The sequence below is a fragment of the Nyctereutes procyonoides genome, unplaced genomic scaffold, assembly GCF_905146905.1.
Source record: "Nyctereutes procyonoides isolate TBG_1078 unplaced genomic scaffold, NYPRO_anot_genome, whole genome shotgun sequence".
In the NCBI taxonomy this organism is placed as follows: Eukaryota; Metazoa; Chordata; class Mammalia; order Carnivora; family Canidae; genus Nyctereutes; species Nyctereutes procyonoides.
Window position 1 is genome coordinate 21,190,399 of NW_026575147.1, and position 71,283 is coordinate 21,261,681.

At 42.0% G+C, this 71,283-nt stretch overlaps 3 protein-coding genes and 1 pseudogene across 3 annotated transcripts in view; all 4 read right to left on the bottom strand.

The window, feature by feature from the left end:
* Positions 1-2,117: 2,117 nt before the first annotated feature.
* On the bottom strand, positions 2,118-8,697 carry LOC129501499 (40S ribosomal protein S4, X isoform-like; annotated as a pseudogene).
* Positions 8,698-12,401: 3,704 nt separating this feature from the next.
* TCHHL1 (trichohyalin like 1) lies at positions 12,402-17,001 on the bottom strand. The gene is made up of 3 exons (XM_055312664.1): positions 16,946-17,001; positions 15,896-16,051; positions 12,402-15,408 (listed from the first exon to the last, which is right to left on the bottom strand). Exons 2-3 carry the CDS (start codon positions 16,031-16,033, stop codon positions 12,829-12,831), a joined length of 2,718 nt encoding a protein of 905 aa, XP_055168639.1. The 5' UTR covers positions 16,034-16,051; positions 16,946-17,001; the 3' UTR covers positions 12,402-12,828.
* Positions 17,002-30,762: 13,761 nt separating this feature from the next.
* TCHH (trichohyalin) lies at positions 30,763-38,327 on the bottom strand. Its single transcript, XM_055312662.1, has 3 exons — positions 38,271-38,327; positions 36,814-36,981; positions 30,763-35,842 (listed from the first exon to the last, which is right to left on the bottom strand). The coding sequence occupies exons 2-3, from the start codon at positions 36,949-36,951 to the stop codon at positions 30,920-30,922; spliced, it is 5,061 nt and encodes a 1,686-aa protein (XP_055168637.1). The 5' UTR covers positions 36,952-36,981; positions 38,271-38,327; the 3' UTR covers positions 30,763-30,919.
* Positions 38,328-67,510: 29,183 nt separating this feature from the next.
* RPTN (repetin) overlaps positions 67,511-71,283 on the bottom strand; it is a 5,837-nt gene continuing 2,064 nt past the window's right edge. Inside the window, exon 3 of the mRNA XM_055312663.1 lies at positions 67,511-71,128. Within this exon, the coding sequence (XP_055168638.1) occupies positions 68,273-71,128 (2,856 nt within the window). The 3' untranslated portion in view covers positions 67,511-68,272. The remainder of the gene's footprint in view (positions 71,129-71,283) is intronic.

Below are 71,283 nucleotides of genomic sequence, written 5' to 3' on the forward strand. Positions count from 1 at the left end.
CCCCAAACTGACAGTCTTTTATTTAAAACTGACCAGGGAGCCTGTGGCTTTATCATTTTTGTGATGTCCTGGTTTGAGTAAGGACTGGTGATACCATCTTTAATGGCTTCCTTTTGGGTCTGGTTATTCTTTGTTGATCACAAACGACTGTCATAAAAAATATCTTTTCCACCCATACCTAGGGCAGGGTGGTCTGGTTTGTTCCCTTATCTCTGGTTTCCTTACATCTCAGCATTTTTGGGACTTTGTTTTGTGAGCCTGATTCCATAGCCCCCTCCCTATCTTTCCCTACCTAGCCCTGCCTATTCCTTACTCACTTTGACTCTAAAGACTCAATAAAACTAACTGGAACTATCCCTACACTAAATCTTGGCCAGCAGAAATCTCAAATCTGGTGATCTTGGTGCATCTCGGAGGGGGTCACATTCTTGCCTTATGCCTGCATTGGATTTCAGCCTTCTTGACATGGATAATTCAGCCTCTTCTCAGATTTCCACCAAAAAACCAGTTACACAGCATCTTGATTTTTTTTTTTTTTTTTTTTTTAGGATTTGGGGGTCCTGGGCAGGGTTAAATCACCTTCTATACAGCCTTCCACCATTCATGGATCCCTCCTCACTCTTTCTCTTCTCTCCTGGAACAACCCAGATTCCTCATTTCCTAACAGTTTGCCAGCACCCCCCCCCCAACTTTTTTTTTTAAATAAATTTCACTTGTGTGCACCCTCTGGGTCTTGCCTTCCACCTTGAACTAACACCAAGACATTTTTATTTACAGTTTCAGCCTGAAGAGACATTTTGGTTTTATAATACAAGCCCCTCCCTTTTTATGAACATCCCTGAGCCTGTCCTTGTAGCACGGGGTGGGTGCAGGGTATTTATTTCTAGCCCTTAGTAAGCTGCAGACAGGATTGGAAGCCAGTCCACAGCTGTGGTCATTAGCAGATGAATAGCTACCTATTAGCACTGCACTGCACAACTCCACTAATGGAAGATCAGGTTATTCGTCGTTACCATTCTGTTCTTTCCTTCCTTTCTTCCTATGTTTTTCTGCAGGGTGGCTGCCATGGGGCCTCTTCTGGGTGGTGAAATTTATTTATTTATTTATTTATTTATTTATTTATTTATTTATTTATTTATTTATTTTAAAGATTTTATTTATTTATTCATGAGAAACACACACACAGAGAGAGAGAGAGGCAGAGACACAGGCAGAGGGAGAAGCAGGCTCCATGCAGGGAGCCTAACGTAGGACTCCATCCTGGGTTTCCAGGATCACACCCTGGGCTGAATGTGGCACTGAATGGCTGAGCCACCTGGGCTGCTCTGGGTGGTGACATTTAAAGTATAGTTGGCTTTGGATGAATTTATTTTTTATTGGTGTTCAATTTGCCAACATATAGAATAACACCCAGTGCTCATCCCATCAAGTGCCCCCTCAGTGCCCGTCACCCAGTCACCCCCACCCCCCACCCACTTCCTCTTCCACCCCCCCTAGTACGTTTCCCAGAGTTAGGAGTCTCTCATGTTCTGGCTCCCTTTCTGATATTTCCCACTCATTTTTTTCTCCTTTCCCCTTTATTCCCTTTCACTATTTTTCAATAGATATTGTTACTCTAATGAGTGACTCCTCACTTCTTTCCCTGTTCATGCTGCCCAAATCCTCCAGCTGCTCCACGGAGTCTTCGTCTTCACCTGGCTCAGTAGGATCAGCCACAGCATAGCCAGTTAGATGCTCCCAAACGGTCATCACAAAGGACCACTGTATGTTGGGAAATCCAACTCCAATAAAAAAATTCAAAAATAATTCTAAAAACTAATCACATAGCGGGGCGGGGGAGAGGCAGGGGAAGGGGGGCAGTTGTCAGCCTCCCTAATAATTGCAGCAATGTGTTTATGAAAAACTAATAAGTGCAATAAAGTAGAGTACAAAAGTGATATAAAAAAAACAAAAAACGAAAAAACAAAGGCCCACATCCCTGCAGCGGCCGGATGGAACTTCACGCCTGGTGCTTGTGCGCCACCTTGTGGTGACTGCCTGCAATGTCCCCGGCGGGCCCATGGAAAATTACGCAAGAGGAAATGGAGACGCCTCGCTTTGCTGTCCTGGCCCTGGGCTGACAGTGAGTAGTCAACATCTTCTGTTCTTTCTTGGAACATCAACTGGACAGGGGATCCTCCCCTTATGTTCAGCAGCACCTAGGGTTGTAGAGCAGAGAGTGCTACACAATTCTTAAATCCAGATGCTTTCTGGATAGGTGGTGTTTCACTTCCATTATTCTATGACACTGTGGATTGTAAGAGGAACCATTGATGAAAAAGCAGCATTTTTGGGGGGGCGCAGAGAAAGCACTGTGCTACATATGCATTTCAATTTTAAGATACATCTGAATCTCGAAATTGTTTTAATGTCAATAAATAGGTCTTAGAATGTGGCTTTCATCTGCAAAATCTCCTGGATGTGAAGGAGAGTATCCACTACACATGAAATGAATCTGTAACATGAGAGACTCCTAACTCTGGGAAAGGAACAAGGGGTGGTAGAAAGGGAGGTGGGCGGGTGTGTGTGTGTGTGTGTGTGTGACTGGGTGATGGGCACTGAGGAGGGCACTTGATGGGATGAGCACTGGGTGTTATGCTATATGTCGGCAAATTGAACTCCAATAAAAAAATAAAAAAAAGAGAAATGAATCGGTAGTTCATTTCAGTATCTATCGTTCTGTATGTGATCACAGCCAACTCTGGAGGGCAAGTACAGTTGACCCTTGAGAAACACAGGTTTGAATTACATGGGCCAAGTTATATATGGATTTTTTTCAATATGTTATTGGAAAATGTTTTGGAAATTTGTGAAAATTTGAAAAACTCAAAGTGCATAGCCTAAAAATACCAAAAAAATGTTTTTAAAGGTATGATTTTAAGAACATAATACATACAACATACAAAATACAAGTTAATCAGCTGTTTATCGGGAAAGCTTTGGTCAACAGTAGGCTATTAGTAGTTAAGTTTGGGGGGAGTCAAAAGATACAAGGGAATTTTTTTACCTGTTTGGGGGAAAGGGGTGGGCCCCCCAACCCCAATGTTATGGAGAATTGGGTGCTGAAGCTGTTGCCATTGGCATCTTTCACATGAACTACATCAAAAGAACCAGCGTGTCTCTCTTGGTTGGTGGTCACACCAATTCTTCCCAGGTGCCAGGATAGTGGATGGCATGAGCATCATGAGTCAGCAGGTGAGGGATTCCTTTCGTTCCCACAAAGATCTTTCTTACTTTGTACAACTTATACTTGGTCTCCTCAGGTGTAATCTGATGAACAGCAAAGCAACACTTGGTGTCATCGATTAGACAGAAATTCTCCCCAGTCTTGTCAAAGCTGATGACATCCATAAAACCAGCAGTTTGGACCTTGCCATCAATCTTAATAAAATGCTCCATACAGATCTTCTTTACTTCATCTCCTGTTAGGGCATACTTAAGTCTGTTCCTTAGGAAAATGATGAGAGGAAGACATTCTCTCAGCTTATGGGGGTCAGTAGATGGGCGAGGGGCAAACACACCGGTGAGTTTATCCAGCATCCAATGCTTTGGAGCTGCTACATGCTTCAGATGTTTCTTGGGACCACGAGACATGGCTGTGCGCGAGGCATGAAAAGAGGATATCACCTATTCTTGCAGCTTTATTAAATTTTTTTTTGGAGTTTTAAAATGAGTTTATTCTAGAATGTTCTTAGGAAGGCAACAATGTTTGTCATTAAAAAAACTGTTTCTTGGGATCCCTGGGTGGCGCAGCGGTTTAGTGCCTGCCTTTGGCCCAGGGCGGGATCCTGGAGACCCGGGATCGAATCCCACGTCGGGCTCCCGGTGCATGGAGCCTGCTTCTCCCTCTGCCTGTGTCTCTGCCTCTCTCTCTCTCTCTCTCTCTCTCTCTCTCTCTCTGACTATCATAAATAAATAAAAAAAACTGTTTCTTCATGCTGAAAAGGTAATGCAAGAGGCTACAGTTATAAGCTTCTTTCTACTGGAATTCTGGTAGTATATATAGCACAGTGTAGTCATTTCTGCGATGCTAGAATAAATAAAAAAAAAGTCTCTTCTATGCTTCTCTTCAAAAACTCGATGAATAATAACAGAAGATGGCATAAAAAAGCGATTTTTTTCCCCTATTCATTCTGTAGTATTGGAGGCAGTATTTTTACCATCACAGGTTACAATTTTCACTTTATCCACTTTATTTTTTTATTTTTTTAAAAAATTTTATTTATTTGCGATAGTCTCACACACACACACACACACACACACAGAGAGAGAGAGAGAGAGAGAGAGAGGCAGAGACACAGGCAGAGGGAGAAGCAGGCTCCATGCACCGGGAGCCCGACATGGGATTCGATCCCGGGTCTCCAGGATCGCACCCTGGGCCAAAGGCAGGCGCCAAACCGCTGCGCCACCCAGGGATCCCTCTTTATCCACTTTAATAAGTTCTGTCACCTCTCTGAATTCAACATCGTTTAATACAAAATCCACACGTTATCGCAGAATCTGTATGTATTTAGAGAGCCCCTGAAATTGACTCTGTTTCTAACGCTCTGCGCCAATGCTGAATTTATAGCTTTATCAAACTGAAGTAGAACTTGAAGGGCAAGTTGGGGGGTGATCTGTTGAGACTGTATGAGCTCAAGGCTCTCCTGGAGACTGTTTCCCAAAGTGGTATTTCTATATAACTGATATGCCCTGGCTTAGGAAGAAGAAATTGTTTTTCTTATTCAGGCTTGCATTGATGTCCTGTGGGGAAGGAGCTTCCCGCCAGGAAGCAGACGGAAGTGGAGCCGCCAGCAGCCCAGCAGGAAGCACCCACTTCCCCTATTCTTGTAGCTTTAAATCAGAAAATGATAATTAAATTTCTGTCTTTGGACCAGATCTCTCTTCTGAGTTCCATATCGATATACTCAACTGCTTTGGTAACATCCTCTGTGATATATCACAAATAAAAGAATTTCACCTTCCAGTTTTAGAGTTCAATATCCAATTCAGAATTCATGAGTTTCCCCCCATGTCTACTTCTCATCAGCCCCCCCCATCTTAGTAAATGGCACCATTATCCTTTCCAAATTTTCAAGTCAGAAGCTTGGTAGCTGTCTTTGATATTTCCTCATTTACCTTCCAATCCAGTTGACCACAAAGCCTTCAGTTTCTACCTCCAAAATGTAATTATCAGCTCATCTATTCATTTTCTTTCTCATTGCTTGGATCCCAATCTAACCTATCATCATCTTTGCCTGCACTGTTGTAGTAGCCTTCTCATAGGTCTATTGGTTTCTTCTTTTGCCCCCGTACAATCTATTCTCCACCCAGAGGTCAAATGACTTAAATTGTAAATTAGGTCTTGTTATTCCTCCACTTAATTTTTTAAAAAGATTTTTTAATTTATTCGTGAGAGATGGGGGTGGGGAGAGAGAGAGAGAGAGAGAGAGAGAGAGAGAGAGACAGAGACACAGGCAGAGGGAGAAGCAGGCTCCATGCAGGGAGCCTGATGTGGGACTCCACCCCCCCCCCCCCCCCCCCCGGGGTCTTCAGGATCCTGCCCTGGGCTGAAGGTGGTGCTAAACCACTGAGCCACCCGAGCTGCCCCTCCACTCAATTTTTTAATGGCCTTCTGTTATGTTTGGGGAAAATTTTCAATTCCTTAACATGGTCGACAAAGCTCTTCATTATTCAGTCCCAGCCCCATTCACCACCTTCGTCTCCTGCCACCTCAAGCCACATTTGCCTTCTCTTCCAGTTCTTTGAACATATGAAGCTATTTCTTGACTTAGGGACTTTTTATACTCTTCTTCTCTGGAACTCTCTTCTCAGTCTTTGCCCTGCCAACTTCTACACATCCTTCAAGTCTTAATTTATTTTTTTTCTTCAAGTCTTAACTTAAACGTCACTTCCTCAAAGCACCTTCTCTCACTCCCCCTTAAAACATAACATTTATCATTGTTTTTAGCTAATCGTTTTATGATTATTTATTGTCTGTAAACATTTTGAAGGCAAGAACATGTCTATTTTGCTCATTAATCTTCCCCCCAGGGGATCCCTGGGTGGCGCAGCGGTTTAGCGCCTGCCTTTGGCCCAGGGCACGATCCTGGAGACCCAGGATCGAATCCCACGTCGGGCTCCTGGTGCATGGAGCCTGCTTCTCCCTCTGCCTGTGTCTCTGCCTCTCTCTCTCTGTCTCTGTCTCTCTGTTTACTATCATAAATAAATAAAAATTAAAAAAAAATTAAAAAAAAATCTTCCCCCCAGAGCCTTGAAATATACTTTGTATTTAACCAATGCTAAGTAAATATTGGTTGAATGAGTGAATGGATAAATGTGTGCCAGAATGGTGCCAGGTGCTAGAAATACAAAGGAAAACATGGCAGTCATGGTTGCTCCCTTTACAGACAAGTAAACAGGCAGTTACTACACACTGTGTTCCATGGGGTGAGATGGGAGTAAGTGAAACAAACACCTAAACCCAATCACTTTGGCTGTAGTTAGGTAACAGGTACTAGGTGATGGCAATAGGGAGAGGCAAGAAGAGAGGTGGGGAAACTAATTAGAACACCCTTGCAGCAATTGAGGTAGAGATACTAGTGGCCTGAACCAGTGCATGAGCAGCAGTTAAGGGGAGAAGTGGACAGGTCTGAGAGAGATTTATTTAGAAGTCAGTATAACAGGTCTTGGTGATTGAATTAGATGTGATAGAATAGGTCAGAGATGGAGCTGTCAAGGCTAGTGTTCAGATTCTTGGATTAGACAAGTGAGTGGGTGATACTGCTGTATTTGCTGAGATATGGAATGTAGAAGGAGAACAAGATTTGAAGGTAGAGTTCTGCAAAGTTTGAGTTTGGGCTACACTATCCGTGGGCTATTTAAGGTGTCTGAAGCTTAGGAGAGAGATCCTGACTGGTGAATCGACTGAAAGGCACAGTATCCAGAGAATGGTTGAAGCAGAGACAGTTAGAAGAATTACCAGGGGGAGCACACAGAGTGAGAAGGGAATCCCAGAGAACATCAGCCCTTAAGTGACAAGGCAGAGAAAGAGGAACTGGAAATAATCCTGAGAAGATATAGCAGAGAGGTCGGAGGACAAGCAGGAGAGAGTAGTGTCACTGGAACCAAGAAGACAGTCCCAAGGAGCAGAGTACATGGGCAATGAGAGTGATTGTTCTTCTTACCTCCAGAGCATTTCCAAACTCTTGTTGGAAAAGTTTCTTAAGTTCTGTTCTGGTCAACCTCTGACAGTGTCCATCACTCTTCACATGCTTGTGGAAAACATTAGTGATACTGGTGATGCTCCTCAGAAGACAGTGAGGCATCTTGTTTTGCCAACTAGAGTATACCTGGGATGTGACAAAGAATACTTAAGTTTTATATTCCTGATTTGTTAAAATCTCTTCTTTCTTCATTTCTTGGAGGCAGATAGCAGTGTAAAAATGTGACCTATCTATAATGCCAGATGTCTAACTGGCTTGCATAAATTGTGAAATTTGGCATTTTTACTTCATCTTTCATTTCCAATGATAATGTTCTTACTATAATTCCCAAAAAGAAGAGGACGGAAACTAAACAGGCCCCCTTGGCTTTGTAGCCCTGAAGTCATCTGGAATGAAGATAGCATGGCCTCTCCTTCCACATCTGAAGTGTCCTCTGTAGATGTGCTGATGGAAGGGTTTCCAAAGGTTGTCTGTACTAGACTACCTGGCTTAAGAAGTAAAGAGCAGGCCTAGAGAATCATCTCCGTAAGATTATCTTTTCCTTTGTACTTACTGCTGTTATTACATGTCACGTTGTATATGAATTACTTTTTCTTATTTTACACTTTTAAAAATTGTTCTGCAAAGTCCAGGACCATGTCCTATCTATTTTTATATTTTTCCTAGTGCCTAGAATATAGTAAAAGTTCAAAAAATGTTTGATGGATGGATGCATGAACAAATGAATGATTCCTAATTTGAGTGGTATGTTGGATTAGGTCTGTGGTTCCCAAGCCTTGCTGTAGTTTAGAATCACCAGGGGATCTTTAGAGAAAAAGACTCCAAGTCCCACCTCCAGAGATAGTCATTTAGTATATCTGTGGTGGGACCCTGGGCTCTGGATTTAAAAAGCTCCTGGCTGATTCTGTTGCAGCTTTGAGAACCACTGGCCACCTGGCCTCTGAAATCCTTTGCAGGTAGAGAATGCTGTGATGGCAAAAGTAATAAACGAACTGATTCAACAAGCACTTGCTAACTATTTATTTTGTGCCAGTGTAGTATTGTACTCTGGGAATGTGAATGAATAAGAAACCATTCGTTTCCTCAAGGAACTCAAAGCATGGAGGAGGAGATACAGAATTACACAGTGCCATTCAATAATGGACATCCAATGGCTAGAGACTAAAACAGGAACCTTTCTTCAGATGTTTCCTTTCTTGAAGACAATAGAGGATTCTGAAAATATTAGCTTTAGGGTGAAGTCCACTAAGATTTTGCTTCTCTCATTCGAATAAGAACATGTCATGGTTGGGAAAGTCATAGAATTATCCAGAAAGGCAAAATTACACAATCTGCACAATCTAATTGTCTGTGTAAGAGTACTATGAAAGAGAAATAGGTATTAAAAGAGAAAAAGAATTTTTCTTGAAGGACTTACCTAGGTTGCCAAGAGAAATGGAGGACTTAGGCTGAGAGCTTGTAGAATACTGATTTGGGGATCCTGGTGCTTATATAGGAGTTTTAATTGCACCCTTTTGCCAGACATCTTTTGTAGACAACTCCCTTGGTATCTAATGGACTGATTCATTGCCAACCAAACTCCATTCCACCTGTTTCTTCTCCAGCAAGCCTTTAATCTCTGTGTTTCTTTGAGTGTCGTTCCTATTGCTTTCTGTCCACAGCTTGACCTCTGAGGGACAGGTGTCCCTTACACCCACTGTAAGGCTATAACACCACCAGAGTGTGCTGACAGAATGCTGAAATACTCTCAAGAAAAATCTGGTGAGCCAAGAGTGGCCTCAATTCTTGAAAGTAAAATACATTGGTTCTTGATCTGTGCCATTTTGGTCCCAAATAAGGTCTTTCTATTTATGATAGCACATGGTTGGGTATGTTGGACTAATAATCCAGTTACATTACATGCTTGCTCTCATGCCATCTTGTTCCCCATGCTGGTGGCTCTGCCCCTCATGACCCCTCTCCTTTTGTCTATCTGCTATACAAGTATAAGATGCTAGCACTGCGGTAGAGATAATGATTTTCTAACAGCAAAAACATGGACCCAGGAGAGGATCTGTGGGCTGCAGAGTTGGTGTTCTGTTGAAATTTCACTGATTTTTGTAAAGTTTCACCAGCGGGACCATTTCTATTTGGTTCTATTCTCTTTCACTATTATGAGCCTAGAAAGGAAGTTTTTTTTTTTAATGTTTTATTTATTTATTTGAGATACAGAGATTGAGAGAGAGAGAGGGAGAAGCCGACTCCCTGCTGAGACGGGAGCCTGATGTGGGGCTCCATTCCGGGATCCTGGGATCATGACCTGAGTAGAAATCAGATGCTTAACTGACTGAGCCACCCACGTGTCCCAGAAGTGTTTTTTTTTTCATTATTATTAAAGACCTCTTCCTTCCTTCCTTCCTTCCTTCCTTCCTTCCTTCCTTCCTTCCTTCCTTCCTTCCTTCCTTTCTTCTTTCTTTCTTTCTTTCTTTCTTTCTTTCTTTCTTTCTTTCCTTTCTTTCTTTTTTAAGAGAAAGAAAGGGGAGGGGCAGAGGGAGAGGGAGAATCTCAAGCAGACTCAACCTGCAGCACAGAGCCCCACGTGGGGCTCAATCTCAAGACCCTGAGATAATGACGCAAAAGCCATTTTCAATTTCACTAGTTCATATGTTGTTCCTTAGTTTCAAAGGAATTATGTATAGGTGGCTGTACTCTCACAGAATCTTATATGACAATAAAAATAATTTCCACTCATCTTTATTGCAGAAGTTTGTAGTCTTCTCTTAGAGATAGCTAGTCCTATAATCTCATTAATGGCTATAAAGTAAACTGTATCAGAGAAACTTGTAATAGCCTTGTGGAAATGGCAAGCTGATAAGAACTATAAAATTAATTAAAATGAATAATGGTGAATTTATTTTCTGGGGAACACTATAGTTCCTTTTCTGTTAGTTATACTGACTTTGAGAATAGCTCTATGAGCAAATACTTTCATCCCTGTCATAGAAAGAAACACCAAGGCCATAAGAGGTGATCGTGAAACATAGTGAATCACAGACCTGGGTCCCAAATCTTTTTACCTCTAATTTGGTTTGTTTGCTTGTTTTTGAGTCTCTTATATGATTTCTAAGATTGTGTGTGATAAAGACATCTGGAATTTTTTCCCAAAGTTTGTAACAAAAACACAAAATGTCAATTCTACCCAGTTTCTCCCCTGAACATCTCCATGGCTGTGGGCAATTAATTTCAGGGAATGCCCTAAGTATATTATTTATTAAACAAAAGAAAATAAAAATGGCTTCTGAAAAGAGATATTCTATATATGTGACTCAATTACATCCCACTGTTTTTGAATTTGTGTAGGAAACTGTTGTGCCCGTATTAAGAGGGTCCCCAGACACTGGCTGAAGTGTTTCCCCCATTTCTGGAGGAACAAGAGGGAGGCCTGACTCCCGTGACCCAGGAGAAGCCAGAGCTCTGGGTGCCTCAGGGGCAGTGGCCTGATGAATAAGTTCCCTGCAGCCAGTAGTGCCATTGTTGGGATGATTCATTAACAGTAATACAAATAACTATAATTCTTGCTTTGAAAACTTTTCTTTTGAGAATTGTCTTTGCGTAAATGTCTTCCCACCCTCTTGGTAAACCAGGCTTTGGCAGCCAGACTGGCTGCCTCAGGGTTTTGTGTGTGATTAAAGATCTGCTGACCTCTTCTGTGTTTCGCTTGTCTAGTTCCCTGGGTCTCTCTCATTTTCTGATGATCTCTTTTCATCCTTCCTTTTGTCTTCCCCTCCACTTAATATTTCAATCTCTGTTTTTTGTTGTCCTTTCTTTCTGTGCCTCTTCTTGCCTTTTGTGTCTTCCAGCCCTCCCCCCTGCATTGCCACCCCATTCAGAATATCTGAAATCTCCATTTTGGTCTTCTCTTTTATCCTTTTGTCTAAAATTTATTCTTTCCCATCAGGGAAGATAAAAGCAGAGCACCCTGGAAATTGATATCTCATGTTCTTGCTATCAGAAGGGAAAGTGACATTTACTGAGCATCTACTCTGTCGCCCCCAAAGATGGAGAGCCTGCCATAGTCACATAGCAGGGTGACTGGGCTTCAACCATGGTCTGTTTTGTATCAGAGCTGGTGGTTTTCCCACTTATACCACCCACACTGCCATCATACAGAGGATAGTTTCTGACCTGGAGTCCATGGCCAAATGGTGTCACATCGCCACAGCTTCTTCTATGACAGCCTTCTGGTGGTGTGGCCTTGGCCCCTCAGCAGTGAACTCTCAGGAATGTCCACAGTCATGTTCAGATTACAGGAGGCTATGAGGTCATTTAAAGGCATTGAGTTCTCTGTGGGAGAAGGTTCGTGATTGAAGAAGTCACTGCTGGGGGCGGCTAACCCAGTGCCCATTCCAACTCTGCCTGCTGTGCAACCTCAGACAACTTATGAAATTTCTCTGTGTCATAGCCGTCAAATCAGGTGGTCATCATGTCTTGGGTGCGTCCCTGGGCTATTGTGTGGCTCAAGGAAATGCTGTATTGTGGTGTGTTTTAAACTCATCTGGGGAAAAGCTCTTTACAAATCCCAGTTATTATCCTTATTACGGGGCTCAGCATGATTACATGTGAAGCATTTGTTCCGTCTGAATAGGGTGCCTTTAAAAACACTTGGGCCAATAATTATAGAAATTTAATACTTCCCTCAATCATGTTCACAATGAGGAAGGGGTGTAGCTGAATGAACTGGGGTGTGAGGTGGACTCCAAGGTCCCTGACATCTTATTGCTTAGCCTAGCCAAGCTTTTCTTGACCAGAAAATGGAAAAGAAATAGAAAACTCTTGTCCTTTGCATCTTCTTGGAAGAAGATAATAAACTCAGTGAACAAATAATGGTGACATTTAACTTTCCTTATGTATCAGGACTTATTTCTGAAATTATTCTTGCTTATTTGAGCCAGAAGCTTTGAAAACACTGTGTAAGGAGTGGGATTTAAAGGAATGAATGAATGAATCTGTGGCATAATTTAGTTGCACCTGGACATTAACAAAGAGTCATGAATCTACTCTGATTGGGTGCTAGAAAGTCATAATTATTTTATGTTATGGTGATATCTGAGATTGTCTTGAAGGATAAAATTTTAGGATAAACTTGAACTCTGTTAGGAAATGTCATGAAGCAGAATAATCGGCATATATGAATTAATTTTATTTTATGGGGGTGGTATTGCAGAGTCTCATACTCACTATAGCCACATTATAAAAAGCCAACAAAGCAATTGAAGAAATCGACATATGTTAAAGATATGAAAGGATTTTTTTCTATTCCTAGTGACAGGTAAATTGTGAAAAACTGTCTCATGAGGAAATCCATTTTGGTACTTGGAAGTACCATCATATGGTAGGATTTTTGTTGTGATATTTCTTTGGTGGCATCTCCCACTGCTGAATACTTTTATTTGCTTTTGTAGAGATCTAGGAAAGGAATTTAAAGAATTATTAATTTGCTTCTCAATGTGTGCATGTGAGCATTGAGGGTGATTGGGAGGGAAGAAGTCTGGGACATGTTGAGATGTATGAAGTTCCTTGGAATTTCTTCTGGGATCATAATGATTCACTGCTTTTTGGTGCTTGCCTCCCTTTGTAGTACTGATTTCTTTTCCTGAGGGTGGCCCTGCATATCTGAGGCTTGGGGAGCTGATGTTTGCTGTGCATCAGAAGGATCTGCATCAGGCAGATGTTCCCAGTTGTAATATTGTAATGCTTGGCTGTCACTGAAGATGATGGGACAATCTGAGCCCTCACTGGTGAGGGATGCACTTGACTGGTTGTTGAGGAGCTCTGGGCTTGACGCTCTAGCTGACAGAGCTTGATTTTGCCGCTCCACTGGGGTCATATCCATTTGTTGCAGTATCTTCTCTTGCAGGTACTGGTACAGAGGACTGGAATAGATTGTACTTCTCTCCACAGAACCAGATTCTTGGTCCGTCTGCATCTTCTCTACAAGGCTTGACTGGGGGACTGCAACATCATATCCTTTCTTGGCTGGATTTTGTTGGTCATTGGCTTCTGCCAAATATTTGGGGCCTTCATCCTCCTCTAATGTTGCAGGTTCCTCTCTTTCAAAGTGTGTTTTGGGGGAGGCTGAATTGTCATCACCCAGATTTTTTACTGGAGCCTCCTGGGTCTCCTGTGCTCTACTTTCCTCTCCTTTGGTACTTGGGCTCTGGGCCTTTAATTTTTTTCTGCTGTCTTCCTTTGCTGAAAGCTGTCTTATGGAAGACTGGTCAGTGACATCTGCCTCCAGTGTACCTGGGATCTCTGTCTCAAGGGACTTTCTGTTTTCTCCTCTTGCTATGGACTCCTGTGCTTCTGGATGTCCATCAGGGTGCACAGCTGGACCTTGGCCTTTGGTCCCTAAGCCCTGACTCCTGTACTCTTCTCTGGCAGCCCATTCTGATTCCTCGGTGAGCTTATCTTCTCCTCTGACTTCCAGCACCACTGCCTCCTGAGTTCTGCTTTCCTCACCCAGTGCTACCTGTTTCTTAGTGTCTGGGTTATTATTGTGACTTCTTTCCATAGACTCTCTAAGAGGGTCTACTTTATTCTGGGAATCTCCTTGCACAGGCAGATCAGTTGTCTCTGAGCTGTTGTCACCATCCTCTGGAGTAAGGCTATTGGGAATTTCCCAAGAACTCTCATTATTTTGTGTGATTGTGGCCTCAGGATCCTCTCCCAGATAACCAACATCCTCCTTGACTGGCTTGTCATGAGTCTTGGTGACATTCTCATTTTCTTCTCCAGACTGGTTCTTGAGTGGTGCTAAGTCTTGTGTTCTTTCTCTTGCTCCTGGTGTCCCTTCTGCTGCAGGGGCATTTTTGCTGCTCATACGTGCTTCTGCTATGCCTTCCTCAGCATGTCTTGCCTCTCCTCCTGGGGTGACTGCTCTTTCAATTTCAGAATGATTCTGTTCTCCTTCTGAGCTTGACACTTGTGTTTTAGAATCTTCTACAGCATCCCTTTCTTTTGATGACTCTTGGAGTTCCTGATACTTCCCATCCTGTGATTGGTCTTCCAGGGTTGGTAGCTGAATTTTTCTCTCATTTTCTTTCTGCCCTGCTGTTACATGGGCCTCAGGGCTTCTCCTCTTCTTCCTTATAACTTGAACATCAGGTATTTCTGAAACATTTCTGATATCACCTTGGACAAGCAGGTCCTTTGTTTCATGTTTTTTTTCTTGTGCTGGTGGTTCTTGGGTCTCAGATGCTCTACTGTCATCCCCAGATTCAGCTAGATTCTTTGTTTCAGGTGGTGTCCTATCGGCATCCTCTCCTTGTCCTTGGGTCTCAAATGTACTACCATCATCGTCAGGATCAGTTAGTTTCTCTGTCTGCAATGGTTTCTGGGCAGTAGCTTGTTCTGGCAGATTGGTATGCTCTGAACTGGGCTCATATTTTCCTGTCAGCGACAGTTCTTGTGTTTTAGAATGTTCCTTAACATCATTTTCTGTTGCAACTTTCTGATCTTTGGAAGGCCTCTTTGTTGTTTTTCCTGGTGGAGAACTTTGGAGTCTCAGGTTCCCTTCTTGTTCTCCAAATCGATCCCTTTTCTTCGTGTCACTTTGTTCCCTGACTGGTTTATCTCTTTCCCTGGGACTCTCCTTTTCCTGTCCCTCCTGCTTTGTGGGACTGTCAATCTGTTCTGAATCTGCTGTTAGCTTATTTGTCTCAAGTTGAACTCCATAGTCTCTTGTTGCTGATACATCTTGGGCCACATCCTGGCTCCATTGATCTCCTTCTGGGTGTTGGTTCTCAGGGTCATTGCGCCCGGATGCTTCTACTGGCAGATTGTAAGTTTTGGTGTTTTCAGCCCCATTGTATCCAACTGCTCCCCTTCCCATGAAGTTGAGCTGAGCTGATGATGTCATTCCTGAAGGAGGTACCACTCTGTCTTGAGTTGGTGGAGTTTGTTCTGTCTGCTGGCCAGTGCTTCTGGTCACTTGAAGATCTAGATCATCTGGCTTCTCCTCTGGTTTAGACACTTGTCTTGGTTCTGATTTTAGTAAGGATTGTATATCAAGATAGCAGAGGTTCAAAAGGTTGAAGATTGCAAGAACAAATTCATCAAAACTGATGGTGCTGTTGTCAATATTCAGAAGGTTCAAGTTTTTCTCCACAGTATGAATGGCACATGGCTGCATGAAAACACAGTGAGAAATCAGCCTATTTATATGAAGTCAAGCACCCATAGTATCTGCATGTCTCCCAAGAATCCTTTTTTTTTTTATAAAAAACATTATTCCTCAAGAACTAGTGAGAATTTACCCAAACAGTATGAGTTTGTTGATTCTGGATACCATTTTTCATCAGGGAGCTATGCTAAGAAGGAACTTTTACATCACTCTGAGTTGCATTTAGATGTATACTGGCTCATGACTCCTTTCAGAACCTACTTTGCTGAAGCATAGCCCCAGGGAGGAAAACCTCATTTTCCTCTATAAGATTGATTAAGCAATTGCACGCAGTAGGGAGCTGAGATTGGAAAAAATTGTTCAAAATCAGTGAGTGCTGAGAATTGGTAGCCAAATGTAAAATAGGCAGGGATCATCTATGCATATCTTGCATAGATTATGGAGAAAGGGTAAGTGGGGGAGAATTTCCAGAGCTCTGTGAATACCACACCTGAAGAATGTCCCCAAACTCGCCCTGAATGAGCTGTTTCAGGTCTGTGCAGGTCAGTGTTGCCTTGTTACCATCCTCCTGGGCATACTTGTGGAATGTCTTGATTATACAGAGGACATCTCTCAGGAGCTGAGGCATCTTTCCCAACTCAGGAAACTGTGAGAAAGAACAAAGTTCATTTTTTTTCAGGAAGGAGATACTGAGGTTATCCTTTTTTTCTGTCCCTCCCACAGTTCTACTGGCATCATATACTCTATTCTGTTTATCTCTATCTATTAATATCTTGTATCAGAATTTCTTTTTTTTTGTATCAGAATTTCAATGATTAGTTTTGTACCAGATAATGTGGTGAGATCAGATCTGGCACAGGTAGATATTAGAAGCAACACTTCATCCCACTCTGTGGAAAACAATGACATGTGTTCAGAGAAAGCTATATTGCAAAAAGAAGTGGAAAAAGAATACAAATAGAAGTACTGAAATGTGCAAATGATGTCGACAGAATGGGACCAACCCTTCCAGCATTAACTGAGAGTGTCCACCTATATTCCTCCTACCTTGGCTTGGCATAACTCCTCTGCTTAGGAAAGTATAATTTTTAAAGTTAATAAAGCTTCTAGAGGAAAGAGAAGTAATGCCAAAAATATCAACCCCTATGCAGACTGAAGCAACATGTTTTTACCAAGAAGACATGGCTTAGTGAACTCACTGGAAAAACAAATAGAATCCTGACGCCTCAGTCATTAACCATCACTTAAATGACTCTGTATTTTCATTTTAATATAGCTCTGAGTCCCGGGTCCCAGATCTTGTTAAATACTATTCATGCCTATGTCATACAGTTTATATATTTTTTAAAAAGACAATGCTCAAAGTAGTTCCAAAGCAAAGAATGCATCTGGGGGGCTGGAGCTCCCAGTTTAGTGGCAGTAATGGTGCTCGATTAGACTTGAGATATGTCTCCTCTGGAATTCTTACACAATCTCACATATAAGCAGAGCAGCAACTGAGATCCCAAGTATGCTCAAGCATATAGCCTATGAGACTTACCTTGTTCACGAATGAGAGCAAGAAGAATAAAATGTGCAGCAGGCTGTGAGCTGACAGCAGGCGTTCAAACCTTTTATTGAGTTCCTAATTGCACAGTTAGGAAGGAGACACCTTCCGGGTGTAATGCTCTGATTCATCACCACCAAACCCAGTTCTCCCCTCCTTGTCTGCTGTCAGCTTCTCTTATTTTTATTTCCTTCTTTAGGCAGCTTCAGTTAAGTCTTGCCTTTAGACTCATCCAAAGGAAGGAGAGGGGATATTTTGTTTCATTCACTGACTTATAGTTTTGAAGGATCTTTGGAGTGGTGTTGGCTTTTTTTTTTTAAGCTGAGAACACAATTACATTTCTGTTTGACAAATCATAGGGCTGTCAGGGACCTCAGAAGTCATCTGATTCCTCCCTCTGCCCACAGGATGGACTGTATTTGACCTAGCTGGACAGATGGGTGTCAATCATGTGTTTAAAAATAGAGGCCCCACTGAGCCATGTGACAAGAGTGGAGATACCAGTTAATTCAGGTGTTTCAATGCTCTACTCTCCTTGCCCAGAGGCAGAGTTAGAAAAAAAAATCTTGCTGGGTGTGCAGAACTTTGCTTACTTACCTAGGATATACCATTTAAAAAAAATGATTGATATCTGCTCTTTAAAGGTGCTTTTATAATTCAAGGAGCTTAGAAATGGGCATCCATAGTCCTGTGTCCTTTTATGAAAGGAAAAGAGAGACCTAGAAACCACCAATCTGAGCACAAGTGGAGGAGAGACTGAGATGATAAACTGGTAAATGTTTTTATTACCTTCTGGATCTGGATCCCTCTTCAGAGAGAATATTTAATTAGCAGGAGAATTAGATTTGTTGTTTTATTAGATATTTAAAAAGATATAGAGTATGTTTGAAAACATTCTTGCCTGCATTTTTTTAAAAGACTTTTTTTTTTTTTTAATGAGAGACTCACAGAGAGAAACAGAGACATAGGCAGAGGGAGAAGCAGGGAATCGATCCCTGAACTCTGGGATCATGACCTGAGCCAAAGTCAGACACTCAACCACTGAGCCACCTGGGAGTCCCTATTCTTGCCTGCTTGTAAAAGGATGTAAGAAATAGACCCATGAAAACAAGTGTAAAAGGCAAATACCAAGAGAATGGAGGGGTGGAGATGGAGGTAATTTTATAAGTCTGAGGCTAAGGACAGCATCACTATTGAGCAAAACCTTTTCCTGATCTTCCTGATAATCAAAGCAAGTACAAGGGAACTGAATTTTTTTTGAGGGAGGCAGTAGGGAAATCCATGTTGATAGGTTTCCACCTGTAAAGAAATTTCTCAACATTGTCCTAAAAGACAGAAACCTCTTTCTGAGAATTGGGATTGGCATGTGAAGATCATCTTAATTCTGATCAATCAACATCTCCTGAGTACCAACTATTTCTCAGCCATTATGCCAGGCACTGTGGTGTTTAAAGTTGAGTAAGTTCTGTATCCCTGCTCTGGAGGTCACAGGCCAGTTTCATGAGAAATGGTTGAAGGAAACATTAACATCAAGGCTGGATTGGAAAGAAAGGGGAGCATAACAGCTGTTTTAAAATGTTTGAAGGGTTTTCACGGGGATGAGGAATGGGATGGGAAGAGAAAGGAACTTAAATTCATTGAACACCTAAGACACACCAGGTACTTTACATGGGCTGTCTTACTTTCTTACTTAATCCTCATAGACCTTTTAAGTACTTATTATCCTCTTTTAGCAGATAAGGAAGTTAATGCTCTTAGCTGTTAAGTAACTTGCCTATGGCCATGTGCCCAATAAATGACAAACCTGGATTTAGAATTGAAATGCCTCAAGAATATATCTCTGAGCTCATGGTATCTCCATTATGTTGAATTCCTTATTCTGTGTAAAGCCAGAGAATAGAGCTAGAATCAGTGATTGATAATTTCTAAAAAGAAGTCTTTAGTTTTTGCTAAGAACTCTTTAAGGAGCAATGTTGTCTGACAATGATGTAGACTGGTCCTAAGGTTAACAAGATCCCTGTCACTGGAACTGTCAAGTAGAGGCTGAATCACAATCCATTGGCTGGGTTATAGGGAAGTCCTGTTACAGCAGGAGGCAAGGCTGGAGTGGCTTACAGTGAAGAGCACAGAACTCTTCCAACCCTAAATATCTATATTTTTATTTTTTATTTATTTTTTTATAATAAATTTATTTTTTTATTGGTGTTCAATTTGCCAACATACAGAATAACACCCAGTGCTCATCCAGGTTTGGATCTTGAACAATGTAAGGGCTGTCTCCTCAGCCCTTTTATAGGCATTCCTATTTTTTCAGAGCTTACTTAAGACTTTAATTAATACTTATACTTCTGGGTGGGTAATGACTCAAGGTCTGGCAGAGGCAAGAGAGAATTGGGAGGAGAGGGTAAGAATACTTTTTTGTTTAAAAAAGTTATTTAGATTGCTATATAATAAACCATAAACAATTCTACTATTACTGAAAAAAAGACCTGGTTGTCCTTTCTTCTTCCGAAAAGAGATCTCTAATAGTCCCTTCATGATGTCCTCTCCCTTCTAATTTTGTGCAGGGACAGTGAAGAAAGGGAGAGAGACACAGTGAAAAGAAATTGATTAATAAAGAACTATATCTGAGGTGCCTGGGTGGCTCAGTGTGTTAAGTGCTGGACCTTTGATTTTAGGTTGGTCATGATCTCATGGAATGCAGCCCCAGCTTAGAGTGGAGCTTATTTGAGATTCTCTCTCTTTCTCCCTCTGTCGCTCCCTGCTCACATGTGGGCTATCTCTCTCTCTCTGTCTGTCTCTTTCTCAAATAAACAAACAAATAAATAATAAAGAACTATGTTTGAAAGTCTATTGCTTTTCAAAGGGCACACCTGAAGTCTTCAGTGAAGGCTCCAAATAAAACCCATATGAAGGCTACTTCGGAAAAGATGGCTAATAAAGCAGTTTTATTTTATTTTTTTAATAAAGCAGTTTTAAAAAAGATTTATTTATTTATGAGATAGCCATGTGTGGGCAGGGGAGGGGCAGAGAAGGAGAGAAAGGGACACACTGGTTCTACCCTGAGTGGAAAGCCTGAGTGTGAAGCCTAGATGTGGGACTGGATCTCATGACCAGAGATCATGACCTGAGCTGAAATCAAGAGTCCTACACCCAACTGAGGGAGCCATTCAGGTGTCCTGCTAACACAGCAATTTTTAATGGTTCTCTGTAATACTGGAAAATGTAGCAAGCAAAGAAGAAGACTTCAGTTTTTATTTATAATTTTGTTATCTTTTTTCTTATTATAAAAGTGTTCAAGATGATGGTAGACTGAGCAAATGTATATTCTTTTGTCTTTCCAGGAATCCTCTAAAATAAAAATATACAAGAAATAAATGTACCAGAATTATAAGCAGAACTGGAGAATTATAGCTTAGATTCAGGAAATTTATGGAAGTTGAAAAGTGGATGCTTGAATGTTCATAATATAAACAAATGGAGACAGGCACAGCCCAGAATGTGTTATGAAGGAGGGACAGAGATGAGAGTAGGTTCAGCCTTCAAAACCTGGAGAAACTCTGGACTCAGAATTAGCAGGTATGATGGAGGTGGGAGTAGAAAGTTGGGCTTTAAATAGGGAAAGTAATGGAAAGTTTATGAGAGGAACTTCTGTTTTACTGGCCATTCCCATATCCCTCCTCCACTTTATTTATTTATTTATTTATTTATTTATTTATTTATTTATTTATTTATTTGTTTTCCTCCTCCACTTTAGAGCATAGAACATAGACATCTGGGCATATGCTATATTGCCTAACCTTTCTAGCAAAACCCCAAATGACTCTTTCCTAAAGAAATTGAACAAAAGTCCTAAAAATGTTAAATGTAAACTCCTTGAAGGCAGAACTCTGTATCTTATTTTCCATATTATCCTCAGAAGCTGTATAAGTATCTGGACTATAGTAGGTGCTCTGTCATATTTGTTGATTAATGGATGGACTGAAAGCTAGAGCATCTAGTGTAGATATTAATGCTCCATGAAAACCCTCTCCATATGACATTAGTTGAGGGTGGGAAAAGGCAGATCTGCAGCCAGACACCCATTTCTCTGCAAATTGACAGGTTTCTCCTTCAGCCTGCCACAAGTAAGAGAGTTGGTGTGAAAACAGACATATTTATACAAATCAAAAGAAACTCAGATCTTTTAATTGATGTAAAAGAGCAACCAAGAATATTCAGGTATATTAATAAATCAGCAGCATGAAAAAAAAGAGTAAGACAAACAGACAAATTTCCTCTTGGTCCCAGAGGAAATAGATATAATTCAGGAAGTAGAAGAAAAATTAAAAAGAAACATCTAATTAATATACTCCCAAGAGATTAATTGAGGCAAGACTAGGATGCTCCAAAAGAATAATCAAAGAACAAAAATCAGAAAATAAAATGGTATTTTTAGATGAAATTAAATACAAACATGAAATGAAATAAATAAAAAACAATTAGAATTTTAAAATATCTCACAATATTGACAAAATCCTTTAGAAGAGCATTTTCCAATAGAACTTTAGATATTTGCACTGTCCAATGTGATAGCCACTAGCTATATATGTGGTTTGAAATGTGGCTAAAGTGACTGAGAAACTAAATTTTAAATTTTATTTAACATGTATTAATTTTCACAATATTAGTTCTTCCAATCCATGAGCATGGAATGCCAATGCTACCCAGGCAATTTGCGCATTTAATACAATCCCTAACAAAATACCATGGACTTTCTTCAGAGACTTGGAACAAATCATCATAAGATTTGTGTGGAATCAGAAAAGACCCCAAATAGGGGAATACTGAAAAAGAAAACCAGAGTCAGGGACATCACAATGCCAGATTTCAGGTTGCACTACTAAGCTGTGATCATCAAGACAGTGTGGTACTGGCACAAAAACAAACACATTGATCAATGGAACAGAATAGAGAATACAGAAATGGGCCCTCAACTCTATGGTCAACTAATATTCGACAAAGCAGGAAAGACTATCCACTGGAAAAAGGACAGTCTCTTCAAATAAATGGCACTGGAGAAATTGGACAGCCACATGCAGAAGAATGAAACTAGACCATTCTATTACAACATATACAAAGATAAACTCAAAATGGATGAAAGATCTAAATGTGAGACAAGAATCTATCAAAATCCTAGAGTGTGGGCAACACGCTTTTTATCTTGGCCACAGCAACTTCTTGCAAGATACATCTATGAAGGCAAGGGAAACAAAAGCAAAAATGAACTATTGGGACTTCATCAAGATTAAAAGCTTATGCACAGCAAGAGAAACTGTCAAGAAAACTAAAAGACAACCTACAGAATGGGAAAAAATATTTGCAAATGACATATCAGATAAAAGGCTAGTATCCAAGATCTATAAATAACTTATAAACTCAACACCAAAGAAACAAACAATCCAATCATGAAATGGCCAAAAGACATGAACAGAAATTTCACAGAGGAAGACATAGACACCGCCAACAAGCACATGAGAAAATGCTCCTCATCACTTGCCATCAGGGAAATACAAATCAAAACCACAATGAGATACCACCTCACACCAGTGAGAATGGGGAAAGTTAACAAGGCAGGGAACAACAAATGTTGGAGAGGAGGTGGAGAAAAGGGAACCCTCTTGCACTGTTGGTGGGAATGTGAACTGGTGCAGCCACTCCGGAAAACTGTGTGGAGGTTCCTCAAAGAGTTAAAAATAGACCTGCCCTAAGACCCAGCAATTGCGCTGCTGGAGATTTACCCCCAAAGATACAGATGCAGTGAAACGCAGGACACCTGCACCCCAATGTTTCTAGCAGCAGTGTCCACAATAGCCAAACTGTGGAAGGAGCCTCGGTGTCCATTGAAAGATGAATGGAAAAGGAGATGTGGTTTATGTATACGATGGAATATTACTCAGCCATTAGAAACGACAAATACCCACCATTTTCTTCGACGTGGATGGAACTGGAGGGTATTATGCTGAGTGAAGTAAGTCAATCGGAGAAGGACAAACATATGGTTTCATTCATTTGGGAATTATAAAAAATAGTGAAAGGGAATAAAGGGGAAAGGAGAGAAAATGAGTGGGAAATATCAGTGAGGGTGAAAGAACATGAGAGACACCTAAGTCTGGGAAACGAACAAGGGGTGGTGGAAAGGGAGGTGGGCGGGGGGTTGGGGTAACTGGGTGATGGCCACTGAGGGGGGCACTTGATGGGATGAACACTGGGTGTTATGCTATATGTTGGCACATTGAACTCCAATAAAAAATATATACAAAAATAATATGTATTAATTTAAACTTAAATGCAAATAGCCATATTTACCTAGTGGCTACCTCTTTGGATAATAAAATTTTAGAATATAAAGCAAAAAGAGAAATGTAAGAGGTGAGAGAAAAAGTAAGAAACCTACATAATCAACTTAGTAGAGCCTACTAATAGGAGCAGGGAGATAAAAGATTAATTTATCAAATTAAGATTCCTAGAGATTTCAGATTTTAAAATGTTCAAACAAAATGTTCACCTAGATGTATCCTTGGAAATTTCAGAGCACCAAGGATAAGGAAAATAAAGGTCAAGTGTTTTGCCCAAGGCTACAAAGCTATTAAGTGGTAGATTCATTTTTTGCTCTTAGGCAATCTTGCTTCTGTGCCTAAGTGCTTTAACATAGCAATGTAGACATTTACTGGTTTCCAAGTGTATGTACAAAGCACGGTATATTTGGTTGTGGTTGGAAATGTAAAAGTGGGAGTGGTACTATCAAAAGTTGATGGAAAAAGAAAAAATAATTCTATTATTTTGAATTAGAATGGTAATTGCAGATTAGAATGATGAAATATTAAAAACTGAGAAAGAGGGTGGAGAAGAGAGGCTGTATAAGTGATTTAAATCCCCCCTTCTCATCATGGATATGTCATTTTAAACGGATAAATTTTACTACCAGAGGTTATGCCAGGAGAAGAACATCAAATTTTTAAAAAAGAATCTTTCTCTGAGGAATGGGACTGGGGTTCAAAGATTACTGGATCTTAGGGTAGTTCTACTTTTAACTTTTTGAGGAACCACTGTACAGTTTTCCCATCAACAGTGTTCCTCTTTCTCTAGTCTCACCAATACTTACTGTTTTCTGTTGTTGATTTCAGCCATTCTGACATGTGTGTGGTAATAACTCATTGTAGTTTTGATTTGCATTTCTCTGATGAGTGATGTTGAGTATCTTTTCATGTATCTTTTGGCCATCTATATGTTTTCTTTGGGGAAATGTCTGTTCATCTCTTCTACCCATTTTTAAATTGGATTATTTGTTTTGGGTTGTTGAGTTTTAGAAATTCTTTATGTATTTTTGGATATTAGCTCTTTATAGGATATGTCATTTGCAAAGATCTACCAGTGCCTTTTAGTTTTGTTGATTGTTTCCTTTGCTCTGTAGCTTTTTATTTTGATGTAATCCCAACAGTTTATTTTTGTTTTGTTTTGTTTCCCTTGCCTGAGGAGGTGTATCTAGAAAGAAGTTGCTATGGCTAATGTCAAAGAAGCTACTGCCTGTGTTCTTTTCTAGGATTCTTATGGTTTCAGGTCTCATGTTTAGGTTTTTAATCCATTTTGAATTTGTTTTTGTGTGTGGTGTAAGAAAGTGATACAGTTTCATTCTTTTGCATGTTGTCCAATTATCCCAACACTGTTTGTTGAGGAGACTGTCTTTTTCCCATTGGCTATTCTTTCCTGATTTGTCAAAGATTAATTGACCGTATATTTGTGGCTTTATATCAAGATTTTCTATTCTGTTCCATTGATCTATGTGCCTATTTTTGTGCCAGTTCTAAATTGTTTTGATCACTAGCTTTGTAATACAGTTGTTTTATTTTGTCTTATTTTATTTTAATTTTTAAAAAACATTATTATTTATTCATGAGAGACACAGAGAGAGAGGCAGAGACACAGGAAAGGGAGAAACAGGCTCCCCACAGGGATGGGGAACTTGATCCCAGGACCCTGGGATCACACCCTGAGTTGAAGGCAGACTCTCAACCCCTGAGCCACCCAGGTGCCCTTACAACAGTTATTTTTTCATTTTTTTTTTACAAAAGTTATTTTAAATCATCTCTACTTCCTTTGGTTATCTGACAACCTCCCCAGCCCCTTACTCTCAGAAGATAGTCCTGCCTGTTTACTTCATAAAGAAAATAAAAGTCATCAGAGGAGAATCCCTTAACTTTCTTCCACCAAACTACAAACTTACTGGCACCTATTTACATGCATGGTTTCTTTTTGTTACATTAGAAAAGGCATCCATCTAAGCCTAATCTCTCTTCCTCTCTGGATCCTGGTTTTCCTGTCTTCTCAGGAAATCATGTATGTTGATAATTCCCTCTCTTTTCTATGCTGCAGTCTCTATTTGTTTTTTTTTTCCCATCAAAATTTATACCTGCCTAAGTCTCTTCTACTTTATAGAATCCTGCTTTGTGTCCATAACCCCACCCAAACTTCTTCCTCCTCTTTGTGAACATTAAGCAATGTTCAACTTTGAGGAATTTTCAAAATACAAAAAGGGACTTAGGGCTTCAGTATTCAGAGGGAAGGATGATATGTTAGGTAGGTAGTAGAAACCTTGGACTAAAAGAACTATAAGGGTTATAGTAATTCATGTGACAAATATTAATTGAATTTCTATATTATGCATCATATTCTCACAACTCCTTAGCTTCATAGGGACTAGGAACTTTTGAAATCCTAGATGAAATTATTGAGAATTTATATTTTTCTAGTGAGACACTCCACATATTTCAATAGAATTTCATAGAGTTCTATTGCTTATTGTTTATCCTGGAAAGAATATACAAAATAAAGAAATCCAAAGTGTAGTCTTTGTTTTCAAGGTCTTTACTATCTAGTTGGAAGACGAAGCAAGTATAGAGCCAACTAAGGCAGAATATTGTAATCAATTAACGAGTAAGTAGTAAAGATAATAGCTATCATGGAATCTCAGTGAATATGTGTCTGAATGATTAGGGAAGACTCAAAGGAAGAGGTGGGACTAAATCTGGGTCTATTAAACTAATTAGAAAGTGTCCAGGTAGTTAGGGAGGGAGGCATTCCAAAGAGATAAATTATGCCAGTAAGCTTTTGAAGGAAGGACAATCATAAGGTGTCCTGATGACAACATAGACTAGTGTGCTTTTAACAACATGCTTGGTTCAAGAGATATTGAGGGGGCCATGATTAAAAGATATATTACCTCTAGAGTGTGGAGGGCTTTAAATTCCAAATTGAAGATCTTAGCCTTTATCTTGCAGAAAATACCACACTCATTTTTTTCTTTTAAAGGGGAGTGATGACAAATAGAAATTAAATTTTTAAGTTTTTGTAACTTGAGTGCTTGCCGTGGAAGTCCAGAGGGTTTGGAAAATTATGACCTACTCAGAAATCTATGCTTTACATTAATTTTAGGTTGTTGTATGTGACTGTCAGCTCTTTTTTTAAAAAAGATTTTATTTATTTATGAGAGAGAGAGAGAGAGAGAGAGAGAGAGAGAGAGAGAGAGAGAGAGAAGAGACATAGGCAGAGGGAGAAGCAGGCTCCCCTCAGGGAGCCCAATGTGGGACTCTATCCCTGAACTCCAGGATCACGTCCTGAGCTGAAAGCAGAGTTTAACCGCTGAGCCATGCCATCCAGGTGCCCTGTTGACTGTCAGCTCTTAACTAAGAAGGGAAATGTGCTTATTACATAGATCACAATCTTCAGAGGCTTACGATACCAGTATACTTGCTGAGCAGACTAATTACTAGGACTGAATGAAAATACTAGCAATGTATAATTAGTGCAGAAGATAGAGCAGAGATGGGTTCATACTTAACTAATGGCCACTGACTTTTATTTTGAGTGGAACCAAGTTCTAGGACTTCATTTTCTCCTCTGAAACAAATGGGAGTAATTAAATGTATATGTGAAGTTCATAAATTAGAGGGTCAATGATTTTTAATAGTACTAGAATCATAGAAAATGAGATAGGTTTAGGGTCTTTTCGCTCAGTGAGTAAGCCCTAGATGATAGGAAAACACTCTGGGGAGGAATTTGGGAGATAAATAGAAGGAACTTCAGGTCTGATTGGCTAGAAAGACAAGATCTTTGAAGTTAAACTAGGCTCTGATGATTACCATCATTTAATTCTTTTTCCTGCTTTCTTTTAGTTTAAGGTAGAAGCTGGGGTGAGGCATTATTTGAGTTGCTTTTAGAAGTTCAGTTTTGCCATGTGGCATGTTCCGATGAGAGACGAAATGATTACTCAGACTCTTTGACAAAGACCTGAAGGCGCTACACTGTCAGGCACCGCCAAGAAGTGAAGGTGTCAAGGTGAAGCCCCAAGTCTGGGTTGGCTCTGTTTTATTATTGTAGAATGTAAAGTATGTGGAAACAAGGAAGGAAAAACAACTCTAGAAACCAATTGTGTGAGGGGTAGGCAGCATCTGTGACTGTCTGCATGGGTCTCAGAGGAGCATTAACTCAGGGGCTATAGGGATGGGAGAACTGACCTCAGCAGGCCTTGGTGTCTATCTACCATCATTGTTGTTTCAGCATGTACTGTTTGGAGTATGGAGTGATGGGAGGGATAATTGGTTTTTGCTATACGCATAAAACTGTTGCCATTTATGTGTGTCCCCGTTCTTATTGTTTCTTTTTCCTGCTAGGGTCTTGCTCTCCCATACAGTTGGACAAACTGAATGTTAGAATTATGTTTTTCCAGTCCTAGGAATACCTTGGTAATAACCATTTCAACCTCATAGTTCAAAATACAAAACGAGGCCCAGAAAGCCTAAGTGACTTGCACAAGGATACACAGACAGTAAACGAAGAAACAGGTGAGAAGGACTATTTCACTACTGTATGCATATTGCCTTAGGATGCCTTGCACATAGCAAGAACTCATTAAATATTTGCTGAATGAATGAATGAATGAACCCAGGCTTCTGGTTCCTTGAAGCAGTCTTTCCACTGTACCATTTAAACTATGGCAGATCTACTAAAATGTCTTTGAGGAACCAGGATCTGCTTATAAGATGTCAAAAGATAAATAAAGGTCATCACATTAAAATACAGATGTTTCCCTAGAAACATAACCTCACCTTATATGATATATTAGTTTGCTAGAGCTATCAGTACAAAATGCCACATGCTGGGTGGCTTAGCCAACATAAATTTATTTTCTTACAGTTCTGGATGTTAGAAGTATAAGAAGATGTTGGGAGGGTTGGTTTCTTCTGAGGGCCATGAGGGAAGGATCTCTTCCAAGGATCTCTATTCTTAGCTTGTAAATGGCCATTTTCTTCCTTTGTCTTCATATCATCTTCCCTCTCTCCATGTCCAAGTTTTCTCTTCTTATAAGGATAGCATTCAATTGGATTAGGACCCACCTAATGACCTCATTTTAATTTAATTACCTAAATAATGTATCTCCAAACATGGCTACATTTTAATGTGCTGAGGGTTAGGAATTCCCATATGAACCTATAGGAGGGACATAATTCAGCCCATAAAGTGGAGACCAGCTTTTCCATTACAGATCATATATATTCAGCTCTCAACCCCATTCCCCAGTAGCAGCCACAGTGATGTTAATAGAGCTCCCAGTTTATAGTTAAGCAGCCAGTTGCCCAATAGCCTCAAGGTTCTGCCCATGCACGTACATTATTTAGGTGGTGCAGGAAGGTTGACTTGCCAGTATGATCTCCTGCCAATGAATAAAAGAAGAGCCATAGGGCATGGACTGGCTGACATTTTTTTCTAACTACATGTTATTATAACTGTGATGAGACAATACTTTCTTCTTTGGAAATTGGCCCTTTCCTCATCTTGTAAAGTGCTGCAAGAAGCCTGTGGGCTTTGATTGTTTTTTATTATAGGTGAATTGTAGCTTATATGATGAGTATATATTTCAGGAGTATCCTGGGGCTGATATTTATAATGAGGTACCCATTGAGAGGATCCCGGAGAAAGCCAGTGAGGCTCTTCCAGGGTTTCCAGGAAGATTAAATAAGGAAAAGTTTACACTTGCCTTAAGAGAAAAGTAGTTTTGCAGTTAGAAATCATTTGAAAGAGATGAAGTTCCAAGGGCATCAGGGATTCCCAGGTTCTGCCTTTTGTGGGTATCTACTATTTGTGTTAAAGTGAGGGAGACGCTAGTGCTCCTTGCAGAAATTGTCACCTTACTCTACCAGAATGATTCTCAGGAGCTATAGGCTTAGCTTTATTCTCTCCACCATTGATCAAAATGTTAAGTAACTTCGAACATCTCACCTGGGACCCTCACAATTAGAAACGATCCTATCCTGGATTAGGGTCTTCTTGGACTTATTCCTAGTTGCTAAGGTATGAATGCTGAATATAGACTTCAGCAGGTGGCAGAGGGGTGTTTGGATTATTAGATAACAATTTTATACTTTGGTCTGATTAGTATTAAGCATCTTCTGATTGTGTCACCTCAGGGATATGCTGCTTAAGTCAACAGGTCACCTACAATTTCTGTAATATTGAACTGAATTTTCAGGCCATTTTCTACTATTGGCTTATCAGACATCAGAGACCAAGAAGCTGCTGTATTCTCAGAAGGAAGAATTAACAAACACATTATACAAACAATTTTATATACCATGACTAGTGAGTCCCTGAAAGAACAGAAAGCTGTGCAGTGAAGAATAAAAACCCCTGGAAAGAGAATTGTAGCTTGGAGGTGGAAATAATGTAGGGCTCACCCTAACAAGAAAAAATGGTTGGGGAAAACAGATTTTTCCCCCTTTTTCATATTTAGACATAGATAATAGTATCCAAATACCCTTAAATGGGAACTTACATCAGTTAAAAACCATTAGATCTTGAGTTATTTAATGCTTAATCAAAAGAGACAAAAATAACTATTTGCCAAACTTTTATTGTTTTTTATATAGTCCACTCATTTCAACAAGAATGTCTCCAGCGTAGTATCAATAGGCCTCAAAGGATTGTGGGCTGATGGGTCTTGGCTCATCTAAGGGCCTCTACAAACTTGCCATTCTGTTCACAAATTTTCCCTTTCCCTCCCCCAAAATGCTGTTATCTTTTATTGCTCTAAAGCTAAATATATGTTTACAAGATCCTGAGCAGGCTCCCTCTCAGTTAAAATGAACAAAGGTAGTAATATTCTTAACCTCATCAAAGACTGGGGGCACAGAACTGAGCACTGCAGACTACGTAGACAGTTTTAAAATTTGAACTCTGGAGTTGTTTGAGAAACAACTTGCTTTTGCTTCATGAGATTTTAAGTGCTTGTGTAGGAAAAAATTCTAATTCAAATTCTAAGTCTTGAAGCTAAGCCTTCTTCATAATAGATATTTCTTCCAATTAGGGGCAGATTTTACAGGGAATTTTCTGTAGAAGTCACTCCCCCTGTGCTACTCAAGGATTATAAAGATTCGGTCCACTTGCAGAATCTGTGCTATTATACCACAAAAGCGAGTCTATTTGGAGATAAATATTAATGTAGTTAATATTAATTAACTGTGGGAAATGCCAAATGGAACATTAAAAATATCTAAACTCTCCAAAAGATGGACTATTAAAGACCCAAATCTTTTGAATCCTAAATCATATTCTTGTTACTCTTGAAAGCAATAAATTAACGTTCCCCAAATAAAACTCCTTAAACAAATTAAATGATTTATATTTTTAAAAAATGCACACCACATCTGCACCAAAGAATAAAGACACCCTGCAGTAAAGGATTACTTGAGAAAGAATAAAGGCGAGAGTACAAGGTATATGAAATGACTATAGTTTAAAGTTTTGGAAAAAAAGATTTTGAAACATCAGAGAGTTCTCCCACAACCAGAAACATCTGAGTTATTTGGTATCCAGTGTTTCCTCATTATCTTTTGCTGGAAGCTTTGGCAGGTGTCGGGATATTGGTAACATCTCTTAAGGGCGGTACTGAGATCTCTGCTCTTGGATGTACTCATAGAGAGGACTGGAGCGCACCGGGACACTAGCAAACGGACGCTTGCCGGGCTCCAGAGCCTGCCTACGGCCTTTGTTTCCTTCTTCCCAGACTTGGCTACGGCGCCTCTGATCCTCTCTCTGCTGGCGGCGCAGCTGCTCTTCCCTTTCCTGCAGGAGAGGTTCCTCCTCGCGGAACTTCCTGTCGCGCTTCTGGCGCAGCTGCTGCTCACGTTCCCTCCTGCGCAGCTGCTCTTCCCTTTCCTGCAGGAGCTGTTCCTCGTCGCGGAACTTCCTGTCGCGCTCCTGGCGGCGCAGCTGCTCTTCCCTTTCTTGCAGGAGCGGTTCCTCCTCGCGGAACTTCCTGTCGCTCTCCTGGCGCAGCTGCTGCTCACGTTCCCTCCTGCGCAGCTGCTCTTCCCGTTCCTGCAGGAGCTGTTCCTCCTCGCGGAACTTCCTGTCTCGCTCCTGGCGGCGCAGCTGCTCTTCCCGTTCCTGCAGGAGCTGTTCCTCCTCGCGGAACTTCCTGTCGCGCTCCTGGCGGCGCAGCTGCTCTTCCCGTTCCTGCAGGAGCGGTTCCTCCTCGCGGAACTTCCTGTCGCGCTCCTGGCGGCGCAGCTGCTCTTCCCGTTCCTGCAGGAGCGGTTCCTCCTCGCGGAACTTCCTGTCGCGCTCCTGGCGGCGCAGCTGCTCTTCCCGTTCCTGCAGGAGCTGTTCCTCCTCGCGGAACTTCCTGTCGCGCTCCTGGCGGCGCAGCTGCTCTTCCCGTTCCTGCAGGAGCGATTCCTCCTCGCGGAACTTCCTGTCGCGCTCCTGGCGCAGCTGCTGCTCACGTTCCCTCCTGCGCAGCTGCTCTTCCCGTTCCTGCAGGAGCTGTTCCTCCTCGCGGAGCTTCCTGTCGCGCTCCTGGCGGCGCAGCTGCTCTTCCCGTTCCTGCAGGAGCTGTTCCTCCTCGCGGAACTTCCTGTCGCGCTCCTGGCGCAGCTGCTGCTCACGTTCCCTCCTGCGCAGCTGCTCTTCCCGTTCCTGCAGGAGCTGTTCCTCCTCGCGGAACTTCCTGTCGCGCTCCTGGCGGCGCAGCTGCTCTTCCCGTTCCTGCAGGAGCGGTTCCTCCTCGCGGAACTTCCTGTCGCGCTCCTGGCGGCGCAGCTGCTCTTCCCGTTCCTGCAGGAGCTGTTCCTCCTCGCGGAACTTCCTGTCGCGCTCCTGGCGGCGCAGCTGCTCTTCCCGTTCCTGCAGGAGCTGTTCCTCCTCGCGGAACTTCCTGTCGCGCTCCTGGCGGCGCAGCTGCTCTTCCCGTTCCTGCAGGAGCTGTTCCTCCTCGCGGAACTTCCTGTCGCGCTCCTGGCGGCGCAGCTGCTCTTCCCGTTCCTGCAGGAGCTGTTCCTCCTCGCGGAACTTCCTGTCGCGCTCCTGGCGGCGCAGCTGCTCTTCCCGTTCCTGCAGGAGCGATTCCTCCTCGCGGAACTTCCTGTCGCGCTCCTGGCGCAGCTGCTGCTCACGTTCCCTCCTGCGCAGCTGCTCTTCCCGTTCCTGCAGGAGCTGTTCCTCCTCGCGGAGCTTCCTGTCGCGCTCCTGGCGGCGCAGCTGCTCTTCCCGTTCCTGCAGGAGCTGTTCCTCCTCGCGGAACTTCCTGTCGCGCTCCTGGCGCAGCTGCTGCTCACGTTCCCTCCTGCGCAGCTGCTCTTCCCGTTCCTGCAGGAGCTGTTCCTCCTCGCGGAACTTCCTGTCGCGCTCCTGGCGGCGCAGCTGCTCTTCCCGTTCCTGCAGGAGCTGTTCCTCCTCGCGGAACTTTCTGTCGCGCTCCTGGCGGCGCAGCTGCTCTTCCCGTTCCTGCAGGAGCTGTTCCTCCTCGCGGAACTTCCTGTCGCGCTCCTGGCGGCGCAGCTGCTCTTCCCATTCCTGCAGGAGCTGTTCCTCCTCGCGGAGCTTCCTGTCGCGCTCCTGGCGCAGCTGCTGCTCACGTTCCCTTCTGCGCAGCTGCTCTTCCCGTTCCTGCAGGAGCTGTTCCTCCTCGCGGAACTTCCTGTCGCGTTCCTGGCGGCGCAGCTGCTCTTCCCTTTCCTGCAGGAGCGGTTCCTCCTCGCGGAACTTCGTGTCGCGCTCCTGGCGCAGCTGCTCTTCCCGTTCCTGCAGGAGCTGTTCCTCCTCGCGGAACTTCCTGTCGCGCTCCTGTCGCAGCTGCTGCTCACGTTCCCTCCTGCGCAGCTGCTCTTCCCGTTCCTGCAGGAGCTGTTCCTCCTCGCGGAACTTCTTGTCGCGCTCCTGGCGGCGCAGCTGCTCTTCCCGTTCCTGCAGGAGCTGTTCCTCCTCGCGGAGCTTCCTGTCGCGCTCCTGGCGGCGCAGCTGCTCTTCCCGTTCCTGCAGGAGCGGTTCCTCCTGGCGCCTCCTTTTCTCGCGTTCCTCCCTCTGCACCTGCTCTTCCTCCCTCAGCGGCTCCCGTTCAGCTGGCTTGGCGTACACTATGTGGCGGTGTCTTTGGCTTCCCTCATCTAGTTGCCACCTCCATTTTTGGTCTCGGCGCTGCTCCTCCTGGCGTAGCTTCCTCCCTTGATCCTCTTGGAAGTTCTCCAACCGGAGCTGCTTCTCCTCCTCACGGACCTGCTGCTCCTGCTCCCTCTCGAGTCGTCGGCGCTGCTGCTCCTCTTCACGGAACAGTTTCCGCTCCTGTGGCTCCTCCGCTCTTAGCTGCCTCTCCCGCTGCTCCTGCAAAGCGGGCCTGGCCGACAGCCTCTGGCGGCGCCTCTCGCTCTCTTCCTCCGCCTGCCACTGCCATTTAGAGTCGCGGCGCTGCTCTTCCTCCGCCTCCAGCAGGCGCACCTGCTCCTCCCGTTGCAGCCCGCGTTCGCGCTCCTCTCCGAGGGGCCGGGCCCCGCGCTGCCACTGCGCGTCCTCCTCCTGCGCCCGCAGCTGCTGCCCGAGCTCCTGGCGCTGCCTCTTCTCTTCCTCCTGCCTGCGGGGCCTGGAGTAAACTTTGCTCTGACGAGCTTCCGCCTCACTTTCGAGCTGCCACTGCCACCTTGGGGTGCGGCACTTGCCCCGCTCACGTGCCTCTTCCTGCTCCACCTCCTCAGCCAGCTGCTGCTCGCTCCTCTGCTGCTTCTCCAGGCGCTGCTCCTCGCGTCTGAGCTGCTCGCGTCTTTCCTGCTCGCGCCTCAGCTCCTGCTCCAGGCGCGGCTCCTTGCGCCTCAGCTCCTGCTCGCGCCTTAGTTCTTGCTCGCGTCTTTCCTCCTGCTCGCGCCTCAGCTCCTGCTCCAGGCGCGGCTCCTCGCGTCTTTCCTCCTGCTCGCGCCTCAGCTCCTGCTCCAGGCGCGGCTCCTCGCGTCTTTCCTCCTGCTCGCGCCTCAGCTCCTGCTCCAGGCGCTGCTCATTGCGCCTCAGTTCTTGTTCGCGCCTCAGCTCCTGCTCCAGGCGCGGCTCCTCGCGTCTTTCCTCCTGCTCGCGCCTCAGCTCTTGCTCCAGGCGCGGCTCCTTGCGCCTCAGCATCTGCTCGCGCCTTAGTTCTTGCTCGCGTCTTTCCTCCTGCTCGCGCCTCAGCTCCTGCTCCAGGCGCTGCTCATTGCGCCTCAGTTCTTGCTCGCGCCTTAGTTCTTGCTCGCGCCTCAGCTCCTGCTCCAGGCGCGGCTCCTTGCGCCTCAGCTCCTGCTCGCGCCTTAGTTCTTGCTCGCGTCTTTCCTCCTGCTCGCGCCTCAGCTCCTGCTCCAGGCGCTGCTCATTGCGCCTCAGTTCTTGCTCGCGCCTTAGTTCTTGCTCGCGCCTCAGCTCCTGCTCCAGGCGCGGCTCCTTGCGTCTCAGCTCCTGCTCGCGCCTTAGTTCTTGCTCGCGTCTTTCCTCCTGCTCGCGCCTCAGCTCCTGCTCCAGGCGCTGCTCATTGCGCCTCAGTTCTTGTTCGCGCCTCAGCTCCTGCTCCAGGCGCTGCTCATTGCGCCTCAGTTCTTGCTCGCGCCTCAGCTCCTGCTCCAGGCGCGGCTCCTCGCGTCTTTCCTCCTGCTCGCGCCTCAGCTCCTGCTCCAGGCGCTGCTCATTGCGCCTCAGTTCTTGCTCGCGCCTTAGCTCCTGCTCACGCCTGAGCTCCTGCTCCTCGTGTCTCAGCTCCTGCTCGTGTCTTAATTCTTGTTTGCGCCCCAGCTCCTGCTCCAGGTGCGGCTCCTTGCGTCTCAGCTGCTCGCGCCTAAATTCTTGCTCGCGCCTCAGCTCCTGCTCCAGGCGCGGCTCCTTGCGTCTCAGCTGCTCACGTGTCTGCTCCTGCTCGCGCCTTAGTTCTTGCTCGCGCCTCAGCTCCTGCTCCAGGAGCTGCTCCTCGCGCTCCTCGCGCCTCAGTTCTTGCACACTCCTCTCCTGTTCGCGCCGCAGCTCCTGCTCCAGGTGCCTTTCCTGGCGCCTTTGCCGTTGCAGTTGCTCGCCTTCCTCCTCGAGTGCCCGCTCGCCTTGCTCTTGGCGCTCCCGCCTTTGCAGATGCTCTTCCTCTTGCAGCTCCCGCTGCGCCTGCCTCTCTCGCCTTTGCTCTTGATCAGGAAGTGTCTCTGGCTCTCGACCCTTGCGCCTCTGCAGATGCTCTTCCTCTTCCAGGTGCCTTTCCTGTTCTCGCCTCTGCAGCCGCTGCTGCTCCTCCTCTGCGAGCTCCCTCTCCAGTTCCTGTCTCTTCTGCCTGCGTTCTTCAAATTGTGTGTCCTGGGGCTCAAATCTCCTTTGGTCTTCTTTTTGCCTGGGATCTTGTAATGGGTTATCCTTTCCCTCACACTTGGCCCCCTTCTCATCTAGCCCGGCAGCCTGGCTGAGAGCGTAATAACAAGCTTGAGCCACCTTGAAAACGAACAGGAGGAATTCATTGAAATCAACCAGCCCGTTACAGTCGCGATCCAGAAGTTCCAGGATCAGATCTACTGTCTCAGGGTCATGTGGTCTCTATGAAAAAAATGAAGACAAAAATTTTACAGTGCACTATTTACAAGTAGTAAACTTTCAGTCATAGACACAATGAATATTTTGTGATATGCTGACACTCAAAAGACATTAAGAGCAATTAGGAAAACATCCAGTGTGTATCAAGTCTGGTCCCCATGTAAAATGTGAACACTTCATTTTAAAGCATACATTTGTTGAAAATTTTTGTAACTTGTAAATTAATGCTGATCAAAAGAATCCATGTTCTCTTAAGCTGGGTGAATAAGAATGAACTAACCTTCAAGAGAGAAATACAACGAAAATTTGTGAAGTTTTACAGCAGCTAGTTCTGTCTGAAATAGCCGGTACCCCTGCTTGATTTTTATCCCACGTTTGAAGACAGAACAAAACATTTATGTTTTGTTAACATGTTAACATCATTTTACTAGAGATCAGGCTGATTTTAATTGTTAAAATTTGGAAGTAAATTTAAGTTCCTTCCAAGTTTAGTTCGATCTGACATCTTTGGTGATAACTTCGCATGAACAGTTCATTCACAATGATGTTACCATCAAGTACATGAAATAGTTGCTAGCTACTTCCTTAGTATTCAGACTACAATGCCAGTTAAGTACCTTTAAACTCAGAAATGAATAAGGGTGGAGTGCCTAAGTGTCTCAGTGGGTTAAGTGCCAGACCAGACTCTAGGCTTCCACTCAGGTCATGATCTCAGGGTTGTGGGATTGAGCCCACAATGGGCTCCATACTCAGCATAAGTCTGCTTTCCCCTCTCCCTGTCTCCACTTGAGCATGTGTGAGGTCTCTCTCTTCAAATAAATAAATAAAATCTTAAAAAAAGAAAAATGAATAGGGAATGCAGTGTAGGGCTGTGATGGTATAAATAGATAAAAGGTCATTATTCTTTGCTATGACCCCTTCTGAGAAGACATTTTAAACCCTAAATCAATAGATTTTCGTTTCTTATTTCTTACCCGAAGTACATCTCCAAATTCCCTTTCAAGGAGGTTCTTCAGGTCTTTCTTGCTTAGTGCTGCCCCATCACAATCATGTGAGGCATATTGATTAAACATTTCAGTGATATTGAAGATGCTTCTCAGAAGTGGAGACATTTTTTTTCTTTCCTTCACGTTCAAGTAAATCTAGGAGAATAAGAAAGGATCCAGAATCAAAACTCTATTTCTGATCTTGGAGAGGCTTCATCCACACTATTTTAGTTAGAGCCCCAAATTTACAACAGTAGTTATTTTTAACCTTGGCTTTCAAAGGCTTTTTTTTTTTTTTAATCTTTGAATACTTAGAATGGGGAAGACTGGGATCCCTGGGTGGCGCAGCAGTTTGGCGCCTGCCTTTGGCCCAGGGCGCGATCCTGGAGACCCGGGATCGAATCCCACGTCGGGCTCCCGGTGCATGGAGCCTGCTTCTCCCTCTGCCTGTGTCTCTGCCTCTCTCTCTCTCTCTCTGTGACTATCATAAATAAATAAAAAAATTAAAAAAAAGAATGGGGAAGACAGATTCTAAGAAATTTTAAGCCAGGGAATTATTTTCAGACTATCCTGTAGTCAGCTTTTGATTGTCCACTCAATCTGGATTATCCATATCATTTCCTTCTCTCTTTTCCTACTCCCTAGAATATTTCAGATCAGATAGTGAAGAACAGAAATTTAAATTTGATATGTTGCTACTCATAAGTATCTTCCTCTAAAGTTGAATAAAGAGAATAAGTGAAAGCCAAAAGGTAAAGGAAGATCTGAAAATATTTAAAAGTGAATAGAAGCCATGTAGATCTAATTGTGGCAGCAAAACATTTGGTGGTAACCAGAAAAATTAACAGGGAATATGGATTATTTTCCAACATTATAGAACATACAGGATCTACATATATAATTCATAAGTCACCAGTTCTAAGATTAAGCACCACTTCTTCCTAGTCAAAGATGGCATTATAATGCTCAGATATAACAATGGGGAAGATAGAATACATGTTATCTGCATCAACTCAGATATGTTGCAAATATTCAGTTATTGGCTGGCTTCTTTAGTTACTTCTCAACTCCAATACCTCAGATGTCATAAATACATGAAGATGGCCCATAGAGAGTAGAACCAATATAAAAAGAGTACTGAGGATTGGTGACTTTTCGAGATGACAGTTTTTAGGAAGATGAACCCCCTTAGAGTCACACATGACCATCCTCCAACCCCTGATGTGCAAACAAATTTATAGAGCTCAGAGCCTTGGGAGAAGAGCCATGTTTCCATTCAAGTGATGGTTTCAGCTATAAGATGGCATGGAGTTAGTTGGAGTATGACATCACTGTAAGATGCTGATCCTTTCTGGCACCTAGACCCTCCTCATCCCCACCCAACATCTATTACAGCTGGAAAATGAGTCATGCAGAAGAACATGATCCCATTGACTGGGACTTACCCACTTCACCAAAGGAAGCTGAGCCCTCGCTGACACTGCTGGCAAGTGTACTGGGCAACTGGGACCTGGGCCTTTTATAGGGGATTTAATTGTGCCTTGAAGAGCAACTTGGGAAGGAGACACCCACTCTGTGGGATGGCCTGATTCATTCCTAACCAAGCCCAGCTCCACCTCTGTCTCCATGAAGGACTTGTTTATCTCACTATTTGCTCACGTAGCTATTTGGCACGAGGTTCACAGACCTTGCTTTCTGACAGTTAAGGTACTGGTCCCACCTGACATGAATGGATAGAATATTTGACGGAATCTGTCATTTTCTAAAAGTGCTAAAATTAAACAATCAAAGAAATTAAGGTTCAGAATCTTAATTATGACTTCATAAAAAGTAGTAAAATCTAAGCCATTTACTATATAAAAGATATAAATTCTAGAGTGGAGTTAAACAGGAACTTTAGCATAACTGATGAGAACCAATTAATATAGCAATTCTAGGATGAGAGGGTGTAAGGAATTGGTTTCAGTTTTTTTCTCTAAAATGCAAGTGGGGGGGGGGAATCCCTGGGTGGCTCAGCGGTTTAGCCCCTGCCTTTAGCCCAGGGAGTCATCCTGGAGTCCAGGGATCGAGTCCCCGTCAGGCTCCCTGCATGGAGCCCACTTCTCCTTCTGCCTGTGTCTCTGCCTCTCTCTCTCTCTCTCTCTCTCTCTCTGTCTCTCATGAATACATAAATAAAATCTTAAAAAAATAAAATGCAAGTGGGAAGAAGTTTGCATTTGTATTTGTGGGTCTTATGATGATTTTCCTACAGATTGGGAATTGCCTCCTTGGTAAGCAATTTTGGCATCTGAAAAATATATTTTCATTAATTGTTCATAAGAGAACATGAAATCTATAAAATTTCATTCTTACATCTAAATGAAGTTTGCTCATTTCTTTTCTCATTAACATATCGATGCCCCTAGAGAAAAAGAGCTGGTGTAATGCATTATTGTAGATATAATCATCCTACTCAGCCTAAGTTGCTAATGATTATGACACCTAAACACTTGACTCTGCTTCTCCTGGAAGCACATTAAGATAATCGGTCATTCTAGCCCATTATATCTGTCAGGGCTTTCTCAACTCTGGTGATCATTTGCAATTCTCAGCATTGTTTTATTGTAAGGAACTGGATTTTATCCCTGGTGGTAGTGACTTCCACCCTTACATTTTAGACTATACGAAACTTTGGTTCACAATAGGTTTATGGAGACTATTAAATGATTCAATGGCTTTCAGCGTTTCCATCTTCTCCTTTGTCCAATACAACCAACTATTGGTTTTCTGAATTTTGAGGAGACTCTGTAGTGCCCTTTAGTAGAATGTGAAGATTTATAACTTTAATCTTGGTGGCTAGTACATTATGTGCAGATTGGCCCAAATGGAAATAGAGTTGACTTCTATTTCTCCCCTCAATTACTGCTATCCCAGAATTGGGTGAAGAGGAAAGTGGAAGTGGTAAGTCACCAGAAGACAATTGTAAGCCTGGCTCACTTCTGCATCCTTAAGGACTTCAGCACTGAATCCTATGATCTAGGAATTTTCCTGGAACTGTCACCATTTCTTGGGATCAGGTAGTAAACTTCATATAGTAGCTTCTTAGTGAAGAGTGAACTTTTTTCTTTTTTCCTTTCTACTTAGGGGTTTATATAGTTCTCTTAATAGTTGGATTCTAAGAAAGAACCATCACGAACATTGTGTACAATGTAGCCACAGATAATCTCAGAACCTCTTTTTGTCACAGAGGGATAGCCTTTTTTTATGGGTGTCCTTCAAGGAATTCCCTGGACAAACCCTGTTTTATGTCTGATTCTGTTGTTATCTACCAGTGTGTGATCTGTTGGGAACCTCAGCCCAGGTGGTGGTATGCATTTGTCTGTGATTGCATTATCTTCCTGTAGTCAATACACTCAAAAGGAGACTAGACAGTAATCAAGCTGAGAAAAAAGGGAAAATATTAATCATTCTAAAATCATGGTTGAGCAAGCAAAATAATATAAAGGCAAACTTCCCAAAAAAGTGCCTATGAAGAGCCTTGAAAAAAATGGCTGAAATTGCTTTCATAGTAACAGAAAACTCCTCCCCTATTCTGATTGAAGCTTGATCTTTAATCCAATGATGGATTTTTACCCACTTTTGTTTAAAGTCAACACAACATAAGGCAAAATATTTAAAAACCTGAAAAACCTAAGAGAATTACTCTATCTTTCTTAATGTTCTTTGTACATCATCAGAAAAAATATAAGTGGATTCAAATGCTAAATTCTAAAATCAGATTTGATATTATCCTAATGAAGTGGCCCTCATTACTATATAATGTTCTTTTGTTTAATACAGTATCATTATTTTAAAATCCTGTTTTAAAAGAAGCTTCTGACATAATGTTTGAACAGGGAAATAATTTTTGTTTTCTAGTTCCTTAAAAAGTTGGTAAATGCCAAAGAATGTAGAAAATTATCAAGTCCTAAAAAATTGCTTCAATCTATTTTTTTTAAGAACAACTGGGAAAGGTAGCAGTGTTTACTCATCATGGTTAATCAAAAAAGAATAATCTGAGGATCCTCATTCTTTTTATAGACAGGAAATCTCATTATCTTTCTTTTATAAGACTGTAGAAGGAGGCACTGAGAGGTCAGATAATAGTAACTATACTGACTGGACCAGGAAGAACCCAAATGCCCCTGCTCCATTCTGCAAGAATGCCCTTCTTTATTAAAAGTTAATGCTGTTGGATCTAGAGCACAGTTACAGTACTGTACTGTTACTTGGCTTTGAGACTTGGGCTCTTCATTAGAGAGGAATTGAAAAGAGAAAATAAGATTCATATCACTCAGATGCTTTACTATGATGTCAATCATGAAGCCTTGTCCATGCTGAAATCTCTCAGGGTGGAGCTCTGCTGGATTAACAGAACTAAGGAAATATTAGATTTTCCTTGTCTTTATCCCAAGGGTGTTTGTCCCATTTTCTGTTGTCAGAACCCAGAAAAAGTCAATAATAGATTTGACATTCTGTGGCATCCTACTAGGACCAGGCAACCAAACCACCTGTCTTGGTTTTACTGGAAAACCACCAAAGTGGAAATTTAGATAAAGCATAGAAGGTACTAGTGTCATTGTCAGCCTAATGGGCTTCTCCAGAACACAATATGAGCCACAATAAGGAACTCTGAGAAAATGTCTAAGGAGGGTGATTTTATTTGTTGATTTATTTGTTACTTTTAAAAAGATTCATGTATTTATTTTAGAGAGAGAGAGAGGGAGAGAGAGCGAGATCGAGAGAGGGTGCCTGTGGGGGGAGGGATAGAGGGAGAGAATCCTTAAGCAGACTCCCTGCTGAGTGCAGAGCCCCACATGGGGCTCCATCTCATGACCCATGAGATTGTGACCTGAGCCAAAACCAAGAGTCTGTCACTTAACTAACTGACTGAGCCACTCAGGTGTCCCCAAGTAGGGTGATTTGAGATGGCTTTAAAAAAATAAGATTGTTTGGTAAGCTCTCTAAACATCTCTCCAATGAAGACTTTATTCTTAAGATTATGTGTTAAACCTTTCAAGTTTTCCTATTGTTTCTTCTTATTCACTGATTCACTCAGTGGGACCCCATCTCTGCCAGTCTAAGACCTATTGTATTTTCTCTGAGGCCCTGTACAAGTTCCATCTCTTCCTTGACCTTTACATATAGTGATCTTGCAATTAAAATAATTTTACATAGCAAGCATTGTCAGCATCATACAATCTAGCACTAGTTAATGTGTATTTTCCACATTTTTTTCCTCTAATTTAATGGAGCCTTGTTTTGTCTTCTCAGTTAGGATTTAAGTTCCTTGAAGGCAATCCTGTATCTTTTACTTTGATTAGGTGTTTTGTAAAATCCTTGTTGGTATAATTTTATTGCATTGAAGCAGTTTAAATGGCTAGCAGGTCAGAATGAGATGGATTGCTTGATTTGGGATGAATTTCTATGGGTTTGGGGATGAAGGCACACACCATAATAGGAGTCAGCTCTTTTAGGGCCTTTCTAGTTTCACCATGTATGGGACAGGTGATGGAAGAGGCATTACCACTCCACTCCTCTCTGCCTTCCCGCATGCCCATCACTTCACCCCTCTGTTAAGTGAGGAGATGTAAGATATGAATCCCTTCCTCAGAGGACGGCTGTGATAATTACAGCTTGTAAAGCATTTGTGATTCTTAGATATAAGAAGGCTAATTATTATGATCATTAATAATTCTTAATTTTTATCTTCTTTAAGGTAAATTATTCTTACTTTAATTATACCCCCACCCTGGTGGTAATTATACCTCTTAGAGTCAGCAGATGCTTTCATCTTACATCATGCCATGCAGGGTGACTGAGCATGGGTGCCCAGGGAGGGCACTTCTACCTTCTGCTCACTCCTGCTCTCAACTAGAGTAGTCAAGGACTCCTGGCTTTCTTTGTCATTAAAGTGGTCATAGATTTCAAGTGACTTGTTTTCCCTGTCCTGTAACTATATATCTTAATCTGTAGCTCCTCAATTTCACAGAGTGTTGGGATTTATCAAACGATACATTGAATAGGAAAAATTAATTTAATTTTCATAATTTGATGAATACTCTGAATAAAGGAAGCAGGTATCTTTGGCTGGGCAGTGGAGACTTTATGAGAGAGACTTATAGAGAGACTCACAGCACCTTAGGGGTCAAGGTGCTGTGTAACATTGTCTTTTGGACTTAGATCTGCTCTAGTACAGTAACAAGTCATTCTTTGGGGTGAGATAAGAGGATTTGTACCTAATGAACTGAAAAAAAATTTTTTTAGAGAGAGGTTTTGCTTTTCACGGTAAGGTGTAACATAGAGGAGACTGAGAACTGAGGCTTTACACTTAGTAGAAGCTTTGGGAGTAAAAGTTGCAGCCTCCCAAAGGTGCAAAAGAACTGTCAGCACAGGCAGGCATGCTCCAGTCTGCCTTAGAATGTTTTCCCCAGGCCCAGACATTCAATAGTCACTTGTGTCATGAGATAAATACTGAGCTCTTCTCTTAGGTGTGTTGGTACCCTGAATCCCACCTCATCCTTGAAGTAAGGATGGAAGTGGAACAAGGAGGAGGCCAGTATTCAGAATTTTTTGGTTTTCATTCTGATGCTTCCCCTGCAGAGGGGCACATTGCTTCCCTGGTTAGCCTCTGCCCCCATTCCAGCATCCTTTCAATTGCCTTCCTTTGCTCATTTCTCTTCTCTTCTTTTGAAAATCATTTCCTTTTATCCACCTCATCCTCAAAACCACTCAAAACTCAAGTAGGGAAATAGGAGTGGGTTGAAGGGACTTGGAGGGGACTGGTCATGGTTCTTGTCCCTTTGGCCCACAAGCATTAAGTCCTTGTTCTGTACCAAGCATAGTGCCAGACACTGCAACTCTAACCACCAGGTGCTCCACCCATCCCGTGATGATTTGGAATGGGACATGTTAATTTCAAAAAAAAAAATAAGTCTATGTATTAGTATTTGCTTGTATACTCAAAAAAGGTTTTTCTAAGAACACACAAAAAAACTAGTGAGAGCAATTACCTGTAGGGAGATAGATGAGGAAGTATCTTTTTTACTGTCTACTTTCTTAGACTTTTTCATATTCAAACCATGTGAATGTGTTATCTATTCAAAACTTAAATACATTAAAGGCACCTAGCTGGCTCAGTGGTTGAGCGTCTGCCTTTGGTTCAGGTCATGATCCTAGGGTCCTGGGATCGAGTCCTGCACAGGGCTCCCTGCAAGGAGACTGCTTCTCCTTCTGCCTATGTCTCTGCCTCTCTCTCTCTCTCTCTGTGTGTCTCTCACGAATAAATAATTAAAATCTTAAAAAAGAATTAAGTACATTAAATCCCCAAAGCAAAAGTTTAATTCCAAGAATAAAGAGATGAAACAAGGAGAAGGCAGCTAGCAGAATATGAGATAGGGGAATTGAACATTTTATTCTAAGACGTAAAAGAGTAGAAACAGGAGAGTTTCTGGAGTTGACGCTTCTAGAAGACAAGAATGCATATCATGTACTCAGTTGGTATTGCATCTGGCAGGATACTTGGTGATTATTTTTTTTTACATGAAATGCAATGAAATAGCCTTTAAAATATTTGAACTTTAAAACTCATGAAAGTGGTTGCACACTAAGCATTTCATTTCATTTTAGCCTTTGAGCTGTTCTGTCAGATGTGTAACTGGAAGTTTTCAGATGGTTTTCTTTGAGGCATTCCTTATCTGCAGATGAAGAGTGCTGTGGATGCTACTTCTCTGGGTGTCTAACCAACCCCACCTGGCTCTGGGCTCTCAGTTGGCCTGCTCTCAGCTCTGGTCAGAGAGTGCATCATTAATGGCTCATCTATAACTGCATCGTTTGAAAGCATTTCCCAAATTACAAGAAAAAGTGCTTTCAGCAGCACAAATTAATTGAAGTGAACCATATCCTCTGTAGGTGTTGCAAATGGGGAATAATTGGGCAAAAGAGTCAGTTTTTCTGACATTAATGTAATTCCTCCTTTCAGTGCCAGTATATTTCTAAGGCAAATTTGAGGGTTCTTTTGTTATACTTTTCATGGTGCAAAACTCTTTGAAAGTCTCTGAATGCAAGCTCTAAAAGAGTGCTTGTATAACCTTACCTTCCCATGTATGTCCATAGCACCTTGTTCCCAGCTGATGAAAAACTTTCGGTAAAAACTTATTAAAGGGAAGACATTGTGCTAGGTGAAAAGAAGACATCATCCTGGGCATTCAGAGACTATGATATGCTTGTGAAGTCTTCTTACAATCCACACATGCTCTATGGGTTAGAGAAGGAAGGCACTCCTGCTGGCTAAAATCGTTTGAGAGGGCTTCTGGGAGGAGATGGTGCTTGTTCTGAATAAGATGAGTGGATTTCAGGGGCACCTGGGTGGCTCGGTTAAGCAGCTGACTCTTGGTTTCGGCTCAGGTCATGATCTCAGGGGGGTGGGATGGTGCCCCTTGTCTGACTCTGCACTCTGTGTGAAGTCTGCTTGGGACTCTCTCTCTCTTTGCCCTTCGCTCTGCTGTCTCCAAAATAAACAAATGCATCTAAAAATAAAAAGATAAGTGGATTTCAGGTGGGCCAAGTGGAATGAGGAGGCATTCTAGGCAGTGTGTGGAAAGCTGCAGAGTAGGAATTGGCAAAGTCTATTTTGAGAAAAATAGCTGACCAGTCAGCCTATATTGGAGAGTTTATCACTCTTTGATCAAGGGCTGTGTCTAACTGGTTCTATCTTCCTTTGTACTTACAGAAGAGATGTTGGTTTCATCCATCCATCCATTCATTGTGGAAGGAATTGAATACAGTATCATATAGGTTCCATGAAAGGTTTCATATCTGTTTTGTTTGCTGCTATATTCCTAATACCCGTTATAGAGCAGGCACTCAGGAAATATTTGTTGATTGAAAGAGTGAATGATCTGCATTTATGTGTCATATACAAGACCATATGTAAGTGCTATGATCAGAAAGTAGCCCTGTAAGAGTTCAGAAAAAGTCACTTTAAAAATTATTTTTTATTTAAATTCAATTTAATTAACATATAGTGTATTAGTTTCAGAGATAGAATTCAGTGATTCATCAGTTGCATATAACACCCAGTGCTCATCATGTCACATGCCCTTCTTAACGCCCATCACCTAGGTACCCCCTTCCTCACCAACTTCCCCTTTAGCAGCTCTCAGTTTGTCTCCTAGAGTTAAGAGTCTCTTATGGTTTGTTTCCCTCTCTATTTAGAAGTCACTTTTTAGTACTTTAGGAAATTAGGAGGAAGAAGAGCACATGAGAGAAGTTGGGATGAACCATGAGATAGGAGGGAGTGCATAATTTTATTTTTTAAGTTTTGCTGAAGTGTAAAATGGGTGGCTGGATTGTCCAGGACACAAGGAAATAAGATGGGAGGGCAAGAGTAGTGACAATAAAACTAATATCCTAGTTCTTTCTACACTGGCCTAGTCAGTGGTTTCTTTCGGAGAGTTGAAACAAAGGTTGAGGGAAAGAAATGATGTTCACCAAGGGACTAATTTCATATCTGTAATTTAAAAGCAGTTCCAAGAGTATCACCTGAGCCAGTCTGAGCTTCCTCTGCTATTATTATTCAGATGAGAACTTGACTAAGCAGAAATTGCAGCAGTGAGGAAAATTGCCTGGAGCCCCAGCCTAGGCAAGGCTTAAGTGGACTGGCTTTGCCCATATTTAGACAATGGTTCATAGAGGAGGATTCATCTTTCTAATCCAAGCATCTGCTGTACTTCAGCTTGATCTTCTGTACTCAGCATCATATAATCAGTTAAGTCTAACTAAATTTACTGAGCACTGGCCCAGGTACTGAGAATGAAAATATGGATGAGAGATGCCTCTGTTCTACATCTCCAGTTTGGTGGAGTTTGGTCTATGTGGCATGGTGGAGAAGAAGTTATTTTGTATTTCTGTGACTGTCACTACTGCCACCATCATCATCACTGTGAGCCAGACAAGATAACAGCTGTAGTCTCTCATTCTTAACTAGTCTTGTGTGGTGAGCATGCTTATTCTCATTTTGTAGGTGGGGAGACTGAGGGTTTGAGATGTGAAGTGACTTCTCTAGGGCCGAAGAGCTGTCAAGTGGCAAAGCTGGAATTTGAATACAGATCTATCTGACTCTAAAACCCATGCTCTATACCATCTTCAGTACTCCTTTAATTCTTTGCTGCCTATGTGGAGGTGACAATACTTTGATACAGAAAGTACGATATCAAGATAAAAGATCTTCCCTTTACCACTCCCCATCATGGTCAGCTCATGCTCTTGCCCCCTGCCCGCCCCCCCACCGTGTGGTTAGAACAAACACATGCTATGGGGCAGCCCTCTGCAGTAGATGTCAGTTTCCTGAAGGCTGTACCCTCAGCCACGAGTATGCAAAGTCACGGTTTTTGTGGGGAGGCTGTGAGGATCTTGTTTCCCATGAGACATGGTGGTGATTAGACTAAGACAGCTTGACTTCTGTGCTATTTTCCTCCTGACAACTTTGTGTGAGGACACCAGAGGTGGCCTAAATCAGTCTGTGCAGCTGATGCACTGAGCCTGAGAGTGTCCTGTTATCAGATACCAGCACAGTGACTGCTGAATGTCATGTGCGCACCTTGCAGACTTCTAGCCATAGCTTGATTATAATCATTAAGATTTTACAGGACTCTGAATGTATTGCCAAGTGGCCAAGTGTTTTACGACCTTCTTTTTATTAGTTGTTCCCCATCCAGCCTAGCCTGATGGAAGGGCTGCCGCCTCTGCTTTCCTGATGTGGAAATAGATAGGGCCATGATGAGGTTAAGGTTTTTGCCAGAGGTCACCTGGCGGCTGAGCTGGTGTTCCGACTTGCTGGCTTGGCCAGATGTGGTCTGCTTCTTTGGGCCAATTTGTTGATGTGGGAATCAGGGAAATTTAGAGCTAATGAAATAATACTTTGGGGGGTCTGGAAGGTAGTAGGATGCATTGTTTGAAATTTGTCTTCCAGTATGAATTTTGGTTTTGGTGTCCAGAGTTGATGAATCAAAAGTAGAAGAGCTCAGTCATTCTTATTCCACTTTGTGGTTCTCCCTTTTTTATGTGCTAACTTTTCCTTTACAATCTAAAGGAAAGGTTTGATCTTAAATAAGTGATTTCAAGTTCCAGACATTTACAGAGGTGCCCATGTTGTGGGTGGTTATGGTTGTGCAAATTACTGGGCACATGAGAATCACAAGGTAGCTCTCTTTTGTTTGGAGATAACATTCTCCATATAGCGTCTCTAGTTAAAACATTGGTTTCGTAGAATCTTCCTAGGGAACTAGGTACTTCAGGCTCTAACATTAACACTAATTGGGAACTCCAAGTTAAGCAAATTGAAACACATTATTTATTATTCTTGTATGGTAGGACTTCTCAAAGCCTTGTGTGTTGTGAGTTTCCAAAGGAGGACTCTAGCAGAAATCATATCTGAAACTCAAAGACCACCAGCTCTATTTTTCCCTTTGCTCTGTCTCCTGACAGTGACATTCCTTGCAATACCCCTGAGGAGATTCAAGCTGATATTCACAAGCACACCCTGCTCAGATGTGAGCTCAGATGTCATCCACCTCTCAGGTGGTATACAGTCCCCTTCCTTCTTTCTGTGGCTTCTTATGGGAATTTATTGTCCTCTAGGAGTCATGGGAGGGGAAGAAATGCTCCCATAATTCTTTGGGAAGCATAGGTGAATGCTTACTCCACAAACCTTCTAGACCTGTGATCCTTCCTGTATGTACCTTCTAGGCATGAACTTGTACCCAAGCCAGGAGATGAACCACACATCTCCTGAATTGAACTTTTCATTTTTGCCCTGGCTCACTATGCCAACTATAATGTAATAAATGAGTATTGATTATGGGGTATGTGTCTAGACATAATTTATTATACAGGTCTTTGGAGTGCAGATCATGCAGGTTGTACTATATGATGAGCAACATTTTGAAATCATTTGTGCCAGTAATTTCAACACAATGGGAATGGCCTTGTGTTATCCCCACCAAATTTCCTCCAGAACTGTGCATTTAGATATTTTTGGTACATAGTAGTGTCAGGGGGTAAGAATGTGTCTTTTTAAGGAATAGTTAATTTTTAAATAGCTTCTCTCTGGCCATATGGTGATGTGGGAGCTGTCAGGGTGGGGGCCAGGGTTCCTGCTGTAGGTCCAGCTTAGACATTGGTATTCTCTATGACCTCAGGTGAGTCACTTAAACTCACCAGGTCCTGGGTGTCTATGTATAAAATTAAGATAATGACTTCTGCTTCCTCCCCCTCTTGGGGGTGGGGATGCTAGAAGAAATGAGATCATATAAGCTTTGAGCCTAGAGAAAAAAAGCAAGAAGAGAATTTTAAGTATCTCTATGTTTTTTTTTTCTTCCCTTGACATCTATATGCAGAATCCTGGGAATAGATCCTTGGAAATCAGATCCCAAGAGGGAGAAATGAGGTCAAGAAGAGATGCCTGCACATAGAGTTGCTTATGGGCCTTTATAGACTCTTGCTTTCACTAAGTGTTGCCCGAAACATTACCTTCCTTGAAAGCACAGTGACTTGGGAGATTTGCTTCTCTTTTCTTTATCTATCTGCCTCTCTGTCCTTTATCTCTGCCCTTTATCTAACAGTTTATAATCATCTTCTGTAATTGTGGGGTCTCATTATCTTGTATTTCTGCATTAAATCTTTTTCCTACTATATGTCAGGATTCTGGCAAAGTCTCTTTTTGAAAATTGCCAAAAAACCCACTTGCTGAAAGTGAGACATGTTTGTCGGATATTTGTTCTGCCATTGGCCTTTTCTTACTATGTGCCCAGGACATCTGATGTTTTAGGTTATCTCTGATCATCAGGATCTGGCATCTCAGAAGCTTTTGGCTCTCAGGAGCCTGAACCATTTTAGTGTTCTGCTATGTGTATGTCATTATGAAGCCCAATTTCCTGAGGATGACATGGAGACAGAGATGTGATGGACTTGCCTGGGGCCACAGGGTGACTCATGAACACAAGGGAGAAGGAGAACACGAGGGAGAGATTCTTCTCCCCTGACCTCACTCTCAGTCCCCACGCTGTCCAGCCCACTCTCTTCTATGAGCTTGCTTGCTCAGAAACCCGGTTCCAGAGCCATTTTGTTGCCTCCTCCCATTCATCATTTATATTTGATGTAATTCATTTATCTAAGGCATTATTTAACCCATTATCTCTTTGTGATGCTCACTTGGTTGCAAAGAGTTTCCCATCTCTTGTTCTACTTAAGTCTCAGTAAGTGCAGCTCTCTACCTACCCTCCTTTTCTCTGGGCTCTGGGCTCTGGGCTCTGTATCAGAAGCTTGGGATCATATCTCTCATCGATAAGTGCAGAGTGGTTGCTCAGAAGGGAAGGGAAACTATAATTTATTGAATGCCTTCCATTTGTCATGCTCTATATTAGATACAAAAATAAAATAATAAGTCTATGAGTATGTATTCATATTTGGCAGATGAGGAAAATGAGGCATAGAGAGGCCAAGTGACCTGCCCAAGGTCACATGACATTCAGCCCACATTATTTTTCAAGATTTTAATTGAGGTGTAAATGACATACAATATTATATTAGTTTCAGGTGTACAACATAGTGATTTGACATTTGTATACACTGTAAAATGATCACCACAGTAAGTGTAGTTACCATCTGTCACCTTACAGAGTTAATAGAACATTATTAATGATATTCCCTGTGCTGTACATTACATCCCCATGACTTATTTTATAACTAGAAGTTTGTAAACTTTTTTGTAAAGTTTTTAAAGGATTTTATTTATTCATTCTTGAGAGACACAGAGAGAGTTGGAGACACAGGCAGAGAGAGAAGCAGGCTCCATGCAGGGAGCCTGATATGGAACTCGATCCCGGAACTCCAGGATCACATCCTGAGCTGAAGGCAGATGCTCAACCTCTGAGCCACTCAGGCATCCCTGGAAGTTTGTACTTCTTGATTCCCTTTACCCATTCTGTACCCCCTGATCCTCTGCCACTTGACAACCATCAGTTTGTTTCCTGTATCTATGAGGCTGTGTTTTGTTCTGTTTTGTCTTTTAGTTTCTACATAGAAGTGAAATCATGAAGTATTTGTCTTTCTCTGTCTGACTTATTTCACTTAGTGTAATATCCTGTAGGTCCATCCATGTTGTCTCAAATGGTAAGATCTCATTCTTTTTTATGACTGAGTAGTATTCTGTTATATAAAACAGAATATATATATATATATAATCTATATATTATGTATATAAAATAATGTAAACAAACATATAAAGTGAACATATATTTACATATATCTACACATATGCACATATACCATATATACCATATCATCTTTATCTATTCATTCATTGATGAATACTAGGCTGTTTCCATGTCTTGGCTAATGCAGTAATGCTGTATATTATATTGTAATATAGGGTTGCAGATATCTTTTCAAATTATTATTATTATTTTTTAAATTTTTTTATTTATTTATGATAGTCAGAGAGAGAGAGAGAGAGAGAGAGAGAGAGAGAGAGAGGCAGAGACATAGGCAGAGGGAGAAGCAGGCTCCATGCACCGGGAGCCCGACGTGGGATTCCATCCCGGGTCTCCAGGATCGCGCCCTGGGCCAAAGGCAGGCGCCAAACCGCTGCGCCACCCAGGGATCCCCATATCTTTTCAAATTAATGTTTTTGTTTTCTTTGGCTAGATACCCAGGAGTGGGATTGCTGGATCATATGGTAACTCTATTTTTAATTTTTTGAGGAACCTCTGTACTATTTTCCAATGGCTGTACCTATTTATATTCTCACCAACAATTCATGAGGGTTCCCTTTTCTTTACCTTCTTATCGACACCTGTTTCTTGTCTTTTTGCTACTAGCCATTCCAACAGCTGTAAGGTGATATCTCATTGTGGCTTTGATTTGCATTTTCCTGATCGTGAGTGGTGTTGAGCATCTTTTCGTTTGCTTGTTGGCCATGCGTATATCTTTTCTGAAAAAAAGTCAACTACTTTGTCCATTTTTAAATCAGATTTTATATGTTATTGAGTTGTATGTTGTTCTTTATGTATTTTGGATATTAACCCCTTATTGGATGTATGATTGGCAAATATCTTCTCTTATCTAGTAGATAGCCTTTGCATTTTGTTGATTTTTTTTCCTGCACTGTGTAGAAGCTTTTTAGTTTGATGTTGTCCCATTCAGCCCATTGTTTTTGTCCCTTGCTCTGCTTCTTTTGATTTTACTAAAAATCCTTTGTTGTCTACACTTTTTTAATTCACATGATCTTAAGTTTTTACATTTGTATAGTGATTTATGGCTTCAGAAAGTTATTACAAATTTTATTTTATTTTATTCTTGCAACAGCCTTATGAAACAGGTACCACAGGTAATAATACTCCAGTTTTTTAGGTTAAGAAGCTGAGGCTCATAGAGCTTAGTGATTTGCCCAACATCCCACTATCTGGTGTCCAGTCTGTACCATATAATCTATTATCAAAATATTTTTCCTCAAGTACTATTTTTATTATGCTAAATTTTTTATGCTAATTTTTTGATTGAGAATCTTACAGTGGCTATATATTGCTAAATATACAATTAAAAGTCAGTTGTTCAATTCTCTTTGCCAGCTGGCCTTCCCCATCCATCATTCATTCATTCATTTATTCAACAAACCTTAATTAAACACTTGTGATGTGTGAAGAACCAAGGATACAGAGAGGAATAATACCTGGTCCCAGCCCTTGTGGAGATTACAGTGTGGTCAGGGAGTCATGCAGTCAAGCCATTATTTTAATCCAGGATAATAAAAGCTATGGTAGAGGGTGTCATGGGAGCATACTGAAGGGGCACATCACTTAGACAGTGGGCTTGAGGAGGGTAGCTTAGAGAAGGTGCAAGCTTGTACCAAATCCTGTGGAACAAGCCCCACAGGGTAGGGTGTGGGATAGAGGCAGGGATAAGAGGTGAAGGTGGGAAAGCTAAGCAGGGAAGATCATGAAGGATTTTGTGGGCAGAAGTAAGGAATGTAGACCTTATCCTATAGACTATGAAGAGCCATTATAGGATTTTAAGACAGGAGAGGACTTGACATACTCAGATTTGCATTTTGGAGAGGTTACTATGACAGAAACACTGAGAATGGGTTGAGGGAATGCTGGATAGGAGAGAGCAAAGTCATTTAGGTATCCATTACAATGAAATAGTTGAGAAATAAAGGCTTAAATCAAGGCATTTACAGCTGGGCTGGAGAAAATCATTTGAATCAGTTTTTAAGAAGCAGAAACACATAAAACCTGCTGAAATATTGGTTACAGAAGACAAGGAAGAGGAAGGAATTGGGAGGAGATCTGGATTTGTCGGGAGTCCCTGGACAGATAGATAGCAGGGAGAGGGAAATGACAGGAACAGATCCATTTTGACCGTATTGAGTTTGAGATACCAGATAAGGAAGCACATGAAGCAATAGGACACATAGGTTTGGGAGCCAGAAGTGAAGTCTGGGCTGGAGACAGGGATTTCGAAACCATCAGTGGGAATGATATGGTGTAGCCTCAAGAAGAGATGAGATTGAGTGGGCTCTGTGTGTGTGTGTGTGTGTGTGTGTGTTTGTGTGTGTAGTACAGTGGTGCTTACCTGGGCTGCGCATTATTAGAACCATGGCAGGGTGGAAGGACTTTGACAATCCAGATAGCTTGAGTGTCATCACAGTAACATCAGAAATTCTGAGAATGGCATACAGGTGCCTCCTCCCCCCCCCCCCCTTTTTAAGGACTTGCTAGATGTTGAAGTGGCAGCCAAAGTAGAGAAGCACTTAGCATACAGAAACAACAGAAAGAGGAGTGGGAGGAAACAGAAAGGGAGGACCAGTTTCTGAAGGAGCCTAAGTTTCCTGAGAAGGAGAGCCTGGAGAGAAGGGGTCTTGGGTGCTAAGTGTGTGAGGGGTCTGGAAGAAGGAGTGAACATCCTCTTTCACAGAGTCTTCAGTCACTTCCTAAAATGACCCTTTCCCACAAGTGCCCAATCTGTTAGTTATTTCTTGCATTAACTTGGGAGATGCTCCTCTGTATCTCTGCTCAAACCACTCCAGATACCCAGATTCCTGCCTTTTGTCAGGATGCCCGTCCACTTCCATTCCATGTATAAGACTTGGCTCAAAGCTCCTCCTCCAAAGATCTGATTAATTTTGCCAGATTCTAAAGACTTCTCTTTAATAGTCCCTCATACATTTAGTGATTCATCAGAGATGGCCCAGCTCTGGGACAATGCTAAGAGTTCTGGACTTGGACTCTGAAGATCTGGGTTCAAATCCTTGCTCTGCTACAAGTTAATTAGCTGAACCTTTTGGGAGAAATCATTAAAGCTCCCTAGTTTTGGGGCTCCTGGGCGGCTCAGTTGGTTAAATGTCCACCTTCAGCTCAGATCATGATCTTGGGGTAGTGGGATTGAGCCCTGTGTCGGGCTTCCTGATCAGCAGGAGCCTGCTTCTCCCTCCTCCTCTACCGGTACCCCCCCGCCCCCACTTGTGCTCAAGCTCTCTCTCTGTCAAATAAATAAATAAAATATTTTAAAAATTAAAAACCTCACCAGTTTCTTTATCTGTAAGGTACTCATAGCTACAACTACTTTGAAGGGTTCATGTAAAATTTGTGTGTGAGATTATAAGTAAGATATACATATGGTATAAAATTTTATACTTGTGAATATGTTGCTTTACAAGCAAAGCCTGTGTGTGTGTGAGCATTCATTTTAATTTTTCTTTTTTTTTAATTTTCATTTTTATTTGCATTTATTCTATGCAGAATTTACTCCTGGGCCATAAGTTTTTGTTTCTTCAGGTCTTCTGGGATATCTTTTTCTTCTGTGCAACCTCTTATTCTGGTTTAGGAACAATCTGCTCTTTTTCAGTAAGAATCATCTCAATGTGGCAGGGAGAACTCATGCATGGGTTAATCCGGCCATGAGCCCTGTAAGTTCTATGTCACATCTTGGGGGCTTTGTTCGCCTGGATGTGCTCAATGACCAGAGGATCTACATCTAAACTCTTTAAGTTCAGCATTACTCGCTGTGTTTTTAAGCATGCGCAGTAAAAATTCAGCACTCTTCTTGGGCCACCCTCCCTGTGATGGCCTGCACAGGCATAGGATGCTATCTGAGTCAGTATCATCCAGTCCAAATCTGTGGGCTCCAAACATTTAAGAGACAAATCCTAGGTGTATGCAGGAAGTGGGAAAGGATTGAGGCAGAACCATCTGATGGCTCTCCAGCTTGCCCTGAGGAAAATCTAAAATCCTTAAGCCTCCCAAAACCTGCATGGTTAGTGGGTATGCAGAATGACTTCTTGGATCTCATTTTCTGTGACTCACCCCTTCCTCATTTTGTATCCACTTGTCTCTTTGCTGTTCCTGAACTCACCTGGCATGCTGCTGTCTTAGGGCTTTTATAGCTGCTATTCCCTCAGCCTGGACTGCTCTTCTCTAGGTGTTCATTTACTCCACTTCTTTAGATCTTTGCTCTGACGTTACTTTCTCAGAAGACCTTCCTTGACCACTTTATTTAAAATCATGACCCTCAACATGCCTTATCTTCCTCCACTGCTTTTCTTCCCTGTAGCCCTTGTCATTATCTGATGTAATATGTGTTTTATTTTTTTTTCCTATTGTATCTCCATTAGGATGTAAATTCAATGAGGACCATGGTTTTTTTTGTCTATTTTTTTCAGTATATTTTTTCAAAGCTTCTGGGTCCCTGGTGCTTATGTGGTTCTTGAACATAGTAGGTGCTCACTATTTGTTGATGAATGAATAAAATTTACTTATCAGTGGGCAAGATATTTTGAATTGGTGGAGACCCAGTAGGTCAAGGAATCTGACTCCTTTCCTTACTCTAGTTTCCTCTTTGTTTCTTTATTAGGTTTTATTTAATCAATTATGGGGAAAAAACTCTTATTAATTCCTGTGGACCAGTGGCTCTTTAGTTTCTTTTTTTCTTCTTTTTTTAAATTTGGTTTTCTTTCAAGGGGAATAAATTGTAAAGAGGAGAGGGCTTTGGTAGTTTATTGAATCGTACTTCAAACTCTTTCCTCTTCTATCTTCTAAATGTGGCTTCTAGTCATCTGGAAATTTCTGCCTTTTTTGGGAGGGAATTTTCTAAAAAACAGTGGACCGCTTTTTTTGAACTTTAAAGTCAAATGAAGAGAGAAGAATTAGGACATTATGATGGTTTATAAATATGTAGGATTATCTCTGATGAGGTTGTTAGGGTTGGGAGTGCAGGTTTTTTTTGTTGTTGTTGTTTTTGTTTTATCCCAGAAGAGCCTGGACAAATTTGCAGAAGGGAAAGCACAATGAGCTACTTGTGAACTAACATCCTAACGTGTGTGGACGCTGTTCTCTCTGTCTCCACCTTTTCCATAGTGAGCATACAAGTAAGTGACTGCATGGACCACTGGTCATACCCAAAGGAGCCACTGTGGTGTGTTTCACAAGCCCCTGGGTGCTATTCTCAGACACATGGATAGCCTAAATGTGAAGTGTGGCTTCTTTCATTTCTCATCTGACTCACCTCTACCTCATTCAGCTACAGTATAGGTGGGAGTATGGCACATGAGTGAAAATATCTCAGAGCTTTCCTGTTTTTTAAACCAGGCTTTGACAGAGTGTGGGAAACCATTTGGCAAGGAGGCCAAGGCAGAGATTTCTGCTTTATGTGTATATGTAAAATGATTGCCTTATATCACAGAATCTTAGAATTGGGTCCTATAGTTCAGTTTAGAAATCACCCAACTCAAGATCCACCTACTGCAGAAAAGCTTCTGCAGTATGACCCTGACTGATAGTCACACTGTTTCTTCTTAGGCAGGGCTGGTGATGAGCAGATCACTACCTCCTAAAGCAGTAGACTCTGTTATAAATATAAGAATATTTCTCTTTAAATTGGGTAAAATTGCCTTCCTTTTAACTTTTGCCTATTGACTCTAGTCCTACTCTCAAGCAGTGTAAAATCGTTCCTTATTTTATGTGACTGTCTTCAGATACTTGCAAATTCCTAATATCCTTTTAGATATTCCTAGGAGAGAAGTCCTTATCTTACTACTCTGGAAAGACTCAATGTTGCCCTGCTTCTCATTATGTCTGAACTGAGCAGTGCAGGGCAAAGAGTTCTATTTCCTTCTTTCTGGACACTACTTCTGTTAATTTAACCTAAGATTATTTTACTTTTTTTTAATTAAAATTTTTTAAAAATTTAATTGTGGTAAAATACAAACAACATAAAAGTTACCATCTTAATTATTTTTAAGTGTATATAGTTCAGTACTGTTAAGTACATTCACATTGTGTAACTATGAATTTGACTACTCTGGGAACCTCATATGAATGTAATCATACAATATCTCATTAAGCTTACTGTCCTTGAACTTCAACCATGTTGTTGTATGTGTCAGAATTTCCTTCCTTTCTAGGTCTGGATAATACCCCATTGTGTGTATATCACATTTTGTCTATTCATTCATCCATCAATGGACACTTGGGTTATTTTCATCTTTTGGCTATTGTGAATAGTGTTGCTATATCATGAATATACAAGTATCTCTTCAAGATTCTGTTTCAATTCTTTTATAATATCTGGATCATATGATAATTCTATTTTTAATTTTTTGAGGAACTGTCATACTGTTTTCCGTAATGGCTGTACAATTTTACATACACATTAGTAATGTACAGGGTTCCAGTTTTTCCACATCCTTGCCAAAAGTTGTTATTTTCTGTTTTAAAATTTTAAATAGCAGCAATCCTACTGGATGTGAGATGTTATCCCATTGTGCTTTTGACTTGCATTTCCCTTACGTTTAGTAATGTTAAGCATCTATTTGTTTGGCCTGCTGTCTGTGTACCCTCTTTGGAGAAATGTCTTTTCAAATCTTTTACACACTTTTTAGTTGGATTGTTTGTTTGTTCGTTTTGCTATTGTTTTGGAGTTCTTTTTGTACATTTTGGATATTAATCCCTTGTTAGATATATATTTTGCAAATATTTTTCCCATTCTGTGGGTTACCTTCCCACTCTATTGATTGTGCCCTTTGATGCACAGAAGTTTTTAATTCTTATGTAGTTCAATTTATCAATTTTTACTCTTATTGCCTTTATTTTAGTGTGATGTTTTAGATGGTTTTATTTTTTTCTTTTTAAAATTTTTTTCTTTTTTAATTTTTTTTCTTAATGTAATCACAGTTCATTACTTTCCTGTTATGATGACAATCAATTAAAAGCCCAAGTCAAGGGATCCCTGGGTGGCGCAGCGGTTTGGCGCTTGTCTTTGGCCCAGGGCGCGATCCTGGAGACCCGGGATCGAATCCCACATCAGGCTCCCGGTGCATGGAGCCTGCTTCTCCCTCTGCCTGTGTCTCTGCCTCTCTCTATATATCTCTCTGTGACTATCATAAATAAATAAAAATTAAAAAAAAATAAAAGCCCAAGTCAAAAAAAATAAAAATTAAAAAAAAAGCCCAAGTCAGATGTATTAAGCCTGGTGACCTTCATTCTATCTCCTTACTTACATTTCTCTAAAACTTACTCATCCCTAATAACCCAGACCAAATGCTTCTTTCAGCCAGAATCCCACCAGTATTCCTCAATTGGGTGTAATTTTTTCTTTCTCTGGAACTTTGCTTGATTATAAGCCTGTTATAGTATTATTTGGATTAAATGTATTGGTTTATATGAATTATATCCTTCAGTAGACTTTGAACTCACCAAGGGCAGGAACAGTTTTGTTTGTATGTGCCCACTACAGTCATAGCATTAAGCCTTATTTTAGCAAAGATTGGTGAACTTGGCATTTATATGCTGGATTCTGTCCATGAATTATGGAACTCATTGGATAGGCTCTTTTCAATGGCTTGAGAGGCAATAAAGTGATTTTAAAAACATGGACTCCAGAAGTCAGGCCTGGATTTGAATTCTTCTTCCTTTTTTTTTAAAAGATATTATTTATTTATTTATTCATTCATTCATTCATTCATCATTCATTAGAACACACAGAGACAGAGAAGCAGAGACATAGGCAGAGGGAGAAGCAGGCTCCATGCAGAGACCCTGATGTGGGACTCAATCCTGGATCCCGGGATCATGCACTGAGCCAAAGACAGGCGCTCAACTGCTGAGCCACCCGGGTGTCCCTGGATTTGAATTCTGTTCTTATCACTTTGAGGAAATTACCTAATCTTTTTATGCCTTGGCATTTTCATCTGTAAAATGGAGATGATAAAAAGAACCTAACTTATGAGGGTGCATAAGAGGCTTGCATGGAATAATTGTGCCCAGTGCACACTAAGGGCTCTTGTGAGTTATTGGCTATTTTTCACTTGGATTTGCAAGCAGTTGTTTGTTCTATTGGACCCATCACATGGAATTGCAATAATCTTCCTGCCCCATAAATTATGAATTCTTGATAATGGACACCCTATCTCTGTAACTCTCCAATGCTAGCGCAGTCCTAGCAAATTATAGTTATCACTGTTTGACTGGATGAATGAATGAATGAATTGGTGACTTAAACTGCATTCCCCATGTTCCATATGTAAATGCTGCTGTTTTTAGTAGGCATTGCACTCCGAGGTCTTATAAATGAATACTATGGTTCATTGTATTCCCTGACTTGAGGGAAATGTGTGGCAGACAGCATGAAAGACAGACTTGGAAATTATGAACTTTAAATTAAGCAAAGTAAATTAGAATACTATAATAGAGGAATGAGAAAAGTAGGTGCACACAGGTGATTTGAAAAGGACATGACTAAACTATAAGGAGTGGCTTTATGGAGATGAAATTTGAAGTAAGAGTTTAAGGATAAGATTTTAAAGATTTTTAAGGGTTGAATAAATCCATCTGCCTATTTAAATCCTAACCATTTATTAAAGTCCAGGGCAGAGACTCCCTGTGCCATGAAGACATTTATCTTGTCCCACCAGCATGTGATCTGCCCCTCCTTTGAGTCTCCATGGTGTTTTACTTCTTATCACATACCACCTTCTGTTATAGCGCTTGGTGTGCATGAGGTGATAAAAAATGTTGTACATTGAATCATCTTTATTTATATGCTTAGCTTAGTACTTGCCACTACCCCTCGCCGATTGCAAGCTCTCTTAGAGTATGAGTTCGATATCCACAGTTCTTTAACACCTAGAATGTGCCGGGCACTATGCCGGGCACTCTACATGTCCTTATAGACATCCTATGGAGAAGATACTATTATTGGAATTTTATTTATTTTTATTTTTTAATTTTTATTAATTTAAAACAAGTTTTTAAATAATAAATTTATTTTTTATTGGTGCACAATTTGCCAACATACAGAATAACACCCAGTGCTCATCCCGTCAAGTGCCCCCCTCAGTGCCCGCCACCCAGTCACCCCCACCCCCCGCCCTCCTCCCCTTCCACCACCCCTAGTTCGTTTCCCAGAGTTAGGAGTCTTCCATGTTCTGTCTCCCTTTCTGATATTTCATTGTGGCTTTGATTTGTATTTCCCTGGTGGCAAGTGATGCAGAGCATTTTCTCATATGTGTGTTGGCCATGTCTATGTCTTCCTCTGTGAGATTTCTCTTCATGTCTTTTGCCCATTTCATGATTGGATTGTTTGTTTCTTTGCTGTTGAGTTTAATAAGTTCTTTATAGATCTTGGAAACTAGCCCTTTATCTGATACGTCATTTGCAAATATCTTCTCCCATTCTGTAGGTTGTCTTTGAGTTTTGTTGACTGTATCCTTTGCTGTGCAAAAGCTTCTTATCTTGATGAAGTCCCAATAGTTCATTTTTGCTTTTGTTTCTTTTGCCTTTGTGGATGTATCTTGCAAGAAGTTACTGTGGCTGAGTTCATTGGAATTTTAAAATGAGGAAACTGAGGCTCAAGTCACACAGGAACTTAAGTGGGGGACAAGATTGGAATTCACTTCTACTGGACTCCCCAACTGCTGTTCTTCACTCCATAGCATGCTGTACAATGCAGATACATTGCATAGTTAGTGATGGTAGCTGCTGTAGTAGAGACTGATGAGGAGTCCATTTGACAAGTCTTACTCATTTACTGGGCAGACAGCGCCATATTATGACTAGTTCCCTTCTCAACAGTCTCATTTTTTTTCTTTAGACACCTCCGAACACAGGAAATCCAGTGATCAGTAGGTGGCACTAGAACCTCATCTGATATTTTCTCCAGTTTGCGGTCTAGGTGTTTTGCAGCCTCTGGAATATTTATTTACTGTCTTTAATTTTTTTTCTTTTTCTTTTTTATTTATTTATGACAGTCACAGAGAGAGAGAGAGAGGCAGAGACACAGGCAGAGGGAGAAGCAGGCTCCATGCACCGGGAGCCTGATGTGGGATTCGATCCCCGGTCTCCAGGATCGCGCCCTGGGCCAAAGACCGGCGCCAAACCACTGCGCCACCCAGGGATCCCTATTTACTGTCTTTAATCAGCTTGGCTGATTCACCTAGACATTTAGCTATAAAACCAGAGCAGTACAAGTTGAAGGAAATCTACATTGTAAATTGTATTGTGTCAACTCCTCATTTTAAGGATGAGAACACTGGAGCACATTATCAGGACAAAAAATACCCAGTCAACGGGGCGTTAGTGGCAGTTCAGGACTGTAACTCAAGTTTTCTGATTCCCAGTTCGATGTACTCTTTCTCTGAGACTATTGCTATCTAATTAATAGGTGTTGGTGGTGCCCTTTGCTCTCAAGAATGCAAGTTGCTTGTATGCAAAATGTATTTTGACAGTGGGTACTCAAAAAATGTTCAGTTCAAATTAGGCTCTAGCTGCTTGAGTAAGTCTCCCAGTAAGTTAAGCAACACCAGTGGCTGCAAATCCATTGTGCTGGGTTTTCAAAGGAGCAAGAGACTCATCAGCTTCTTAATAGCCTCGTAGCTTCAGTGGAAAGGATGAAAGACAACTGAAGCAACAGAAGAACAATTGTGTATGACTCTGTCGGAAAGCAGAGGGCACATGGAGAAGCCTGAGTATATGAAAGTCAATAGAGCACCGAGGGAGGAAAGATTAGAGGAGTTGAGTTTGGAACTGATCCTTTGAGTTGGTGGATAGGTATTGTTAGGTTTGAATTGCAACGGAGAAGGGGGAAAGTGGAGTGAGGAGTGAGAAAATAGAATGGCCACAGTCTGGGATCCTGAAAATCATGGAAATTGTTGGTGCTCAGGGGAGATTATGCACCCCTCTGGAGTTCTATTTCAATAGGGCTATGTCAGGAGGAGATGGGCAAAATAGGGGAAAGGGATAAAGTACAAGCTTCCAGTTATACAATAAACAAGTTACAGGGATGAAAAGTTCAGCCTAGGGAATATTGTCAGTACTATTATAATGACAATGGTAAAAGATGGTGACTCCATCTTAGTGATGGTGATCATTGTGTAATGGATAAAATTGTCAAATCCCTAGGCTGTACATATGAAACTAATATAACATTGTATGTCAACTATACTTTAATAAAAATATAGGAAAATAATAAATGGGACTTGAGCAGGGAGGCACAGGAAGCCTGAGAGAGAGAAAGGCCGGATCCTGGGTTGTGAAGGAAGATGGGAGGGATGCTAGCACACTAATAGCAGACTAGGACAAAGAGGACAGAGTAGTGGTGCCAGGCATGGAGGGAAAGAGCCATAATGTAATGGAGAGTCCATTCAGTTGAATTTAATTCAACAAGAACCCACCAAATACTTATTCTGAATATTCTGGGAGTTAATAATGATGTAAAGAATAAAGTGTGGACCTTTTACTGAAGGAACTTCTAATATAGTCAGAGAGTGAGAATGTTCACCGATACCTATAATAATGTAGAATGTGATGATGATCACAGAAGCTTTCCAAAGATGTTTGAAGACAAAGAAGAGGTTTACTATTGTCTAGGAAGGAAGGGAATCAAGGAAGGTTTCTTGGAGGAGCTGGTGCATAAGCTGGGCTTTTCAACAATATGTAAACATTTATTAAGGTTCTATTAAAAACAATGTCAAAGGGGAGAAGATGGTAAACACTAACTAAATAAGCAACAAGATATCAGATAATTAACTACTTTATGTATGTCATCTCAACTTATTTTTAAGAAACTACTGGAATTTTTTTTAACTACTAGAATTTTTAATCCCATTTTACAGATGAGAGAACTGAGATTTAAAGAGATAGAGAAGCTGAAAAGTTTTCTGAGATTGTGAAATCAGTAAATGGTGGATCTAGGTTCTCAAATACAGGTCTTCTAATTCTAAATCTCTCTCTTTTTAAAGAAGTTTATCTATCATCTATCTATCTATCTATCTATCTATCTATCTATCTATCTATGTATTTATTTATTTTAGAGAGAGAGAGTGCGTGCACATGTGCTCAGTGGGGTGAAGGGCATAGGGAGAGGGAGAGAAAGTCTTCAGCAGTCTCCACACTGAGCCCAAAGCCCAATGCACTGGGCTCGATCTCATGACTCTGAGATCAGGACCTGAGCCGAAGCCAAGAGTTAGATGCTTAACCAACTGTGCCACCCAGTTGCCCCTAAATCTGTCTCTTTACATATGGTTGGTTAGTCACTGTGCTTGGTGTCATAAATACAACTGAATAAGATGCAGTTGCTGCCTGCTAGGATCTCGCAGCTTGGTGTGGGAAATGTGCAATGTGATAAATTCTGCACTACTAATAGCTCCGAGAGATGCTGTTAATTAATAGAATAGATACAATTTTGCCAGGTGGAGGCTTAGGAGAGTAGAGTGTTCCAGTGGAGGAAATGGTATAAGCAGAGGTGTGGAGGCTGGGCAATTGTCCAGTTAGGCTAGAGTCTAGGTGGCATGTAAGGGCATATGGGGAATCAAGCTGGAATGTAGACTGAAGCCAGATTACAGAGGCCTTCTCTGAGCATTTAGTGGACACTTACACTCATTGGGCTTGCACCTTGAGTGCATGCTCTTTTTGATGCAGAGGGCATGATGGTAACAAGACAAATAAAATCTGTGTCCTTATGAGTCTTAAGTTCTAGTAGAGGGAAAAAGACAATAAATAGGTAAAAAACCCCAAGATTACAGATATGAAAAATCCCGAGAACAACAAGAGAAAGAGGAGAATGTGACTGAGGACTACTCTTATGGACTAAATGTCAGAGAAAGCTTATTCTGGGAGGTGACTCTTTAGCTGAGACTTGAATGAAATAAGGAACCAGTTACACAAAGCTGGGGAGAGGACCCTTCCAAGCCAAAGAAATGGTTCAGAGGTCTTGAGGTGGGAACCAGCTTGTCCTGCTAGAATCACAGGAGGAAGGCCAGCATAGTTGGAAAACAGCACAGAGGGGAGTGGTGTATGATGGAGTGTGGCAGAGCCCCATCCTAGGAAGCCTCTGGGAGAATCCTGGATTTTATTCTTAGTGTTATGAGAAACTGAGCCTTTTACCCAGGGGGGTGATCTGATGTGGTTTTCATTTCACAGAGGAGTAAGGAATCCCATTAGGAAGCTGTTGCTGGGTTCTAGGAGAGAGACAGTGGAGGGAGGGTTGATGACATGGGAGATGACAAGAATGATGGGATCTAGTCTAAACTGTATTTTGAGATAGAAACAAAGGGACTCGCTGATGAGTTTGATTTGGCAGAGAGAATGACTAAAATAAAGAATGTCTCTCCTAGACTTTCACTTGAGCAATATGGATGGTCCTACCAACTTACTAAACTGGGGAAAATTGAGGGAGAAACAGGTTAAGTCAAGACTCCTGTTTGAGAGTGCTAAGACTGAGATGCTATTTGATGTCCCAATGAATATGTCAACAAGATAATTAGATATACAAGTCTGGGATTGGGGAAAAAAGTAGGGCTGGAGATGAAGACCTGAGAGTCTTAGAAATAATGGCTATATTTGGAGCTGTAGGACCAAACAAGATAATCATAGTTAGAAAAGAGAAGGAGGCTGAGGAGTGAGCCCCAAGGGGAAGATGACTTTTACAAAGGAATGGCATCTTTCTGGGGTAGGTAGATTTGGAGGTCATATTGTGAATTAGCTTCTTGGTGTGCATGATTCAGAGTTTAAGAGTAGAGACAGGGCTTAAGGGGGATGATCTTCTGTTTGGTCATTCCAGTTGAGGAAATTTGGTGGGTTGCTCTCTGGCTTAGATCCAGAGAGCTTCTTTTTTGCCTGCTGCAGAGCAGTCAGCACAGCTCAGTTGGATGTCTCCCTGCTTTCACACCTTTTTAGGGTACACCTCCTTTCTTATCTTCTGGCCTGACGGCCTGGGTAGCCCCCAGTCCATGCTTATGTTGTACCTATGATGAGGAGTTACCCATATAAAATTTACCTAACTCCACTCCTGAAAGTAGCCATTTATCTTTATTCCAAACATCTCTCCTACTGGTTTTCTTCTTGTTTTCTACACAGAAAACTTTTGAGGCTCCTACTACTAACAGAAAAAATTCCAAACTCATCATGGTGGATTTTGAAGTCCTCTGTGATCTGGTTCTGTTTGTCCTTCCAGCTTTGACTCTCTGCTTTCTTTTTTTTAGTGTTCCCCTGAAACTTCCTTCACCATGTGGAACTCGTGCTGTTCTCCCTGCCTACAATGCCTAAATCCCTCCCATTCTTCACTGCCTCACTGACCCACTGAGAGCCTCTAGGAATCCTTAGCACCTTATAGATTTTGAAACCTCTCAGCTTTGGGTTTATTCTCCATCCTCTAGTTTAGCTTTCTGGGGAGGGTCTCAGTTATAGAGAGCATTTGTGAAGAAATTATGAACCCTGAACAATTATGCCATTTAAACAGCAGCCACCAGGGTACCTGGGTAGCTCAGTGGTTGAGCATCTGCCTTTGGCTCAGATCATGATCCTGGGGTCTTGGGATTCAGCCTGCATTGGGCTCCCCACAGAGAGCTTGCTTCTTCCTCTGCCTGTGTCTCTGCCTCTCTCTCTGTGTCTCTCATGAATAAATAAATAAAATCTTTTTTTTTTTTTTAAAAAGGAGCAGCCAATATATGAGCATCCCCACTGAGCCTAAGGCCCAAGGTAAGCCATGACCCTTCTCATCCCCACTCCTCCAGGATCATGACCCTAGCTTAGATGCTTTCCTCCATGCAAGCTTCTTTCAGCCCTTCTACATATTTACTTACTCCCTGCGTGGTGTCACGACAGCAATTTTCTTGTACTTATGACATCTTGCCTTATTTAATGGTTGTTTGCTGTACATATATTTGTTACTAGATTATAATAATCTTGAGGAAAAGGGCTGCTGTTATAAGTCTATATATCCTCCCTATAGTGAATCCAACGGCCCTCAACATCCATTTTTATCTCCTTTTGTATTTTCTAGACTCCTTTGTAGCTAGGGCTCTGGATGTGAATTATGTGTTTCCAACTAGATGTGTTTACATGATATTTGGAAGGTACAGTGATTTTTGCTGTTTCTTTTGTAAACAGAGTTATGAAATATGGTTGTTGACTGGCAGATTTGGGAGCAATGCCAGCAGCTTCTGGATCCCAGGTTTCTGATTGCCGGATTACAGTTCTGTGGATGTCTTGAACAGAATAGTTCTGGAGTTCGCTTGCTGATTTCTAATAATCCAGCTCTTATAATTCTAGGAATTAAATGTCCTATTGTTTACAATATCAAAAAGATTGCTGTTTCATTCATTGAGCTTTGACTGAATAAGGGTTAAATTTAGCCTCTTTTGTTTGTTACTATGTAAATGTTACTATGTAAATGTTTAGTAGAATTTTTTCCTGAAGCCAGACTAATTTCCTCCATCTGCCCATCTATTCAGCAAAAGATTATGAGTGCCCCTGGACCTTGATGGCTGCACTAAGTGCTGAGCCATACATAGTTGAGTAAGTTACAGTCTCATTCCCAGTTTGGTAGGGGTGGTAATCACAATAGTTTGTGTGCAGAAATGAGTGAGAATGTAGAGGAAGGAGTACTTGGAGTGTGCAGGAATGCTGCTCAGAAAATGAGATGTTTTAGTTGGGACACTGAGGATGCCCAGGTTTTTACCTGGCAGAAGAGGGAGATACTCCAGGCTATGGAATGGTATATTCAAAGACATGAATTAATGAAAAGACCATGGTATACTAAGAAAAGGTCAAGTCCTTGGTATAGCTAGAGCACTGGGTCTCCTAGTAAGGGCCTTTCATGAGACTAAGCCGGGTAGGTCATCTGAGTCAGGTAACGAAGGGCCTAGATGTTATGCTAAGGAGTATGCACTTCATTCTAAAGTCCCTGGAAGCCACTGAAGAGGAGGGAAATTAAAGGCAGTGGAAATGGAGAAGTGGGAAGAGATCCAAGAAGTATGAAGGATGTAAGTCTTTGGCAAGACTTAATGACCATTTGCATGTGGAGGTGAATGAGGGCAAGAGTCAACTTTGAACCTTTGTGGGAGAAGGAGATAAAAATATTTAGATAAATTTCCTTCGACTTTTTTTAATTTGTTTTATATTGATTCCTCTTTTTCTTTTTCCCCTTCCTCTCCCTTCACTTCCTTCCCTTATCCTCCTCCTCCTTCTCCTTTTCCTTCTTCTTCAGTGCTCAGGAACTCAAAGAAAAAGGCATCTTAGAAGTCAAGAAATGAGGTCTTATTCTTGGAAAATGGCACCAAAGTGAAGACAGGGTAGAATGTCCCCATCATGAAGAAGGAAAAGAGTCATTGAGATCATTGCTCACCAATCATTTATTGGGTATATTAATACAATTCCACAGATTTTCTTTGAAGGGTTTTCAAGAGCTATGGATGGACAGTTTTGGCTTGTTGGAATTTGTAAGCAGATGACATATGCTTTCTGTTTTATATGATCAGAAACTGGGTAGGTATGGGGCTGGAACCAGTCCAGTCAGCTGTAGTGATAGCAGCTCAAGGGACAGCCCCTGTGGCAAAGGATGGGAAACTTGGCATGTTATGGACTTCAGAGATGACTCTTCTAGAAGCCTCTCACCATGTTTCATTGTAGTGTAGACTATGAGGTTTGCAATTTCTGGTGTTTTGTCCACAGGAACCCAAGATCATCAAAGCCCAAGTGTCTTGTCTTCAGGCTATAATACATATATCTTCAGAATACTTTTCCTGTTTCTGAACTTTTGGGAGAAGTTTCTGCTATTCAATGATCTAACCATGACCCACCTAAACAGAGGGAAAACCAGGAAATGATTTAAATACCCAAACTAACCAAAATTGGGATCTGATTATGTCTCCCAACTTACCACTCAGATTTAACTTAATAGAATACCCTAGAATTTCTACTCAAAGAATGAAAATGCCCTAAAAAGTGAGTACTAGTATTCAAAAGCATCCTTGCAAATAGATATAGGAGGGAAGGAAGATGTACATTTTCAATCTCTTAAACAGAAGTAAAGATAAACTTGACATGTAGATTTCTTCTTTGGCTTCAAGTTGCTTTAGCTGTGGTGTGTGCACAGCCTAGTGTTGATTCCTTTTCTGATCTTGTACGTAGTCATAGAGGGGATTGGGAGCAGGAGCTGCCTTGGTAGGGTAACTTCCACCCTGTTCTCTCCTTGGGAGCCTCCCACCCCTCTGGGTGGGATGGAGGGTCAGGTTACTGGGTCTTCCCTGGGAGCCTTGCCTCTGGCTATTCTCATTCATTTGGAATTTTTCTCTATTTGCACAGCCTTGCTCAGTCCCATAAGATTGTTGATCCTGGGACCCTTGATACCTTTCTTCCTCCTTAAGGGTTTGCCTATCCCATTGTTGCTGACAGTTTTGATTCTTGTCATCAGTTTCCCTGTCTCGACGCTGATAGGTGTGCTCATCTTCGTGAGTTTGTCTGTCTTGTGGTTGACGAGCCTGTTCATCTTCATGGGATTGCCTATCTTGTCGCTGTTGGGTCTGTTCATCTTCATGGGTTTGCCTGTCCTGTCTCTGATGGGTTTGCTCACCTTCACGGGTTTGCCTGTCCCTCCTCTGATGGGTCTGCTCATCTTCGTGGGTTTGCCTCTCCTGTCCCTGAAGGCTTTGTTCCTTATCATGGGTTTGCCTGGCCTGCATCTCCTGTGGAGTTTCTTTATTCTCACAACCATGTCTGCCCCAGCTTTGGTGGCCCTGCTCTTCCTTGGCGTGGTGGCTGTGTCCATCTCCATGACTTTGCCTGGCCTTGGCCTGTATGTGGTCCTGCTCACTACTACATGATTGCCAGTCACCCCTTTTGTAACTACATGGCCTTTCTTGCTGGATTTGTGCTATGAGTTTGTGTTGGTGGTATTGGCTATCCTCAGGCTCCCATGCCTGATGGCTATTCTGTTGCCCTTCCCTAGACTGGAATCTCTGCCCTTGATTTTGGGTTACTCCCTGCCCCAGAGTCTGTTGACTTGGTCTCCCTGACCTTCCTGATTGCTCAACACATGAGTCTCTGTTTGTTCCCTCACTCCCTTGGTGGTAACTATTTTGTCCTGTTTCTCTAATCTCTGACTGACTATAGTGAGAGCTCAGGCTCTGTCTGTCTGACTGACCATAATGATAACCCTGGCCTTGTCGGTCTGTCTGGCCATAATGAGAGCTTAGGCCTTGTCTTTCTGTTTGGCTATAATGATAACCTTGGCCTTGTATGTCTGTCTGACCATGGCCATGGTGAGAACCCTGGCCTTGTCTGGCTGGCTGACCATAGTGAGAACTCTGGCCATGTCTGTCTGTCTGGCCATAGTGGGAACTCTGGCCTTGTCTGTCTGTCTGACCATAGTGAGAACCTAAGCCTTGTCTGTCTGTCTGGCCATACTGAGAACCTAGGCCTTGTCTGTCTGTCTGGCCATAGTGGGAACTCTGGCCTTGTCTGTCTGTCTGGCCATACTGAGAACCTAAGCCTTGTCTTTCTGTCTGACCATAGTGAGAAATCTGGCCTTGTCTGTCTGTCTGACCATAGTGAGAAATCTGGCCTTGTCTGTCTGTCTGACCATAGTGAGAACTCTGGTCATGTCTGTCTGTCTGGCCATAGTGGGAACTCTGGCCTTGTCTGTCTGTCTGACCACACTGAAAACCTACGCCTTGTCGGTCTGTCTGACCATAGTGAGAAATCTGGCCTTGTCTGTCTGTCTGGCCATACTGAGAACCTAAGCCTTGTCTTTCTGTCTGACCATAGTGAGAAATCTGGCCTTGTCTGTCTGTCTGACCATAGTGAGAAATCTGGCCTTGTCTGTCTGTCTGACCATAGTGAGAACTCTGGTCATGTCTGTCTGTCTGGCCATAGTGGGAACTCTGGCCTTGTCTGTCTGTCTGGCCACACTGAAAACCTACGCCTTGTCGGTCTGTCTGACCATAGTGAGAAATCTGGCCTTGTCTGTCTGTCTGACCATAGTGAGAAATCTGGCCTTGTCTGTCTGTCTGGCCACACTGAGAACCCAGGCCTTGTCTGTCTGTCTGACCATAGTGAGAAATCTGGCCTTGTCTGTCTATCTGCCCATCGTGAGAAATCTGGTCTTGTCTCTCTGTCTGGCCATACTGAGAACCTAGGCCTTGTCTGTCTGTCTGACCATAGAGAGAACTCTGGCTTTTTCTGTCTGTCTGACCGTATTGGGAGTCCAATTTTTGTCTCTCTCTCTGACCATATGCTGATTCCTGATCCAAACCCCGAGACTGTCCATAATAAGAGCCTGATTCCTGTTGGTTTATTTGGCCATAATGAGAATTGTGAACTTGTTTCTCACTCTGATTTAAGGCAAAGATATATCCTTGTCTTTTAGACTGACTACTGCTAGATTTATGACCCCATCTTTGATCATCACAGGAGTCTCTATCCTGTCCTTCAGACTGACTGTAGTGGGAGTCTCTATTCTGTTCCTCAGACTGACCATAGTGGGAGTCTCTATCCTGTCCCTCAGACTGACCATAGTGGGAGTCCCTACGCTGTCTCTCAGACTGACCATTGCTAGAGTCCCTATCCTGTCCTTCAGACTGACCATAGTGGGAGTCTCTATCCTGTCTCTCAAGCTGACCATAGTGGAAATCCCTATCCTGTCTATCAGACTGATCCTGGTGGATATCCTGGTTTTGTCTCTCAGACTGAGTACAGTGGGAGTCCTGCCTTTCTTCTTCATGCCTCTGCCTCTGCTGTCTACCTCTATTTCCTGGAAACTTATGGTCTCGTGTTCCCTCCTCCCCTTCTTGCTGAGAGATTCTATCACCATATGACTTGTTATCCAGTTCATGATAGCAGGCTTGGGCCAATTGGAACACCAACAAGAGATATTCATGAAAATCAACATATCCATTTCTGTCTTTATCCAAGAGGCTCAGGATGGTTTCCACTGTGTCTGGGTCATTTGGTCTCTGTGAAAAGATTAAACAAAGAGCAAAATCAGCTGTTCTCCTGTAGATACTAAGATGTGTGCCAGTGTCTACAACCCAGCCTCTTCACTCCTGTATGAGCCTTCCTTGGTTGGAAATCATTAATCTGAAATGGCTTGGGCTTGGTTCTAGTCTTT

Bases quoted from the DNA above. Each gene is read 5' to 3' on its own strand.
- TCHH (XM_055312662.1), bottom strand. From the start codon at position 36,951: ATGTCTCCACTTCTGAGAAGCATCTTCAATATCACTGAAATGTTTAAT. The intron at 35,843-36,813 runs GTAAGAAATAAG...TTTTTTTCATAG, and splicing joins AATTTGGAGATGTACTTCGG to AGACCACATGACCCTGAGAC.
- TCHHL1 (XM_055312664.1), bottom strand. From the start codon at position 16,033: ATGCCTCAGCTCCTGAGAGATGTCCTCTGTATAATCAAGACATTCCAC. The intron at 15,409-15,895 runs GTGTGGTATTCA...GTTTTCATGCAG, and splicing joins AGTTTGGGGACATTCTTCAG to CCATGTGCCATTCATACTGT.